This window comes from Silene latifolia, unplaced genomic scaffold, assembly GCF_048544455.1.
Source record: "Silene latifolia isolate original U9 population unplaced genomic scaffold, ASM4854445v1 scaffold_156, whole genome shotgun sequence".
NCBI classification, from domain to species: domain Eukaryota; kingdom Viridiplantae; phylum Streptophyta; class Magnoliopsida; order Caryophyllales; family Caryophyllaceae; genus Silene; species Silene latifolia.
In genome coordinates, this window is record NW_027413141.1 from 196,812 (window position 1) to 268,733 (window position 71,922).

At 40.3% G+C, this 71,922-nt stretch overlaps 2 protein-coding genes across 2 annotated transcripts; one reads left to right on the forward strand and one right to left on the reverse strand.

The window, feature by feature from the left end:
- Positions 1 to 22,881: 22,881 nt before the first annotated feature.
- Positions 22,882 to 24,181, reverse strand: LOC141637890 (protein FAR-RED IMPAIRED RESPONSE 1-like). Its single transcript, XM_074447297.1, has 2 exons — positions 23,353 to 24,181; positions 22,882 to 23,027 (listed from the first exon to the last, which is right to left on the reverse strand). The coding sequence occupies exons 1-2, from the start codon at positions 24,179 to 24,181 to the stop codon at positions 22,882 to 22,884; spliced, it is 975 nt and encodes a 324-aa protein (XP_074303398.1).
- A 12,076-nt stretch (positions 24,182 to 36,257) lies between these two features.
- LOC141637891 (uncharacterized) lies at positions 36,258 to 36,743 on the forward strand. The gene has a single exon (XM_074447298.1). The coding sequence runs from the start codon at positions 36,258 to 36,260 to the stop codon at positions 36,741 to 36,743; it is 486 nt and encodes a 161-aa protein (XP_074303399.1).
- The last annotated feature ends 35,179 nt before the right edge of the window (positions 36,744 to 71,922 follow it).

Consider the following 71,922-nt stretch of genomic DNA (forward strand, 5'->3'; position numbering starts at 1 on the left):
GCCGCCACATCCACCCTATCAATGGCCACCACAACAAGATCCTCCCGATATGCAAGAAGAAGAAACTCATGAGTGAAATCTTTAATGGAGACAATTGCATCTCAATTTCAAGCTCAAGAAGATTATGATAGACAATTCTACTCGCAAGTTGATGAGCTCAAGTCCGTAGTTGCTCAGTTAGCAGCCGATATGCAAGAAGAAGAGGTATACCTTTGCCGAGAGCGGTTTTTCCCCGAGGAAACCGTATTGCCCAATGTGAAGATGACCTCTATGACTCGACGACGAGTTTCTATCGTATTTCCGAGTTTACGCGAAGATTTCAGCCCCACCGGGGAATTATCACTCGATCGAGTGACTTATACTAGTCGATCGAGTGATTTGCCAGGAGAAACTGCTCGATCGAGTGATATCACTGCTCGATCGAGTGGAATTCAGGAGGAAATTGGTCGATCGAGTGACTATTTTGCTCGATCGACTGAGTTGGCCATTGGGAGCTATGATTCGTCATGTGGGTTTAATTTAGATGACGATTTTGACGATGATAACGGTTACGGTGAATCCCCTTTATTCAAAGCTGAGTTAGATGCACTTGAGGCTGAGATTTACGGGACGAGTTCCACTGAGGGCGACGAAAGGACAGCTGAGTCGGTATTTGCTCCTAGCATAGATGAGGTATTACATTCCTGTGTCAGTGATTCCATTGTTGAAAGCAACCAACCTTAGGTAGTAAACGATAATTTTATTATTGTTTGTTTTAATAGTATATTGCCCTGTTTGACTCGCGCTATCTCTTTTAATGCTATACCCCCTTCTATGTGGACGCGTAATTTAACGATTTTTCACCATCCTTATCGTCACAAAATTTTTAATCTGAAATGGAGCCCTAGATTATCATTACTTGCCCCCGAGTTCCTATATTTTGTGGATAAATTTAGGAGCTCACATAGGAAATTTGTTAGACTTAAACGGTTTTACAGTTTTATTTCCTATTTCTTGATTCCACAGTGGTGCTACTTACCTTTCTGTGTAGCACATGCGCAGGTTTATGATTTAATGTCGCGCGCTTTGAGCTGTTTTGATTGTAGCTGATTATAGAGGCTCAAAGAAAAAGAAGGTCGAGCTGGGACCTGACTGAAGCTAGCGCTACCCGGGAGGCAACCCGGCGATTTTATTTTGCTTTTTATTTTATTTCAGTTGTAATAAATGGTTTTTATACCATAGACCATCTCAGTTTACCTGTCTAGTTAGTTTACGGGCTGTTTTTCATTGTGTTTTGCAGGTACACGCTGAGGATCACTCGATCGAAGTGGTTTTCCACTCGATCGAGTACTCTTTCTGATAAATCCTTTCGATCGAGTGAAATATCTACTCGATCGAGTACCTGCAAAGTAAGAAACCACTCGATCGACCTAGTTTCTTCTCGATCGAGCTGTTCTTGGATGCCCACTCACTCGATCGACCACTGTTGGACGGATATCGAGTGTATTTGACTTGGATTAGCTTCCTGAGATGGTTTTCCGGGCCTTTAGCAACTTCCCATGTTCATGGTCGGTTTGGGGAGGTCCCTTTATTCGCGCATTTTGTGAGTTCTTCCGCTTTTACTCTCTTTCTGCTTCAGTTTGCATTTCCTTTCCATGTTTTGGTACAATGGGGGCATTGTACGGTTTGGTTTGGGGAGGTTGTGCATCCATATCTGTGTCTGCATTTTGTTTTCATTGCATTTCAGTTATCACGTTTAATTTATGTTTGCATTGTTGTTTATTTTTGTTAAAATTCAAAATCTCATAAAAATTAAAAAATTAGAAAAATTCAAAAAAAATTCACGTTTATTTTAGAATATAGGTTGAGTCGGAACGGTCGATTTCCATGATGAAATTGCACTGCAATTGTCTTTTTGCTTAAGCCTTGCATTAAACTATTATTCTTTTAGCTTTGTCTTTTGCATATCTACGAGTTAATGTTTAAATTTAGCTGAACGAATAGACTTGACCTGAAATTTTGGCAACCTACTTATAATTTCTAAGATTTAGAGCCTTATAAACTGGTGTCATTTGTGACCAGTTTCATGTAGGATTGTGAGTAGTTACTCCTTGCATAGCATGTTCATCAATTTGCACATATATGAAATTCAATTGCTTTTTGCCTACATACATTCGGGTTAGTGGTTGGTGTCACATGCAGGGAGGTGCTTACATTTTCCCTTTCTTTCATTTTTACCCATAAACTCCACATTAGCCAAATATGCCAGTTGACCCTTAGCTACATCCAAATTTAGCCTGCCTTGTCAAGCTAGTTTAGATTGTTTTGCGGTATATTGTCTACAGTATCAAATTTTGGCTCATATCATATTGATTCGGAGTTGGTAATAATGAAGAAAAGGAGGATGATGAAAAAAGACGTGAAAAAGAAGAAAAAAGAGAAGTTGAAAAAAAAAAAAAAGGAATTCGAAAAAAAAAAGAAGGAAAAAAAAAAACACGAAACCGAAATAGAAAAATATAAGAAAAAAAAATGTTGTTTGGTTGACGGTTTCTGCTCCTATGATCTATCTTACATCATTTGAGGAGTAAGTTCAGTTTGGTTTGGTGAGTTTTGTGCCAAATGAAGGGCATGTATTTATTCATAATTGAGTTGGAAATGGATATGTTTCATATGGTTTTGTTTAGGTACTAGCTTGGCCGCCTATACCTCCACATTCCCATAATTGTTTTGCCTTTTCTTACCCATTGCCTCACTTTACCATATTTTTGTAAGCCCTCGGCTGTGACAGGACCTTGTTTGGTTGGAATGTGTGTACGGTAGTTAGAATTGTTTATCATATTAGTTGCATGCATGTTTATGTGGGTCGTAGTCTAGGTGAGCGACTATTTTTCTTTCTCTCTTATATATATATATATATATGTTCACCCTTTGCTTCATGAGAGAAGAGTGACCCGTGAGAGTCCATTATTAAAGGTCTTGCAAGGTCGACGGTTCAGCTTTATTATAGACATCCTATAACTCGTTTGCATCTGACTGATTTGCTATAAGTGTTAGTTTGCTTGCATTAAATTAGCTTAAGTGGGCATTTGTAGCTAGCTCTGAGTTATCTTTTTCCGTTCCATTAGTTGCATTTTAGTTTACTCGAGGACGAGTAAAGGTTTGGTTTGGGGAGATTTGATACGTGCATTTTATATAGTCTTATTAGCCTATTTTATGCACGTATTTCTATGCTTTTATCGTGGTTTTATGCTACGAAATGCCCCGAATATGCTACTTTGGTTTGTTTTGTCTTATTTGCAGGAATGAACCCAAAAGTAGTGAAATCAAGCCTTTTACCGTCCTTTTAGCATGCATTTGGAGGAAGAGTGAACTTGGAGCGGGAATGTAGCTATTTTGAGATGCGCAAAGAAGAAAGATAGCTAGGCGAGCAAAGGAAGAGCTTCAATTTGCTAGTTTCTGATTGTAAGAGCCATATCTCGAGTTCTACAACAGTTATTAAGGTGATTCCAGTTGGAGGTAAAATCTTATCCTCTTAGCTTTCCAACGCCACCAACCACGCCCTATTTGTCCAAGTAACGAAGGAATGGCAGCCGTTTGAAGTTCAGTGCGCGAAGCAGGAATTACGCGCTGAGAAGTGCTCGATCGAGAACTATTTCTATTCGATCGAGAGCTCATTTGCTCGATCGAGAGCTACTTCTACTCGATCGAGTGATTAAAGGGAAAGAAGTCCTCGATCGAGAGGAATTGTTCTCGATCGAGAGGAATGCTAAGGAATATCACTCGATCGAGAGCCTTAAGTGCTCGATCGAGCAACAATCTTTGACGGGCTTGGCCTGTTTCGTTAATTAGGTTTTATTATGTTATGTTTTTGCTATAAATAAGGCTTGCACGCCAGTTTTAGGAGGGGGATGTTACTCTTCACCTCTCTAATTACTCTTAATACACTGCTACTTTTACACTGTTACTTTGCTCTTCCTTTTCCGGATCAAAATTCAGTAATTGTTTCTCTCCCTTTTCTCTTTCTTTTTAATGTTTATTTATTGTTCTTATTTCTATTATTCTTGTTTCCTTTTAATTATGTCTAGCTAAATCCCCCTAGTATGTTAGGATTAGGGAAGCCGTGGTAGCGATGTTTTAATTGACTTATATAGATTAGTCTTGCGATAGGAATTGTATTAGGCAATTTAATTGTTATCCGGTCGAATGAATGCATGCAGGAGACCATAAATTTAGTTAACCCCGACCTAGATCGAAAGATTGGAAGGGAAGGCTTGCTTAATTACAATAGGGTATTGCAGTGAGGGCGAAAGTTAAGCTGTTTACGCTCTAGGGCGGTTTAAGGTCCGAAAGGTGACGACCATAGCTCTTCTTATCAATAGTCTAATCGCCTTAGTATTCCCGATAGTGTAGCTGCCACGGTGGACCGACTCTTAGCATGCTCCCTTCTCTTACTGTTAATTCTTTTCCCTCACGCCTTAGTCTTTAGTTAGTTAAATAAATCAAACCCCCGGCATTGTGACATTAGACTGATAAATAGACAAATAGATAGTACACCGCCTCCCTGTGGAGATCGACCCTACTTACCGCTGACTTCTGTTAGTAGTACTTAGGTATTTTATTTTTGGTGTAGAAACGACCGCATCACACTCCCCTCCGTATCTTTCACCAGGTATTTCTCCCTCTTTTTCTTCTTTGATTTCTATTTTCTCTCTCTACCATGGGTAAAACTTGACAATCTTCATCAACCTCCACACCCTCTGACCGTGATCTCGACCCAACCTTTCCTTCTCTGGGACTTTTTAAGCATCCCCACGACTGCGACTCCGCCTTGACTCCGACCGACATTCCCATGATCAAGAGTCTGCTTGGTCTTGGTGACGGGGTGGATATTGCCATCCCTGAACTGGGGCAGAAAGCTGACGCATTCCGTCCAGGGTGGGTTAGTTTTTATCTATACCCATTTAGATACGGCCTCTGTTTTCCTTTCCCTAAACTCATTCAAGACTTCATCTTTACCAACAACTTCGCCATGACACAAATTTATGCGTCCATCTGGAGGGTTCTTCTCTATTATCTAGCCGCCGGTCAGAACACTGGTAAACCTGTCACTCTGGATGATCTAGCCCATATGTACAACATCAGATCCCTGAGCAGGGGTCAATTCTCATTCCGGGGCCGTGGAGAGGCTCCCTTCAAACACGTGTCCAAATCCCATGATGAGAAATGGTTTGAGGACTTCTTCTTTGTTAGGAAGGACTCCATCCAGCCTCCTGCTGATTACATCTTCGAGAAATGGGTTCTAACTTCGAATAAGTAGCCTTCCTGTCACCTGATTTATTTTATCTCGCCACTTATTAGCTTACTTCATCGTCTTCGTGCTGGCCCCTGTGACCTGACCCGCATTGGTGCCAAGATTCCTGCCTGCAGTAAATTGTTCAGTATCTCTGAATCTGAGAGAAAATTCCCAGACCTGCTTCCTCCTCCAACCCTCCTCAGTCGGCTCACAACATATCTTCTGGTAAGACTTCTACAACTATTTTAATTTGCTTGCTGTTTTCCCTGATGTTATAAGTATCCTGACGTCTGAGATTACATCTGCTTGCAGGTTCAAAAGTTGATCCTTTAGAAATCATCCTCCAAAGCGCCAAAAGGAAGAGACCTTCTACCAGCCCTGATGTGGCCTCTGCCTCCAAGAGGAGTGTTCCTGCTGCTTCCTTCCAGACTCCTCCTACGTTTTCCAGTTCTGCTGCACCTGAGCCCTTGGAGGTTGACCCGTTGTCTCGTCATCCGCCTACTCCTCCTGCCAGTCCTCGTGCTTCATCCAGCGGCGGCATTACCGCCTATTTTCCAGAGGGTTTTGGGAATGTGGACAAGGTGTCATCCTGGCCGGAGATCGACCAGCTGCTCTTCCCTCCTCTGAAGGAGACATTTTCAGAGTTCTCCCCAGAGGAGATGGCTGAGAACAACGTGCACAATGCCTTCATGGTAAATACTCCTTATTTTCTACCTGTCTGTTTACTTTTGCTTAGATTTCTCTTGCTGACTTCTGACTTTCTTGACCTAGACCCTCCAGTCTGCACTCTATAAGAGAAAGATGATCAACATAGTGCAGACCACTAGCCGTGCTACCAACGTCAAAAACCAGGAGCTGAAGGGGACTATTGCTGATTTGGCGCAGCAGCGGGCTGATCTGAAGGAGCGTGTGGTGGAGCTGAAGACTGAGCTTGCTGTCACCAAGAAGAAGCTTAAGGAGGGGGCTGATCAGCTGGCTCGCACTCAAACGGTGTGCAACACTTTCTCTGACTCCCTCAAGCGCTCTGACGAGAAGATCAGCGACTTGATCTCCTTGGCCACCAACGTTGTTGTCTATGCTACCTGGCGGGGAAAAATCAGCGGGATGCGTGCTGCTCTTGAGGAGGCTCCCACACAGCAGGCTATAGACAAGGAGGAGAAGCAGCTGGAGATGCTTTATCTCACCCAACCTGATCTGAGTGCACTGATGCCTGAAGTTGAGGAGGTGAATTCTCCTGCATTGGCTGAGCAATCTGCTGGGGGTGACGCTGGAATGTCCCAGGATGTTGCTGATGGAGCTCAGGAAGCTATGGCAGCTGGGGATGTGCAAGCTTGTGCGGTACCTAAAACGGGAGGTCAGCAGGCAGAGGAGATGCCAGAGGTGGAGGTCATTAATGTGACCGATAATTAAGTATTTTTATGTTTTGATGAACTTTTTGGCAGTCTTGCCCAGAGGTGGCAGACTTGTAAGTTTTAAAACTCTCTTTTTGTGGTTGCTCTGCCAAGGTGGCGGTTAAACTTGGGGTCGTATTTTGGCCATATTTTGGAATGCCCCTTGTCATAGTTTGGCAAGGTTTTATCCTTCGTATTGTGTGCTTGTTATTTGGTTTCTCTAGTTTAGGAAGTTTCCGTGTCAGCCTGATTGGCTGATTTAGATGAGTCCTGTCGTCCTGAAAAGGGCTGACGTTTTGACTCAGCTAGCTGCCGTGTCAGCCTGTTTGGCTGATTTAGGCATATGACGCAATGTAAGGAGGAGTGACCGTGTCAACCTAAGAGGCTGATTTAGATCAGCCTGGTCAGCTTGTCCAGGCTGATCCAGACTAAGCTAGCTGCCGTGTCAGCTTGATGGCTGATTTAGGCGTATGCCGCAGTTTTGGACTACTTAACCTTGTTCATGACGCAAGGTGTGTTCATCATGTTTGAAGCCATTAGGGGCGTAATTTAGGCAAGTTTATCGTCATTCTAGGACCAATGGGACGCTGCAGGATTCTGGTAGTGCAGATATCCCTACGTTCCATGTTCGTGTGGATGCATGCTAGGGCCCTGATTAATTGCGATTAGTGCGAGCTACATCCAGGGGGTGGTATCAGGGGTAGCTGGATAAGCATATTTAGCTGTCAACCAGGCTCCCTTTCGTATGTTCCACAGTCCGCCTGGTGAGGGTGCTCCTTGTGGAGAAAATAGGTTAGGCATGTTGGAGTGCCATGTGCCTTGTCACCCCGCTTTGGCAGTTGACAGTCCTGCCAGACATCCTTTCAAAGTACCAGAGACACTAGGATTCAAAGTGATTAACTTAGAGAAGCCTGAAAATAAGAAAATCTATTAAAATGATGTGAAGTATCTGTTGCCATCTCATGGTGTGCCAGAGCAATTGTGGTCCCAGGACGCTGCCAGACCACACCATCTAATAGTAGTTTAAAGTTTTAAAAGAGCTAGAGACACCAGAAATAAAAGTGAAATTGGCAGTATGCCTACTACCGGATTTTTATTTTAACTTCAAAAATGATTTGGCTTTTCATAGTACATCATTCTGAAAGCTAAAGTCTACATATTATTAAAAGTAATATCTCTTTAGGTGAAGTATGTTCCATGGGCGTTGTATGATTTGACGTTCTATCGTCATCAGTCTGTATGCACCATGGCCAACAACTCCTTCTACCTGGTATGGTCCTTCCCATTTGTAGGCAAATTTGCCTGCTTTTCGATTCTTGGTGTTTTGAAACACCTCTCGGAGAACCAGGTCTCCTACCTCCAGGAGCCTGACTTTTACATTCTTGTTATAACTCCCGGCCACTGACTGTTTGTAGGCAGCCAGACGGATTTTTGTGCTTGCTCGCAGCTCGTGAATTGTGTCCAGGCTTCTCCCTAACTTCTGCTTGCTAATGGATCATTGGTGCTGAGCGCTGGCACGCATTGCATTTGCGTGTGTACTCTGCTGCATCTGCCTTCATTGTAGGCCAATAGTATCCCTGCCTGAGGGCTTTATTTGCCAGACTCCTGCCCCATGCATGGTTTCCACATTCGCCACTGTGGAGAGCATGTAATACGGTCTGCGCTTCTTTCTTGTCCAGGAATCTTAAGTAGGGGCCTGCTAGTGATTTTCTGAATAATATATCATCAATTAGTATAAACCTGGAAGCCCTCGCTCTGAAAGCTCTCACTTCGTTTTTGTCGTCTAGCAGCTTGTTATGACGCAGCCAGTCTAGGTAAGGTGTACGCCAATCCCAGTCATCTGCCTGCTCAGATGTTTGATCACGTGACTGTGAGCTCTCACCTTCCTCTGTTAACTGCCTGGGCTCCTTCTCCATTCTGTGGATCCTCCAGCTCTCCTTTGTCTACTTCATCTGCCTTCTGGATAGAAGGCTCCAGCATGTGTGCTATTGGAATGTTGGATAACTCTGTTGGTTTAAATGTTTCCCCCAGAGTTGCCAAGGCGTCTGCTTCCACATTCTGATCTCTGGGAATTTGCCTAAGCTTGCAAGTTGCGAATTTTTGTTTTAATTCCTTCGCTATTTTCAAGTATGCAATCATCTTTGAGTCTCTGGCTATGAACTCGTCATTTACGTGGTTGACTATTAGCAAAGAGTCACTGGATATGTGCAGGTGCCTGACCCCTAACTCCAGAGCTAGCTTCATTCCCAATATCAAGGCCTCATATTCTGTTTCGTTGTTGGTTGCCTTGAATTCACATCTTACTGCTTGCGCTATCAGGTCTCCCTGTGGTGATCGCAGGATTAATCCCACACCTGCCCCCCTTTGGTTGGAGGCTCCGTCAATATGCATCTGCCAGACTTTTGTATCCTTGCTTCCCTCTAAGGTGAGGATCTCCGTATCCGCGATTCGGACGGATGGTCATTTGAAATCGACACGAAGTCGGCCGTGCTTGCGATTTGATTCATTGCTCGGGGTCATCTTGGATATCGTACCCACTGAGGTGCACAGACCATTTTGACATTCTGCCTGATAGTTCAGGCTTCCTCATGATAGATTTTAGCAGGTAGTTGGTCACGACATGTATGACGTGGGATTCAAAATAGGGGCAGTTTGCGAGATGCTACTACCAATGCTAGTACTAATTTTTCAAGAGATGTGTACCTGGTCTATGCCGGCAGCAGAGACTTGCTCACGTAGTATACTGGCTTCTGCTCTTTTTCCTGCTCTCTGACCAGGACAGCACTCACTGCCACCTCCGTGACTGCCAGGTATAGGAATAGTGGTTCCCCTGGCTTCGGCTTAGATAGTAGCGGCGGGCTGCTGAGGTAGTGTTTCATCTCTCTGAAGGCTTGCTCGTGTTCCGAGGTCCATTCAAACTTTTGGCTTTTCCTTAGTATGTCGTAAAACAGCCTGCATTTATCTGAAAATCTTGAAATGAACCTGTTTAGGGCTACTACCTTTCCATCTTGTCTTTGAACAACCTTAGGCTTTTCAGGTGATTCTAGTTGTAAGACAGTTTTGATCTGCTCGATGCTGGCTTCTATCCCTCTTTGAGTTATAATATAGCCTAAGAATTTTCCAGAAGATACTCCGAAGGTGCGTTTAGATGGGTTTAACTTCATTTTGTATTCCCTGAGGGTGCTGAATGTTTCTGCTAGATGCCGCATGTGATATTTGGCCTTCTCTGATTTAACCACCATGTCATCAATATACACCTCCATAGTTCTTCATATCTGCTCTTTGAACATGCGGTTAACCAGCCTTTGGTACGTGGAGCATGCGTTCTTAAGCCGAATGGCATGACGTTGTAGCAATATATTCCTCTTTCGGACATGAATGCCGTCTTCTCTTGATCTGTAGGATCAATCTTAATATGATTGTATCCACTCCATGCGTCCAGAAATGTCAGCATCTCATGTCCAGCTGTTGCGTCCACCATTGCATCAATATGAGGCAGCGGGAATGGATCTTTAGGGCATGCTTTGTTGAGGTCGGTGAAGTCCACACATACTCTCCACTTTCCATTCTTCTTTGGCACCACCACTACGTTAGACAGACCATTTCGGATATTTTACTTCTCTTATTTTCTTTTTGTCGCCAAAGCTATCTACCTCTTTGTTGATCACTTTGTTTCTTTCCACGCAAACTTTCTTCTTCTTTGCTGGATGGGTTTACACTTTGGGTCCGCACTAAGCTTATGCGTTATGATGGACGGATCTATTCCTATCATGTCATCGTGTGACTATGCAAAACAATCCATGTTATCCTGTAGGAACTTGATTAGTTGCTGTCTCAAGCTTCTTGTGCATCCTGCTCCAATGAGCACGGTTCTTTCTGGGTGCAGCTTGTCGAGGTTAATTTGATCTAGCTCTTCTGCTGGGGGTTCGATGTATTCGTCCTGGATAGGCTGCTTTTGTAATTGCTATGCGGGAGGGCTGGCAGTGCACTTAAGTGCCTTCTTATAGCAGCCTCTAGCTTCCTCCTGATCTCCTCTTATTATTTCTACTCCCCATGGTGTGGGGAACTTTATGCACTGGTGATATGTTGAGGGGACTGCTTTCATCTGGTGCAACCATGGTCTTCCCAAGATGACATTGTAGGTGGAGGGGCCGTCTATAACTAGGTACCTGACTTGGTTGTTGACTCCTCCCACATAGGTTAGGATGACTATCTCGCCTAATGAGCTGGCAGTTTCTCCACTGAAGCCTACTAGCGGAATAATCTTCTTCTACAAATCCTTCTCGCTGAATCCCATGTTTTCTATAGTTTTCAGCATGATTAGGTTGACCGAGCTTCCTGTATCTACCAAGACCTTCCTGAATGTGCAATTGGCCATTGACAAGGTGATAATAAGTGCGTCGTGATGTTCTCGCTCGTCGTACGTATCTCCTTCATCAAAGTTGACCGCTGGTAGGTCACTGTGAGAAATTCTGCAAGAATTGGCTGGCCTGTCTCCTTTGGTCTCGGTGGCACGTCTTTTAGCTGCTGAGTATGTCAGCCCGCTTAAGTCTGAGCCGCCTGTTATCACGTTTATGATTTTGGTGCATGTGGGCGGGTCTGCAGGCTTGGCGGAGCCTACCTTATCTTGCCGCTTGCCCCCACATGGTAATAGGTGGCCTGACTTTCCTTGTTCGTACAGCGCTTGATCTCTCTTCGTAATGTGTAACAATCCTCGTGTTGTGCCCAATATCACGGTGGAACTCACACTTCTTCTTGCTATCCTTTCTCCATGATTGCTCTCTCATTTGGTGGGTTGGGCCACCCGACTCCATCTCCCATCTCCCGAGTGCCTTCAAGATTCCCCCAATACCGTAGTGAATCCATACCCCGCCGAGTGGGGAGTTGCCGATTTTCCTCGATTCTTTTGACTCCCCTTCCAAATGGTCTGTACCTCTCATCCTTCTTCTTTGGTGGTTTACTTTCTTCCCGATTTCTCCACTACCGAGGTACTAGAAATACTTGGCGTGCTTAGTAAGTCGGCTCGGCTAGATATCTTCCTCCAATACGATTGCGGCATTTGCTTTCTCCCGCACCGCCTCGAAACGTGGCGAGGGATGCATAGTTAGTCGCTTGTATAGGTCGGAGTCGTGGTGGAGGCCTCTTCGAAGGCTTCTCTGCTTTGTCGAGACATCGCACTCTTGTACTGCTACCTTCTCATTGTTGAACCTAGTATTGTATTCTCCAATGCTCTCTCCTGCCCCCTGGACGATTCTGTACATATCTCCTGCGTGCTTCTGTGGTTTTCTGATGCTTGTGAACTGCTGAGTAAATGCGTTCACCAATTCAGCAAATGTATTTATCGACCTGTTGGGCAGGATCACAAACCATCGAAGTGCCGGTCCTATTAGGGTGGACTCAATCCCTCTGCACATGCAAGCCTCCTTGACTTGCCATACAGCTGTTACTGCCATCATTTTCTGCTTGTACTGGCTTATATGATCAAAGGGATCTGATGTGCCGTCGAAGAGGGGCATATTTGGATTTGTGAATCCCTTTGGCATGGCTGTGATGGATATGGTGTCCACGAATGGTGAGTCGGCATAGTCTAGTGCTTTTCTCGAGTGGGGGTGGCAACCCTGGGACCCTACTCAGTATTTCTTTTAACTCCAAGTACTACTGATTTATTATACTTCCTAAGTCTGGGTTTCGTCTGTCAGCTGCTTGCTGGTTCAATATACTACCTCTTGATCCGAGCTCTTGAAGGTTCTGATGTGTTCCAGCTGCTAGAGGAATTGTTGTAACGATTGTGCCCTGCTGCTTGTCCATTTGTTGGTTTGACTCGGATCCTGCTCCAGGTGTCTGGTCGAGATCATGGCAGGGCTGCTGACGGGGATGCCACCTGCTTGTGCTTCCACACGGCTAGCCGCGGGCCAGTTATCCGGCGTGAGGTATTCCAGCCCTTGTGGGGTTATTCTTTCGTCTGATGGTATTGTGGACATATCCAATCTGGTTACCAGTTCAGTCGGTATCTGCCGAAGTGGATTCCTTCTACCTAATGCCCCCTACGTCAGATCTACTAGTGGAGACCTTCCCGCGTCTGCCCTGCTCGCTGGGGTGGCAGACTGCTGTTTCAAGATGTCTATCTGTGCCCAGAGCTCCCTGTCCTTTTTTCTTGCTTCAGCTTCAGCTTTCCTCTGATCTTCTCTCATGTTTTCCATAGCTTTCTGAAGATTTTCTACGCCAGTGAGAAAGATTTGTGTGGGACTAGGTGGCGGGGTGAGGCCTGAACTTGCTGCTATTTTATCTGATTTGCCTTGGGCCGCGACAGCAGGAGTCCTAGGAGGTAAAGAGGTTTTTGTTGTAGGTATGATTCTTGAGGTGTGTCCGGGAGCCTGTGTAGCCACTGTTGATGTTGGGTTTTGAGTAGAGGGCGGTGGTGGCGATGGTTGTCTGCTCCATGACACGGCTTCCGATGCTTGCTTATCCATTGTGTATCTAGAGTATCAACGATTGACAACCACAATGCCCCACAGTGGGCGCCAAACTGTTTAGGTATTTTTTACCGAGTTGATTAACTAAGGTCAATGCGGTCTTACTCGTTGGTTGATTGTATGATCGTTCGTATGTTAATAACTAAATAGAGCGCGTAAAGTAAATTGACACGTGAAATTTGGTGACGCAGAAAACCCAATGTGGGAACAACCGCGGGAGGGACGGTACCCTGCCAAATATTGCACTATACTTGATTAGGAGGATAATTACAATTGAGGCACAAAGCTAATCCTGCTGGCACTAGGCGTTTGGCCTGCAAGACGGGTGTATATTTGAGTATAACAATATGCTAATGTCGTGGTGTTGATGTTTATGTGGATGTGTTCTTGAACGTGAATGTGTGAATGTCCTTCTTGATTTGATTCCTTGGCTATTTATAGGGTGAGAACCCTAGATGTGTCCTACTATGATTATGAAAAGGGAATATAATTTCCATAAGAACTCTTTCCATACTCGGCCGCCTTCCCTAATTCTCCCTGATCTCCCTAACTTCTCCCTAACTTCTCTTTCCTTAATCCGGACGCCTTCTATGATGGGCTCCTGATCTTCCTTTAGCCCATTTCCCCTTTCTCCTAATTTCGGGCTTCCTCCCTCCTTATCACTCCTCCCTTTGCATTTTATTTTATTAAGTGGGCCTTCCTTATGATGCTATTTTTAGCCCAAACAATTACTAATTACTCACTTTGTAGTGTTAGTTTGTTGTGTATTGTTTTGTTATTATGTGCAATAGTTTTAATTATTATTAGTAGCCATTTTTTGTAGTTTAATTGTAGTTTCATACATTTTGAATTTTATATATCTGCACATTTTTTTGATTAGGACAAAATAGATCAACATATTTTTTTATATATCTGCAATCAGATGAAATTACACTTTTCCTTACAAAAATTACACTTTTGTTAGTTAAAGTTACACTTATTATTAGGTCTTGAAGTTACATATTTAGTTGATACAATTACAGTTTTTTGTGTTGAAGTCACACTTTATTTGAGAAAATTTACTAGTGATTTAGAGACTAGAATTTAATCCTATTACAGTTGTGTGTGCTGAAATGACAGTCTTTCTGTGTTACAGTTACATTCTCTTGACATATTGCTGAAATTAAACTTTTGATTATTAAAATTACACTTTTTGTTGTTAGAATTACACTTTTTATCATTACAGTCATATAGTGCTGAAATTACACTTTTGGTTGTTAGAATTACACTTTTGTTTGTTAAAGTTACATTTATTATTAGGTCTTGAAGTTACTTATTTAGTTGATACAATGACTGTCTTTCTGTGTTACAGTTACATGTTCTTTATTTCTTTCTTCTATTAACTTGTTTGTGTATTTCACTGTCAAAGTCCAGTTTACTTTGCTTTGTAAACAGTAATTACATTCTAACATCCTTCTTTTCCAGATGTCAGATTCTGAAGAAGAAATTGAAAGTCAGGAGGAGGATGAACAAGTTAAAGTAGTCAGTCCTAAAGTGTCTGCCAAGTGTCGACCAAAGATGCTTGTTGAGCTGATTGAAAAGCTGAATAAAGCTCAGCGAGTGGCTGTACGAAGAGTTCGGTTTGAGGGGATCCTGAAGCTTAAGTTGAAAACATATCCGCTTGCCCATGTTCCACTATTTCTAGAGGCATTTAGTGATGAGTCTTATGTGTTTCGGGCCTCTGAACTGAAGGAGTTTATGGTCACGAAACATGATGTGTTTGACTGTTTCATGCTACCGCGGGGCCCTAGACCCATTGAACTAGTTCCTACAGGCCGGCACAAGGGTTCTCAAGATCCTGCGAACAAGAGTTTAAAAGATCGGTGGCGGAAAGCGTTCAACGGCAAAAGTGGTACTAACGGAGTCAATTTAGGACTCGTCTTCGCAGAAATTGAAAAAAAAAAGTACAGAGATGGAGGGGAACAATTTGTCAGGCTGTTTGTTCTGCTCGCCATGTCATCATTCCTCGCTCCAACCTCAAAGTGTGATAGACTTCAAGCTTTTGAAATCCATTGAAGATGTGAGTCTTATCTCGGAGTTTGACTGGTGTAGTCATGTTCTTGAATGCATGGTTAAGGCTGCAGCAGATGTTGGCAGAGGGAAAAAGATACTGCTTGGCTGTATCCCTTTTTTACTGATCACCTATTTCCAGCGATTTGATTTCCGGGGAGAGAGCTGCCCTCATGGGCTCCCACTAATTAAGCATTGGGATCGGGCAAAACTTTCGGAACGGTTGCACGGTGAGCTAGACAATGGTCCCCTGGGTCGTCAAACGTTTTCCGAGATGAAGTATCCTCGTTGCCTCCAAGAGCACCAATTGACCATCGGTGGCGTGGGCACTGACAAACAAGTTGTGACCATGGGAGATATGGGAGCTACGACTCACCTGAAGAAGTTTGTTGAGATTGAACTCAACCGGGAGTTGAAGATGACGATGAGTTGAAAGCCCGGGCTGTTGATGTAAGTTTTTTCACCTGATTGTTTTTATTAAGTAAAGATATATTTATTTGTGTTATTGTTCAACAATAAAAGGGTAACTTCAATATCGAACTTTCTGTTGACTTCAAAGTTACACTTTTCTTCCTTAAAATTACATTTTTCTTTGTTGAAGTTACACTTTATTGAAATGCATTTAAGTTCCAGATTTCTGTACTAAAATTACAATTTGTTTTGTTAAAGTTACACTTTTACAAAGTCAGATTGATACTCTATTTTATACTTTATTTCTGTACTAAAATTAGAATTTATTTTTTAATTTTAATGTAGGATGTCCATGAGGTTTATTTGAAGATGCAGAGGAATGCCATAGTCTTCTATTCATGGTATGCCGATGCAGCTCAAAAGCTTAAAGGGTTAACATCAGGTTCTTCCTCTTCAAGCGGCCTCGTCCCTACACAAAGCAGCTAAGATTTTTTTCAAAGTCAGAAGATGAAGGTATATGCTGGGGAAATTCAAGAGATAGCCCAACGAATAAAGGATTTTGTTGATTTTGCACCCATACTTCAAGAAGGTGGGTCTGGAAATGTTAGAACAGGAGAGGAGGAGTCAGATGTTGATGGAGATGGAAACGATGTTGGGGATGAAGATTTTGGAGATGGGGAAGCTGTTTCCCTTGGTAGTGATGAAGTAGGCCGTGATAAAGATCGTGAAGTCGCTACAGAACAGATAATGGAGACTGTAAAGTTTTAGAACAGCGGTGAATTTAATGAAGCTGCTGATTCAGGGAAAGAGGAAGAGGAAGGGCCAATGGGGGATGTAGGTGTACAAGTAATAGAAGCGGTTCAGAGATCATCTGGTAAGGATGTACAAAAGTCTCTTGAGTTGAAACTCTATAAAAGGCCTCAAGAACAGGAATGCAGCATACGTTATAAAAGGCGTAAAGTTGTCCAAGAGCCGGTGAAAGTAGTAGAAAATTATATTCCCGAAGATCTCTTAACTGATCGTGAAATTTTTCAGCAATATTATTCACCTGAGGATGTTGATTAAGCTATTAGGAAGGGGGCCCTTAATGCTGCTCGTCAGATGGAGCAAGTACAAGCCGCTGAGGAGGGTGGGCCTATTGGTGGCGATGCTGAAACAGGTGAGAAGGAGTCAGGGGATGTTAAGTTAATGGAGATTATACCTCTTGCTACTCCATTCCTTTTTACGACCGCTGAGCTTAATGATGCAGAGGGGAGAATTGTGGAAACTGAGTCACAATTGATGGGAACTCAAATGGGACGTGAACCAGCCGCAGTAGACCCTGGGAACGTTAACATTGTCACTGGTGATTTATTGGGAAATGAAGACGCGGTTATTGATGAAGAAAATGATGTAGCAAATAATCCGGTGCTGGTGGAAAAGGAGGATGCGGGGGAGAAAGTGGTGGACAGTGTGGTGGAGACTGCAATGGAGGACGCGGCAGTGAAGGATCATGGAGGTAATCAGTTGTAGTTAAGCTATGCTTCCTAGAGTTACATTATTTGGAAGTTGGGTTGATAGTATTATTTGAAGGGGCATCATTGTGTGTTGCTGTTACTTTTTTAGTGGTTAGAGTTACATTTCTTTTTGCTGAAATTACGTTTTTGTGTTTGTCTGGTTGAAATTACACTTTCTACTATCAAAGTTATACTTTTTGGAATTAGAATTACACTTTTAAGTTTAGTGTTATTTGCCATTTGTTAGTTTTTGTTTGAATCCAATATTTGATGTTGAACTTCAAATTACTAATTTCCCGAAATTATATTTTGGAGGAGACATTTGACTTATTTTTTCAAATTTCGTAACGCGTCGCTATTGTTCAACCCCAGTGGATGTTACAGTGCAGGATGCGACCGAAAAGTAATTCGACTTTCCACTTACTTTTTGGTCTACTGCTGAAGTAGATGACGCCTTTCGTTGGGGTGCGGTTCAAGAGAAAGGGCAGTCTGAACCTGGTGAGGTTGCAACAGTAGACCTTGAGAAAGTGAATGTCGTGACCGATGAGTTATTGGGAAATGAAGATGAGGATATTTCTGAAGATAATGATGCAGCAAATAATCTGGTGGTTGTGGGAAAGCATGTGGTGGATGATTTGGTGGAGAATGTGATGGACAATGCGGTTGAGACTGCGATTGAGGACGTGGCAGTGAAGGATCATGGAGGTAATCAGTTATAGTTTTGATATGCAGTTACTTTTTGAGTGGTTAGAGTTTCAGTTCTGTTAGAATTACACTTTTTGATTATTGCAATTACACTTTTTGTTGTTAGAATTACTCTTTTACCATTATAGTTACACTTATTCATATAGTACTGAAATTACACTTTTGGTTGTTAGAATTACACTTTTCGTTGTTAGAATTACAGTTTTTACCATTACTCTTTATTTGTTAAAATAACACTTTTGATTTTTAAAATTACACTTTTTGTTGTTAGAATTACAGTTTATGTTATTAGAATTATACTTTTTACCATTACAGTTACACTTATTTATATAGTACTAAAATTACACTTTTGATTGTTAAAATTATACTTTTGTCTGCTATAATTATACTTTTTAATATTACAGTTTCACTTATTTATATAGTCTGGTTGAAGTTACACTTTCTTTCCATAAAGTGTTTATTTTTGTATCTAGAATTACACTTTTAAATTTACTAAGTGTCACTATTGTTTAACTGCAGTTGAAGTTAACGTGCAGGATTCGCCCGTAAAGTCACTCGAGTTTACATGCACTGTATATTCCACTGCGGAATTAGATGAAGCTTGTCGTTGCGCTGCGGGTCAAGAAAAGGGGAGTCTGAGACTGGCGAGGTTGCGGCAGTTGTAGTTGTAGGGGGAATGCATGTGGAGATCCCTGTCCCATAACCGTACGTGCCCTATAGTCATCTAAGCTACCATCCATTTTTACTTCACTAGACCGAGGTCTTACCCTGCATGGAGCACGTCATTTAGAACCTTGGTTGTTCGATAGACTGCGGTGCACCTGCTCCTGATCAGAAGATCGTCACGTTTGTATCGGAATGAAGTCACCATGCCCTTGACCCAGTGTTCAGTAGGAGGAAAAATGTGATTGATTATGCGTTCAATGAATCAGATGCATTTGACAAATTGTGAGTAATTGATGCATTTCGTTCTTATAAATGGTTATGTATATATTGACTTTGTTTTTGCTAATTAAATATCGATTTTGTAGGGAACATTTGGTAACATTTAACTAGTTTTTATTCATAACCCGGGAAGACATTGCCACTCTGAGGCCTACGCAGCAAATTATGACCAGTGTAATTGATGGTTGGTGCCTACTTCTCAACCATATCATGAAACCTACAGCTGTATCCCGTTGTTTCTTCGACATGACTCACACAGTAAGTTATTCTATTGTTAATTAAATTTGTGTTGCAGGGTAATTCCTACATTATGGTTGGGAACAATTTTGATAAAAGCGTCATTCCTTAGAATAGAATTACACTTTTTCTGGTCAAAGTTATCTTTATTTAAATTGAAGTTACACAAAATGTCATTAAAATTACACTTTTTGGGTCTAAAGTTACACTTTTCCTGTATTACAGAAAGACTATTTTACAACCCTTTCTCACAACATCATCTTTCTTATTGCAACATTAGGATTGGGCGCGGTATATTTGGAAGGACAAGAAGAAAGGAAAAGTGTTGAATAAAGATGAAGATGTTTTCGGTGGCTGGGACACTTGGGCTGATACCTGTTCTTCACCATTTCAGCTTGACTCAGATATGGTGAGTTCTTCATATTTCAAGATAGGGCATGTGTAGCATTCTTCTGAACAATGTTTGGCTAAACATTACAAATATATGTTCAGACCTTTCTCCCTGTATTATCTGGTGATGGTGATCATTACAGATGTGTGTGCATTAACTTCTTAACCGAGCAAATTGAGTACCTTGACAACCGTAAGTATGATGAAGACTTAGAAAAGCTGCCTTATGGTGGGATTGCACTTATTACGGTAATTTTTCTCTGAAGTGCTCAATTTTGAGAAATCATTTTTTTTAAAGAACTGTCTACCTAACACACACACACACAAACATGTATATGCATATATCAGGTTGCCTTAATGGGGAAGTATTTGGTGAGTAAAGGTCTGTCTAAAGGCTCAAAGGTCGCTGGTTTTAAGCTCGTTAATATTCAATTCAGTTGGCAAAAAGTTGGTTATTCGAGAAATGACTGTGGTGTTTATATGATGCTTACAATGATGTTTTATTTTGGGAACCTGTTTGAATGTGGCCTTGGGAAAGCTGTGAATATGAACCTGTTTCGTGCTGAGATTGCGGCAACCCTTGTCTTATGCGACATTAACAAGGAAAGGGAAGATGTATTACGCCGTGCTGATGCTTTTAGAGAGGTTGTTTCTCATCCACTGACTATCAACTTGGATGCCAACAAGAGAAAAACATTTGCCGATATCGGGGCTAGCACACAGCAAGCATGTCGTGCTTCGGATCCTGAAGAGACTGCCCTGGTAGTTACGCCTATTAGTATGCGGCCACCTTCTGGCCAAAAACTATCTGCCGTAAAGAGCCACCCTCGTGGGAAGGGGGATGGGTTGGGCTGTTCTATTGACTGTCGTAGTGGTGGTACCAGGACTCAAGTGGTGTCCAAGCTGCTCCGGAACAACCAAAGTTTGATAAAGGATATTAAAACGTTAAGAAAGCACGTTGCTGACTACTGTTTGGTGGATGACCATAATTTCGATGATGGGTCAGTTTTCATGAATTGCACCTACTTTTGATTTAATTGTTAAAATTATACTTTTGATTTTTAAAATTACACTTTCTGTTGTTAGAATTACAGTTTCTGTTAATAGAATTACACTTTTATCATTATAGTTACACTTATTTATATAGTACTGAAATTACACTTTTGATTGTTAAAATTATACTTTTGTCTGCTAGAATTATACTTTTTAATATTACAGTTATACTTATTTATATAGTCTGGTTGAAGTTACAACCAAATTTTGATAAAGGATATTTTGTGGGTCAGTTTGGTGGATGACCAAAATTTCGATGATGGGTCTGTTTTCATGAATTTCACCTACTGTAAATGACGCTATCTGAAAATGACAATTTTTCACTCAGTTTTGTTTTATGTTATTATGTTCGCAGTGAGCAATTAGTTTGGTACATTAGGCATGCTCAGCTACAGAGGAAGGACCTAATGTCTATGGCCCCTGATAGACCAATGTCGGGGAATGTGATCGAGTGTTGGTCGATATTGCTGAACCAGTTAGAGAAGGAGGAATACGGTAAAGATGCAAGGATGGCATTTCTCGGTATCAGGCACATGGTAATTAAAGTAACTCTTATATAGTTTTATTTATACGTGCTTTGGTCATTCAACTTTGTTCTGTAGTTACACATTTCTGTAGTTAAAGTTATACTTTTTTGTGATATAGTTACACTTTATAAGCAGTCAATTTTTCTTATTAGAGTTATACTTTCACTAAATGCTGTTACATATAGTTAATGGTCACTATTTGCTTGTTTAGGAGATGTTGCTTGTATTGTTGGGGACTTTTGAGCAACAAGGCACAGGCACACAGCAAGAGAACCTTTGTGATAAACTGTTCAACATGTGGGACACCTTCATCATGGACAGTAATCGAACTGCTGACATTAATACAGATTTACTCTTTGTCCCATTCAACATCAGCGACCATTGGGCATGTGTATGTATCAACTTCAGAGCACGGACTATTGACTTGCTTGACCACCAGCGGCATGCAGATTTGGACAAATCACTCATGGGAAAGGCGACTCGTTTAATTGTACGTTGTCCTCCAATTCTTGCCATCTAAAACCTGTTAATATAATACGTCTTTTTAATGTACGTTTAAACATTTTCAGGGAAGTTTAATGAGCGACTACTTGGACTCAAGAAAATTTGACAAAGGAAAAGAGATTGTCAATTTTACAGTCCGCCAAATACCGTTTAGTGGTGTCTCAAGTGTTCTCAACATACCAGAGTCTGGTCTGTTCACCATGATGGAGATGCTATTGTACGAGGGTCTTTCATTTCAGCATCCGGACATGGAAATGAAGGTTGTAAGGCATTATTTGGTGATACAGCTAGTCGTAACACTTGTACTAGCTGACATGAACACGTTACGACCTGCTGTTAAGAAAAAGGTGGAGACCTTTATTGTTAGCAAAGAAAAATTATTCCAAGACGTGCAAAGCAAGCATAGGATTAACAAGGCTGGTAAAAAAAATAACAAGTCTTAGTTTGACAACCTAATTTTGAATGATGCTCTGTATGAAATTATCTTGTTGATAGCTAGCATCATGTGACAGTTAATTATGTGTAACAATGTAAGTAGGAACAATTTGTGGCTTTGAACTTCGTACTTATTTTGGCGTTTTCTGCCTTTAATGAAGATAACATGTTACTTCAAATTAATTGTCATTCTGATCTGATAAAGTGCAATTCTAATCAAATAAACTGTAATTCTGAACACATAGTGTAACTTTAACAAGTGAATGTTATAACTTGTGCGTAATTATCCAACCAAAAGCAATTCCAGTTGAATTACAATATAAGTTACCAAAATTATGACTTTAACAAAGATAAAATGGTACTTCAAATTAATTGTTAAATAGATCAGATAAAGTGTAATTCTAATTAAAAAAAGTGTAACTCTGATCACACAAAGTGTAACTTTAAGTACTAAATGTTATAACTGGTGAATAATTATACAACCAAAAGCTTGTCCAGGGGAATTACAAAATAAATTAGCCAAAAGGACCTCATGGTTGCTCAATTATACATGAGAATTACAATTACAATTACTCTTACTCTTCTTCTTCTTCTTCTTCTTCTTCTTCTTCTTCTTCTTCTTCTTCTTCTTCTTCTTCTTCTTCTTCTTCTTCTTCTTCTGCTTCTGATTCTTCCCCAAATGATGCCCCAGATGCTGGTGGAGTAGGTGGGTGCTGTGCAAAAGGGTTAGGACAATTCCTCTTGTCGTGATTCGCTAATTGTTTGCAATTTTTACACATGTGCTTCGGCTTCATCGCCAAGGCTATTGCTTTAGTCTTACTCGACAAGAGTCTCTTTCCACTTCCCTTATTTTTCGATTTTTTTGGTGGAAATATAGTTACTTCCTGAGTAGTAGAACACCCAATAAGTGCAACCATTTGTTGTTATTTACTCATTTGTGAACCTAATGGTGCCAGTTTTTCCTTAAACTCTCTTATCAGAGACGAAAAGCTGTCAACTACTTCCTTGCTTCTTCCCATCAGTATCCCAACCGTCTGGTGTATCTCGGATCACATTTTTAACATGGAAATCTGTTTGGCATCTACGCTGGATCACCATTACAATTGAAGGATTTTGACCGGAGTGCATCTTTACACCATCTGTTCACAACATACTCATCCGGTATAGTCTTCACTCCGTTAGATGAGTAAATCCATATTATATGCCTGCACAGAATTCCCTTCCTTTCAAGCATTCTATAGCTGCAACTTGCTTTATACGTAACTAGTTCACCAATATATAGTAAATTATTAGATTGTCACAGCTATATATTTCGTAATTACAATAGGAAAATATGTAATTTCAAGTAAGAGTTAGTGTAACAGTGTTATCTGTAACTCTCTTCAAGAATAATGTAACTTTAAGTAATAATAATGTAACTTCAACCAGGAAAAAGAACAGAACTTCAGTATTCAATGCTTTTACCTGGGAAGTACATAACATCGTAATTCCTATCCCTGCATGCATCTCTTACAGTAGTCACCTCTAAAGATTCGATTTCGGCAAAACCTCTACGCCTACATGTATCGATCGAATACTTGGCCTCCTCTTGGAACTCGTTAAAAACGTTATGAGTGTACACCTTTGCACCGTGAGCCTCAAGAGCCAAATGCGTCTCCATTTTAGGAGAAGTGTGCTTGTCTTCGTTGTCAAGCTTCTTATGCGTATGCCGTTGTTGGTCCATAGCACTCTTAAAGTGCAGCAAAAACTCAAGCAATGTACCTGATTTGCCCTCAAATCTTTTAAAAAAGCTATTTTCACTCTCTGATCTTTGGGTCGTCCTCATAACAGCTCCCATCTCTAGGTCCTTGCAATGTGCCATTACCCACTGGTTCCTTTTCGAGAACATTTCTTTAAACCAGTCAATGTTATTGAGTCCATGTTCTTCGCCTATCTCTTCCCATCTGGCATTGAATTCTGCAGCTTTAATTTCCTCATCCCATATAATGGCATTTATTTTCTTTATAACTACAATATAATCTTCTCTTGTCACCCCATACTTAGTAGGCACTTTGTTCATGATATGCCACATGCAAAATCGATGCCTCGCTTTATTGAACACAAGTGGTACCGCTTTTAAAATGCCTGGATCCTGATCGGTAATAATATAATTAGGCTTCTTTCCACCCATTGCCACCAGGAAACGGCTCAAAACCCACTGAAAGGAATCGGCGTCCTCATGTGCGACAACGGCTGCACAGAATGTGACATACCGCTTATGGTTATCCACCCCGGTGAATGCTGTGAAGGCCATATCATACTTGTTGGTTGTATATGTTGGATCGAACGAAACACCATCCCCAAAAGCAGAGTAGTTCCTTCTTGCAGCACTGTTAGCCCAAATAGCTATACTCAAGCTGTTGGAGCTTGTGTCCTCCACAAATTAGTGTGATAACATTTGTAAATCTCTTACAGGTTCACAAGGGTATACTTCGTATATTTAATCAGTTGATTAACGTTTACCTAATAACGGTTGGCTTGCTAGAAAGTTTGACGTTATTATCATACAGATGACGGTGATCAACTGGTCCCTAAAGGTCACACCTATAGGATGTGTTTGAGAAATGTGGTTATAGAAATATAATCACATTGATGCCCAAAATGACTAAAAAGTTAGTCAATGTGTTGATGAGATAATTATTTAATAAAATTAAATAATATTAAGTTGAGACGAATTATCTGTCAATTCATAAATTAAATATAATAAGTTATATTTAATTAAATATATATAATGTTAGCTTGGACGAATTAATCTGTTAATTCGTAATTAAATATAATCAGTTGTACTTAATATCAACAAGCTGAATGTGTCATAGTGGTAATAGTGAGGGTACACATACCAAGAGGTCATGGGTTCGATCCTCACTAGATGACAATTCAACACATATTATATATTTTTGGAAAGACCAAAAATAAGGATAAAATACTCCTTGTCACGGTTCACTTGGCCGAAAATTAGGAGAGTTCTTTCTTTCCTAATTGACTTCAAGTTTCGGTCTGTATAAAAAGAAAGGTAGAGAATTATTTCTACCCTAATGCTTTTTCTTGACCTGGCCTTCTCTCTCTCATCACAAGAACACAAAAACAACTAAATTTTACAGAAAATTTTAGATCGATTCTAGCATAATCGAAGGGCATATCTCAGATCATCTTGGGTGCAACTAATAGGCGAATATCAATTTTGATATTGTTCTTAGGCTATATTTGCTAGGACCAAAGGTTATTTCTGAATCTTTTACTTTTGTTTATATATTTTATTTTATGACCTTTGATCATCTTTGTTAAATCGTTATAATCCTTCTAAATTAAGGGAAGTATACAGATTATTTCCCACAAGTGGTATCAGAGCAATAGGCTACGATTTTAATTTTGATGATTTTCATAAAAAAATTTATGTGAACAATAGGATTTTCGAAAAAAAAAATAGGGTTTCGAATTTTTTTTGTTGGTTCGAAAATTTTTCCTGCCGTTTTTTTCTTTCTGTTTGATGATATTTTTCCATTCTATTTTTCATATTATATTTTATAATCAGTTAAAATTATCATATGAAGAATTGGTAGTTTTTGATTTAATGCAGATTAAGTTAAAATTAAATGGAATCGTCATGTTTATGATAAAAAGATTGTTTTTGCTATATAGTTTTTGGCATATAAATTGATCATGTTTATTATTTCATATGCTAATCATGTTCTAATAGCAAAGATAAACAATTTAGTCATCAAATCTTGTTTTAGGGCATATTGCCGCAAAAAGAAAAAAAATAGGAGCCGTTTTTTTTAGGTTTTACCGGGAAAAAAAAACTTTATTTTAATTTTGTTTTTTGGTAAACCGAGAGGGAAAAAAAAAATAGGAAAGTTTTTTTTATTTGCCTTTTTGCCGAAAAAGAAAAAGAAAAAAAATTTGGAAAGTTTTTCCTTGTTTTTCCAATTTACCGAATTAAAATAGGAAAGGGTTTTTTTTTTGAAAAAATCAGCCGTAACAGCTGATAAATAAATAAAAAAAAAATTTGTTTTTTTTCTTCCCAGCCGAGACCAATTTAAAAAAAAATTGGATTTTGTTTTTTTTATTTTGGCCAATTAGTTATTGTGAATCGGTTCACAATTTAATGATACCGAGTTATTTTAAAGCAGTTTAAAATTTTGACGGATAGAATTCATATTACAAGTTTAATATGGATTAAGTATGAAATTAATGTGATTAAATTGCGGAATTGTCACTTAATTTAATTTAAATAGGTGGTTTGGATAAATTAATCAACATAATTAATGTATTGTATTATGTATGTTTAATTTATTTTAGTTGATGCTTTTAATTTTGTTGAATGAATCGAATGAATGAATTTTATTTACGTATTTAATTTCTGCAATCGGTTGTAATTTGTAATACTTAGTGTGGCCTTAGTCAAATTATGTTTTCGTAATGAAGGAAACATGATTTATTATGTAATTATGAGATCTCGAATCTCCTTTATTTTAGTTTTGGGTTTTTGAAATTAGAATGTAATTAATAGGTCAATTATGTAATTTTATTTATTGTAATTTCAAAGAAGACTAAAGATGAAGATTCAAGCTCACTCCCGCTACATGGAGCAAGATGGAACATCAAGACAAGCTTCTCGGGTCCAAGGATGGATTCCAAACTTGTATTTATTGTTCATTTTGATAGGATAGGCCACACTAGGACTTTTACTGTTTTTTTTACGTTTTTCATTTTTATTGCTTTTCATTCACATGTTAGTAATTGCATCATATTCCGCCTAAAACCAAACCACCTACTACTAAAAGGCATGAAAATTGACTCATATAGGTTGTATGTTAGTTTTCATGGACATGCAGATGTCACAGTCTTTAAGCCATCACCTTAGTTTAAATCATTCTCGCATGCTAGATTATAGTTCACTTAAAATGAATTAAAAAGTTGATGGGATCTTCCTCTAAAACGGAAATTGAGATTAGTCTTTATAAGGGCAAACATCTACGAATCCCTTCTTCGTCGGTAGGCCTAATATGACCCCTTCTACGTTGGGTAAGTAGTTGTGTTGACTTAGTTTACCTCAACATTGTAGTCCGAAGAGTTTCTCGTGATTATGATGGACTAAAGATAGTATTTACAGAAATTTATCGACCAAGAATTCTAACGGTAGAATTAGCTAACAGGTTAGCTTATCAATTTACAGAGAATTGAGTCTTGTGGTCATTTATATAATTCTTGAGGGAGGTCAATTGTATAAATGTTTTTGAGTCTTCGCATTATGACATTAGTTCATTAGACTTAAAATAAAAACGATGCATGCTTATTATTTTATTCTTCTTTCGCAGTGTAGAACACGCTTATTATCAATAATACTGTTACAACAAATGGCTGGAAATAACGCAATCCCTATGCCTAGTGCCACACTAGATCGTTCGTCCTGGCTTAAAATGTTCATGGACCAAATGAATCAGTCCACTTGACTGAAGAATGATGGGTCCAATTTTGCGGACTGGGAGGCGGCACTACGGAATGCTGCTACTGCTGACGGTAAGGTCAGGTATTTAACTGAGCCAATACGGGTCAACCCAGGCCCAAATGCAGGAGTCAACGAGTCACTCGCTTATAGTGATTTCGTTATGGAAGCGAGTGCGATAAAGAACGTACTCATCTTTGCAATGGAAACCAATTTGCAGAGACGCTTCATTGCCCAAGGTGCAAACAAGATTTTCACAACGCTCACTAATGAGTTCTCAAAGGCACCGAGAATCATCACATATGAGCATACCTGTCGCTTCTTTGATGCGAAACTCCAGAAGGGCCAACCGGTTAGCCCACACATTCTTCACATGATTGAGAATGTCGAGAAGCTGGAGGCACTGAATTGTAAAATCAGTGAGAGCATTGTTATTGACCAAATGCTTCATTCTCTTCACGATAGTTTTGCCCTTTTCGGGGGGAACTACTACATGAATGACTTGAAAAAGAGTCCTCATGAGCTACACTCCCTTCTCGTACAGACGTAGAAGGATATGAAATTGAGTGGGAGCATGAAGCAGGATGTTCTCACAATTTACAACAAAGGTAAAGGTAAGGGCAAGGCTCATGGCGACCTAGCTGTAGGTAAGCCAAAGTTTAAGAAGCCAGGAAACGGTAAGAGTGCGCCTGGTGAGACTAGTGGCTCACAGGGCAAGACAAAGAGCAAGGGCGGTGACATAGAGTGCCACCATTGTCACAAGACTGGACATTGGAGGAGGAACTGTCCCGTCTACCGTGAGGACATCAAGGCAGGCCGCGTCGTTCCTGTTGGTATGTCATCTTATATTCATATGATTGAGATTAACCATGCAAGTTTCGGAACTTGGGTACTAGATACTGGTTGTGGTTCTCATCCGTGTAATCATTTGCAGGGCCTAAAGAACATCATACCTCTCGAAAAAGGTGATGTGGACCTGCGAGTCGGGAATGGAGCACGAGTAGTCTTTGCCTCGAAGGGAACATATGTAATCCAACTCCCTAGTGGTTTTGAGTTATCTTTAAATAATTGTTACTATGTACCCAGTTTATCTAAGAACATTATTTCTGTTTCCGTACTTGCTAAAGACGGTTTTACATTTTCAATAAAGGATAATAGTTGTATTTTCTCTTTTAATGAAATGATTTATGGCAAAGCAGTTTCCATGAATGGAATTTATATCTTAGATCAAACCACGGAAGTATTACACATGAATAATAAGAAATTAAAGGTTGGTGACAAAGATCAAACCTATCTATGGCATTGTTGAATGGGACACATAAATGAGAAACACGTAAAGAAACTCGTCGATAACGGGACTATTCCCTCATTCGGATTTTCTGCATATGGCACGTGTGAATCATGTTTCGTTGGCAAGATGACTCGAATTTCCTTCAAAGGTGTTGGAATGCGCGCTAGTGACCTATTAGGACTCATACATACGGACGTATGTGGACCTATGTCAATTACCGCTAGAGATGGCTATAGATATTTTATCACTTTCACGGACGATTTGAGTAGATACGGATATGTCTACTTAATGAAGCATAAAAGTGAGTCCTTTGAGAAATTCAAGGAATACCAGAATAGGGTACAGAACCAACTGGGTAGAAAGATTAAAGCACTCCGTTCAGATCGGGGTGGCGAATATCTTTCAAATGAGTTTGATCAACACCTGAAAGACTGTGGAATCGCTCTACAGTTAACTCCACCTGGAACACCTCAATTAAATGGTGTGTCCGAACGGAGAAATCGAACCTTACTTGATATGGTTCGATCCATGATGAGTCACACAAAGAGTGCCTCGAATCATTATGGGGTTATGTTCTTTTGTCAGCCGCTCTTATACTTAACCGAAGTCCGTCTAAAGCTGTCGACAAGACTCCATATGAAATGTGGAAGGGAACGGTACCTAACTTGTCCTTTATTCGGGTTTGGGGTTGCGAGGCTTATGTCAAGTGGAGACACGAGGATAAGCTCGGCCCGCGATCGGTCAAGACATACTTTATAGGTTATCCAAAAGGAACATTTGGTCATTACTTCTATTCGCCAACCGAACATCGAGTTTTTGTTGCGGCTAGTGCGACATTTTTTAGAGAAAGAATTTCTCGAGAACAAGTCGAGTAATAGAACCTTCGAGCTGTCGGAGATTCCAGAACCAACAACCGAGGAACAGATGGAGGAAGCTGTACCTCCAACTGATGATACGATTAATATTCCTGAGGAACCTAGGAGGTCGGGTAGAGACTCTCATTCTCCGGACAGATACATTGGTATGGTCGCGGAGAATGATGTTTTACTTATAGCAAGTAATGAACCCGCAACCTATAAAGGTGCTATGGCCTGTTCCGACTCAAAGCTATGGCTCGAAGCCATGCAATCCGAGATGGACTCCATGTATGAGAATAACGTATGGGATCTAGTTGATTTACCTAATAAGGTAAAACCTCTACAGTGCAAATAGCTTTACAAAATAAAGCGTTCTGTAGACGCGCAACCAGATATCTATAAGGCACGACTTGTGGCAAAAGGTTTCACTCAAGTGCAAGAATTGCATTATGATGAGATTTTTGCACCTGTAGTCATGCTACGTTCCATTCGGATAATCTTAGCGATTGTCGCATTCCATGATTATGAGATTTGGCAAATGGATGTAAAAACCGCCTTCTTAAACGGTTATTTGGAGGAAGAGTTGTACATGGTGCAACCCAAAGGTTTCATAGATCCTAAACATTCTAAGAAAGTATGCAAGCTTAAGCGTTCCATTTATGGACTTAAGCAAGCTTCTCGGAGTTGGAATCATCGTTTCGACCAAGTGATAAAAGAGTATGGTTTCACTCGATCGGTCGAAGAACCATGCTTATATATCAAGTCGAGTGGGAGCAAGATTGTATTCTTGATATTGTATGTCGATGACATACTCTTGATTGGGAATGACATTCCTCTCCTTTCTTCGGTTAAAGAATGGTTGAAGAACCATTTCTAGATGAAAGATCTGGGTGAGGCACAACGTATTTTGGGAATCCGTATCTACCGAGATAGATCACGACGAACGTTATCACTTAGTCAGGAGTCTTATTTAGATAAGGTTCTTGAGAGGTTCAGCATGACCAAGTCCAAGAAGGGGAACCTTCCTATGACGACTGGGATGCAGTTGAGCAAGTATCAGTCACCCACGACGCCTGAAGGTATTGAGCGCATAAGTCGTGTTCCTTATGCTTCTGCAATAGGATCGATCATGTATGCCATGATATGCACACGTCCAGACGTGGCATATGCATTGAGTATGACGAGTCGGTACCAAAAGACTCCAGGTGAAACACACTGGATAGCAGTCAAAAATATCCTCAAGTACCTACGGAGGACTAAGGATTGGGTATTGACTTATGGAGGCGATACTAAGCTATGCGCAACCGGTTACGCAGATGCTAGCTTCCAAACGGATCAAAACGATTCAAAATCTCAGTCCGGGTTCGTCTTCACTCTTAATGGTGTTGCGGTCAGCTGGAAGAGTTCCAAATAGAGTGTTGTAGCAGATTCTACTACTGAATCCGAGTACTATGCCGCTTCGGAGGCAGCAAAGGAAGCGATATGGATGCGTCAATTCTTACAAGGGCTTTCGGTAGTTCCTAGTTCGAATGACCCGATCACCATCTATTGTGACAATAGAGGTGCCATCTTCTAGGATAAGGAGCCAAAGTCTAGCAACAAATCTAGACATGTACTTCGGAAGGCTCACCTGATCCGTGATTACGTGGAGTAAGAAGAGATAGTGATTGACAAGATTGCGACGGATGATAACATCGCGGATCCTCTCACCAAACCGTTGAATTATGATAAGCATATAGGGCATGTTAATTCCATGGGAATTAAACATGTTCCAGAGTTGTAGTACTTGATTATGGATTTGATACATTATCTTTTTCATATATTATTTATAACTTCATCGTTTTATATATATAATATTTTGTCTTTCATGTGGATTGTACTGACAACATTGAACGCCACAAAGTGAACTGAATTACATTATATTTGTTTTGGTCCGTAATCGCCAATGTGAGCTGATAACTCCGGCTATTATATTGTGCAGTCGTTTGATGGTGGGTTCAACGAGCCATAAGTTCAACGGTTGACTAATCGATCACAGATACGAGATTATGACGATACCTCGTAGGACAACTTTTTGTGACAACGTAATGGAGTCCTAAATGTTTAAAAACATTCGGTGCCAGGTCGTGATAGGACATCCATTGTGTTTCTAGAGTCGATTCTTTTGACTATCAACTGTCTCTTGAGATTAAGGCAGTTTTTGGGTGACTTTGGTTTCTTTCTCACGGTCTACCGTAACTGGGGCTAAGTAGATTTTTTCTGGGTCATTTCATACTGTGCTTACATCTGCAGGATTCGAGTTGAGGAAAATATCCAACCCTTATCAGGTATAGTTATTTCTCAGGGCCACTCGAGGAGTTATAACTGAAATGCATGGCCATGCTCGATTGTTGATTCGTTTATCAGTTAAGTTACTCTCTAGTCGGGAAAACCACTCTTGATACTGATCGCTTGTAAAATACGACCTTTGTGAATTCGGATTTGCAAATTGTTTTACATTGAGTGGGAGAAATTTTAAAGGATATGAGAATCGGTTATCGCACATACACTTGTGAGGAAAAGTGGGAGTTTGTTGGAGCTTGTGTCCTCCACAAATTAGTGTGATAACATTTGTAAATCTCTTACAGGTTCACAAGGGTATACTTTGTATATTTAATCAGTTGATTAACGTTTACCTAATAACGGTTGGCTTGCTAGAAAGTTTGATGTTATTATCATACAGATGGCGGTGATCAACTGGTCCCTAAAGGTCACACCAATAGGATGTGTTTGAGAAATGTGGTTATAGAAATATAATCACATTGATGCCCAAAATGACTAAAAAGTTAGTCAATGTTTTGATGAGATAATTATTTAATAAAATTAAATAATATTAAGTTGAGACGAATTATCTGTCAATTCGTAAATTAAATATAATAAGTTATATTTAATTAAATATATATAATGTTAGCTTGGACGAATTAATCTGTTAATTCGTAATTAAATATAATCAGTTGTATTTAATATCAACAAGCTGAATGTGTCATAGTGGTAATAGTGAGGGTACACATACCAAGAGGTCATGGGTTCGATCCTCACTAGATGACAATTCAACACATATTATATATTTTTGGAAAGACCAAAAATAAGGATAAAATACTCCTTGTCACGGTTCACTTGGCCGAAAATTAGGAGAGTTCTTTCTTTCCTAATTGACTTCAAGTTTCGGTCTGTATAAAAAGAAAGGTAGAGAATTATTTCTACCCTAATGCTTTTTCTTGACCTGGCCTTCTCTCTCTCATCACAAGAACACAAAAACAACTAAATTTTACAGAAAATTTTAGATCGATTCTAGCATAATCGAAGGGCATATCTCAGATCATCTTGGGTGCAACTAATAGGCGAATCTTTTACTTTTGTTTATGTATTTTATTTTATGACCTTTGATCATCTTTGTTAAATCGTTATAATCCTTCTAAATTAAGGGAAGTATACAGATTATTTCCCACACAAGCTACCGTCAGAGTCAACATCATAGTCAAAGAAGAACCCTTCCTTATTTACAGTCATTTCCTTAAAGTGATCTATGAACAATTGGCCATCCCGTTCATGAATGTAACATTTCACATTTCTGTGAAAATTCTTAAAATCATTTAGGCTAGCTCCAATGTTCGCAAAACCATTTACGTGTTCTTTCAACATTTTGTATGTCTTCGTTGCTCCTATCTTCAGCTATAAATGAATGATATACTGTAAGGCATCAGCATAGGAAACATCTTTATGATGCCCCAAATAAGTGTAATTTTGAGCAATAAAAGTGTAATTATAGTTTACAAAAGTGTACTTTCAACAAAATGTAAATGTAATTCTAACAGACAAAAGCGTAATTTTAATAATTAAAAGTGTAATTTCAGCACTATATAAATGAAGGTAACTGTAATATTAAAAAGTGTAATTCTAACAGTGAAAAGTGTAATTTTTACAATCAAAAGTGTAATTTCAGCACTAAATAAATAAGTGTAACTGTAATAGAAAACAGTGTAATTCTAACAGACAAAAGTGTAATTCCAAATAAGTGTAGTTGTAATAAAAGGCTAACTAGATGACACACCCTATAATTATAAAGGATAATGATTTTCTGATAATCAGTTCAGTTGCATTTCAGCTGTAAATGAATGATATACGTAAGTGTAACTGTAACATAAAAACTGAAATTTCAGCACTATATAAATAACTGTAACTTTATTATAAAAAAGTGTAATTCTAACAGACAAAAGTGTAATTTTAACAATCAAAAGTGTAATTTCAGCACAATATAAATAAGTTTAATTTTAATAGAACAAAGTGTAATTCTAACAGACAAAAGTGTAATTCCAAATAAGTATAATTTTAATAAGCAAAAGTGTAATGTTAGATAATAAAAGTGTAATTCCATAGATTGGTGTCATAAATAGAGAGCCAAAGACTACCTCAAGCACTTCCCCTATAATTATAAAGGATAATCATTTTGTGATAATCTGTTAAGTTGCATGACAGCTTTTAAAACTCTCTGTCCCTGGCTGATATGAGCTCATGGTTGTGTCCTGCATGAAAGCGATCAATGAATAACCCCTCATTCTTCATAAATAGTCTAATCCTTGCTTTGCATCCCATGCGCCTGACTTTGTGCTTTTACACCCAATCCTGACGCCCACTTCTCTCTATTTCTTTTTTATATTTGAACCCCTCTCGGTTGCAAACCAACAGCTTTGACTTGATTGCCCCGTCACGCCATCTTTTGGTCGTGTATTTCCGTACATCGAAACCGCAAGCAATTGCATAAATCTTATAGAATGTCACTGCTTCCTCGATTTGCAAAAATTCCTACCCAATATATGGTGTAAACTTTTCTTCTACTACCCTGCAAAATTCCTCCTCATTTGGCTTTCTTTTGCTATTGTCCTGAGCAGTATCTATCAATGGTTCAAACAATATTCTCCACAAGCTTCATCTTAGCCAACAAATATGTAATTTTAATAAAGAAAATTGTAATTTAAACAGAAGACAACAAAAAGTACAACTGTCATCTAAACCTAAAGTGTAACTTAAACATTAGGGTAACTTTAACAAACAAAAGTGTAACTTCAGTGAATAAAAGTGTAATTCTAGTCGACAATGTTGTAATTCCAAAGATTAGTGTAACTTTAACAAACAAAAGTGTAACTTCAGTGAATAAAAGTGTAATTCTAGACAACAATGTTGTAATTCCAAATATTAGTGTAATTTTAACAATAATAAGTGTAATTTAAGTGAATAAAAGTGTAATTTCAACAAAGCATAATTTTAGTCAAGGAAATGTAACTTTAGTCGACAATGGTGTAATTCCAAAGATTTGTGGCAAATTACAGTTTAAAATGTATGATGTACTTTAAGGAATCAGCATAGGAAACATTTATCTGATGACCCAAATAAGTGTAACTTTAATCAAGAAAATTGTAACTTCAGTGAATTAAAGTGTAACTTATCCATTACTGCAATAGAATAGTTTTATCTTTTCCATGATGTAACTCTAATTTCAGAAACTGTAATTTTAACTGAAATATGTTTAATTTCAAGTAACAAAAAGCGTATTTTCAAACACACGTGTTCATATGTAAATTCTATCGGGAAAAAATGTAATCTTTTTAACCTAAAGTCAAACTTAAACCTATTACCAAAATACAAACAATTCACTCTTTTTAACTACATACTCATTGATCTCAAGAATTTTACACTGTACATGAATTAGGTTACAGCACAAAACCTGCTCTACACTCTACTGTAACTTTAATGACCAATGTGTGTATCTTCATTGTTTTCAAGTATTTCATTTTTAATATAGAGAGTTTAGATTTATAAAACATAAACAGATAAAAGAATTATTAGATGTTAATAATTACCATCGATCACTGTTACAATTTGCATGTCAGCCATTGTTGATGTTGGAGTACGCACTTTATCAGGCTTGTTGTTGTTGTTGACTCAGGAACTTCGTGTACCTTTGATATGCTGAAAATTGTAGGATAAAAAAAAATTACTTTATTTGCTAGAAATTATGACCATGAAAGATTATCGCGAGCTAGCAAATTGTTGTTCTTTTTGGCATTTTCAAATTTGTTGAAACGGGATTTTAAATTTTGTTGAAGCGCGGTTTTTGGGATGTTATCGCCATGAAAGAGAGGAAAAAATTTGATGTTTTTTTTTTGTGTGTTTTAATTTTGGTGGTGGTTGCTGATATTGTGTTGAGGAAGTGTTATAGAAAGTACATGCATGTTGAGAAGTAAACAGTGGGTAATAGCTTTGTCCCCTGACACAACTCTCTCTCTCATGCTAACCCTATTTTCCTTTTTTTCCAACGCCTAATCAACCTATATTACTCCCTTCATCCAGACGGTTCATTTAGAAGATCCTATGGCTCTAATAAGGACTTAGGGACTCAAATATTATGAAGGACTTAATAATCCCGACTCATAATAAAATATAAAATGCTAATTAAACTTTATAAAATTACGAGTATTACATGTTGAGAGCCAGTGTAATGGAGTTTGGTGGATCGTGGGAGGAGAGGTTGGATTTGTTCTAATTTTCTTAGAACAGCATTGGCATGGCACCTTTTGTGGCGTTATATGGGAGGAAGTGCAGGAGTCTGGTCTGTTTAGATGATAAGGCAGATGTAGTGGTGTTGGGATCTGAAATGATTCAGGAAATGGTGGAGCAAGTACAGGTGATTTAGCAAAAGATGAGAGTTGCGCAGAATAGACAAAAGAGTTATGCATATTTGAAGAGAAGTGAGATAGAATTTGCAGTAGGGGACAAAGTGTTGCTAAAAGTGTCTCCTATGAAGGGTGTGATGAGGTTTGGGAAGAGAGGTAAGCTGAGTCAGAAATTTATTGGACCATATGAGATCTTAGACAGAGTTGGAGAGGTAGCTTATCGATTAGCACTACCTCCAGCTTTGGACAGAGTTCATAATGTGTTCCATGTTTCCCAACTGAGGAAGTATGTGAGTGATCCTACTCATGTATTGGAGCCTGAGCAAGTGGAGATAAATGAGCAAATGTCATATGTTGAAGGTCCTAAGGAAATCTTGGATAGAAACGTGAGAAAGACTCGGAATGGAGAGACACCTTTAGTGAAGGTTTTGTGGACCAATCATAATGTAGAGGAAGAAACATGGGAAACTGAAGCTGCTATGAGGGACAATTACCCTAATCTTTTTTATTAAATTAGTTGGTTACGGAGACGTAACTTTTTTTAGGAGGATATGATGTAGAACCTCGTATTTTATTATATTTTGATGGGTTGTTATTAGTTAAAGTGTGTTATTTGATACGAAGTTTGTCCAAGTCGTTGGTGTTTATTGTTGGTGTTTATTCGGCTAGTGTGGGTGATTTGAGCGATCTTCGGAATGAAGTTCTATTTAAGAGGGGGGGGGGAGACTGTAATACCCCGTATTTTAGTAGAATTTATAATTGTAACTTGAGCATTTTAATAAATTAATTATGACATTTATAATTAATAATAGTGAGTAAGTGTGGACATGGGCCACGTCTCGGTCTGCAGATTTGGGCCACCTATCGGTCCGTAGTCACGGGCCACCTGCACGCCAAGCCAATCTGTGGACATACAGCGGTCTTTTGAAAGCCACGCTCGGCGGCGTAAAAATGCTTTTGACCGGATCGCTTTAGATCGGTCGGTTTCGTCTCGGTAAAGGTCTCGAAACGATTTGAGATGTTCGGAGTCGCCACCAAGCATTTGTGGGATGCTTGGAACCCGTTAAAAATCCAATTTATACTTCGGTCAAACGAAGCACAAAGCAGTGTTTGACATATGTACTAAAGATAAGGACTCGTCCCCCTTTTAGCATTCTATGCCTAAAATAACTCTCGTGCGCCCTGGATAAGGCCATCCACTATCCAAAGGTTCTGAGTAAGAGGTGAGGGTATGTATTGGGAAGCCCTTTAATCGGACACCCAATCCCGCCCGCGTTAGCGGCCTCTACTGATCGATCGTGGTTGTTTAAGTGCAAGAGTTGATAAAACGGTAAATGCATGAATGCACATCCAAAAGTTTAACCTAACATGTGAGCTTTCTAAGTCGGTTTGTTAATCCAAGTATCAGGCATAAGATGTCAAGTTGGATTTAAATTGATTTGCATGTGAAAACGAAAATTAAACATCCATTTACCAAATTCGGGTTATGATGCTTAACACGATCCATTTATTGAAAAAGGGTGTCAAATGACAAAGTATAAAAACACGTAAACTTGTCAATCTGAACCGTCATGTATACGGGTTAACCGTAGTCGGGATCGTCCTAGACAAGTACCAAAACAGGGCAGAACAGTGCCAGGCAGCCCCTTTGGGGCGCGAGCCTATTGGCGAGGTAAGGGACTCTGCCCAGATTTTAAAATGTAAAAACAGGAACCTCTTTGTGGGCGAGCCAAGAAGGCGTCTCCTAGTTGTAAAAAAAAAGGTTATTTAAAACGTTGTTGAAAAGGTTATTTATAACCGTATTTGTGATAAATGTTTACAAGCATGATTTGCATGACTCGGAATAATTACTATTATGTTAGTAATATTCGTTGTTGGATTTGCAAGTTTGAAAAGCATAGTTTACAAATAAAAATGCAAAATGTTTGATTTGAACTAATCATGTTAAGTTCATTTCTTTGTAATTAGTCAAGTTTGTCATCGTGCTCGGATTAAACCGACATGGTATAAACAACCAAGGATGATTATGAATTATGACTAATATATTTACAAATGTAAACAAATGAGAAAGATGGTAAATAAAAGAAAAGGGTGTTAAAATACCCATTAAAATGTGATTAACCAACAATATCATCGGGACACGGAATAAACCGTCATGGTATAAGTAACCAAGGATGATTTTTGTAATGGTCAAAACATGTATCATAAAAATGAATTAAAATGGTAAATAAAAGAAAAGGATGTCCTTTAAAATGTAATTAACTAATTAATATCACCGAGACACGGATTTAACCGTCATGGTAATTAAGAACCAAGGGTGATTATGATTTATGATTAAAAAGTTTGTCATAAAAACGATTTAAGATGGTAAAAACCGATTACAAATAAGAAATAAAATAAAGAGGAAAGACGAGAACAAACACAGATGAGTCTGACCTGGGCACCTACAAGAGGCGCGAGCCTCCCTGCATAGCAAGAAGCTCCTGTCTCAGGCCAAAACTCGGTTTTGGCTCGTCTAACCTAAATTTGAATCGTGTTATGCATTATTATGCTTATAAACTCATCAAAACAGTAAAGACATGAATTAAAGTGAGATATTTACACCCTCAAATTTACGTATTTTGATGTTTGCGAAGTAGACGACTTTAGACACGGTTTTCTCGTTGTGACTAATCGCGATCAAAGAACTTTAAAAGAGTGCCTTAAAAAAGGATTTGGTTTTGAAAATATGTTGATTAAAACATGTTGATTAATGTTGAGTTGGTCAAATGGGTCGGTCGAATGCACGGCGACGGTACCAAAAATATGTGTAAGGCTTATGTTTACGATCGGTAGGTCGTAAACACATGTCGATTTTGTGACTTAGGAAGTCGGGTCTAGAAGTTTAAGGGAGATGTGAGGGGGCGGACTCTCGCGTGAAGATTATGGTGTGTGAAGGGTGGTATTTATAGAGAAATGTAGGATGGTAGGTCGGTCGATTTTGCTTGGAGGCTAAGGAGACACCCCATTGAGGCACGAGCAAGCCTGCTATGCAATGGGGTGCCCTGTCCTTTTCAATTTGGACGTGGCCAATTCTCCATCCATTGTTTGGTTGGTTTTATATGTGGTATTCATATAGGATGTCGTGTAACAATATGGGCATCTAATAAGATGATTTTGGTGTTACTTGAGGTAGGTGTTTTGTGTGCTTGACTCAGGTTTGACCCGTGTGAGTCAGGATTTGAATTTGGAGTCGATTTTTGGCTCGGTGTCGGTTTTGACTCTAATTAGGGTCATTTTAATGGAAATGACATGATGAAAACATTCATGGCATTATTTTCGACATTCGAGATTGGGTTTGATTCGGGTTGACTCAGGTTGACTCGAGTTGCGGGTTTCTGAGTCGGTGTTGGGTCCGAAGACGGTTTTAACTCTAAATAGTGTTATTTTAATGCAAATGAAGTTAGAAAACCATTTATGAAATCATTTTTCATATCTGATTAGTGCATTAAACCATCTTATGTATAGCCAATCCACGCACGCATATCAAAAACACATTATAGTCCGATCATCATCGGGTGGTTTTTGGGAGGTGCAGATACTGGGTATCTACAGAGCCCCAACTTTGACTGAGGCTTGGACAGGGCGAAAGTCAAAGTATAATCTCCAGGTCAATCGAAGATTATAACCTGAAGACCATTGCGACGTCGAGGTGACTCAAAAAGTTTTGAGCCAAGGACCTGCCGTCGGGAAGGGCGACGTCGAGGTGACTCGCGGATTCGAGTCAAGGACCTGCCATCGGGAACAGTTTAAAGTCTGTTGACTTCCGATTCGGGTAGTTTAAAGTCCATTAGACTACGTATAAAGGCTCGCCAGCCATAAGAAGGAATCATACCTGAGGCATCTTCGGGATACGTCCTTGAATCTTTTGCGTGCAAAGGCTCGCCAGCTGGTGTTAAAGGCGATGCGTTTTGAGGCTCGCCAGCCATAGAAAGGAGTCATACCTGAGGCATCTTCGGGATATGTCCTTGAGTCGTATCTTGTGTGCGTGCAAAGGCTCGCCAGCTGTGACAAGGAGTCGTACGCGAGGCATCTTCGGGATACGTCCTTGAGTTGTACCTTGTTTGCGGACAAAGGCTCGCCAGCTTGTGAAAAGAAGTCGTACCCGAGGCATCTTTGGGATGCGTCCTTGAGTTATATATTGTTTGCGGACAAAGGCTCGCCAGCCATATGCGTTGTAAGGCTCGCCAGCCATCTATGGTCGAATGATCGACTGTGAAAATAGCCTGTGTGACTTCCATTTGAAAATCGGCACTCGCTGGGGAGTTAGAAACTTCTCAGGACTCGCCGCGGATATGAGTTGCTGCTCGTTGGGAGGTAGCATAAGCCATGTAATTGATGTGGTTAAAGCCCTTGGACTTGACGGGTCGTCAATTGTTGGGAAGAACCCAGTACTCAGTTGGAGTGAGTTTGTCTTCACAAGATTATCTGTATGGTTAGTGGCCACACAAATCTGCAGTCGCATAGACACGCATGTAGGCACGCAAGCATATAAGCACATAAGCACATAAGCATGTGAACAATTAGCATATAAGCAACTAGCATGTGTTATCTCATGCGAAGGGAGATAGAAGTTTTGAATGTTGTGAAGCTTAAAGGCGAGTCTTGTTACTCATAGATCTGTGATTTGATAAATTGGAGACACGTGACCGTTGCGACATTGACTCACACAGACGAATATTTACAGACTGACAAATGGGCAGTCGTGAACGTGATACAAACCCAGTATCGACACGACACGGGGGTGACTCTGACAGACTTTGCTTATGTGTGCGCAACTCCTGAGCCAAGAAAGGGTGGAATAAAAGGTCCGCTCGGCTGGGGAATATGAATTGATTATCTTCTCCAGACATCTTTTGCCCCTGTCTGCTTACTTAAGATCCTTTCTCATGATTCGTAGGGCGGAACCAATACCTTATCATCATCCGAACCGAGCACTAGACTATGGGCGGTTTTTTTTAGACTGTAGTTGAGACTCAAAAGATGTTTGAGGATAAAGGATGGGTGGCGTCTCGAAAGAGAAGCCCCTAGAGTGAGAAGGTGTGAGTTTGACTAAACCAGGAGTGGGCGACGTCTTAAAGAAGAAGCCCCCGGTAAAGAGATTAATTTTTGCAGCTGGATGGGCCGCTTTTGAGGATTGATGTTAATGGTTGAGATTGAAATAGGTGTATGCGGTTGTGTCCCTGTTGGGGACTGCCTACGTAATCGCGTGTGTGCAAATCAAACCAGATCGTAGTTCTGAGCTGGTTATTGAGGATTGAAAATTGGAAATGTTGTGAAGGGAGTATGCGGTTGTGCCCTTGTAATAGGACTGCCTACGTATTCGCGTGTGTGCGAAATCAAACCAGATCGTAGTTCTGAGTGTGTGCAATGGGTTGCAAATTGAAGGTTTGAAAATTTAATGTGTGTGGTTGTGTGGTTGTGCCCTCGTAATAGGACTGCCTACGTATTCACGTGTTTGCGAAATCAAACCAGATCGTAGTTCTGCATGTGTGCCTAAGCGAGTTGTTAGGACCTTGAAGTGATTTTGAGGTGTATGGTTGTGTCCTTGAAGGACTGCCTACGTATTCACGTGGTGTAAAATCAAACCAGATCGTAGTTCGGAACATGTGCCTAAGCGAGTTGTTAGGACCTTAAAGTGTGTGGGTCACGACAGTAAATTCCGTTTGGTGACTCGAAAATTGATTTGAGAGAATTCCTCTTTGATCATGAATCGAAGAGGTGTAATTTGTAAAAATGTTCCTTATCATGTGAGCACACTAAAAAGTGGACCTTAAGGGTAGATTAGTTATGTCCCGTTCTCGGTAGCAAAGCATTCGAGGACTCTGTATCTAGGTCAGGGTGAAAAAGGCTTCGACATTATGGAATGTGGAGCTTGGTAATAAAAGGTTTGTTTGACAGATAAAAATCTGGAGTTCAGGGTCACGACGGTGAATTTCGTTTGGTGACTCGAAAGTTGATTGGAGATAAATACCTCTTGATCATGAATCGAAGAGGTGTAATTTGTGTACATGTTCCTTATCATTTGAGCACACTAAAAAGTGGACTCTAAGGGTAGATTAGGTATGTCCCATTCTCGATAGCAAAGCATTCGAGGACTCCGTGGGGTTGTGGTGAAAAATGGCTTCAACATTAGGGAATGTGGAGCTTGGTAATAATGGGTTTGCTTAACAGATAAAAATCTGGAGCAAGAATTTTGTGGTGTTTAGGCCGAAGGGTAACGGGTTGTAGTGTGGTGCGGAATGGGGTCTCCGCCTTGATGTGGCCTGAGCACGAAATGGTTGGTAAATAACATGGGATCAGATTTCCATGTCTGGACCTTAAAGGTTAAGGTATGATATTACGAGCTTGAGGGGGAATCCTCAGAAGCCTTGATAGGTCTCCCTGCAACAGTCTCTAGAAGGACTTAGGGGTGAAGCGATGTTGGTTATGATCTCGAGGGGAATCCCCAGGATCCTAGATAGGTCTCCTTGTAACAGTCTGTAGAAGGACTTAGGGGTGAAGGAGTTTTGGTTGAGGTTTTAGTGTTTGGTGTTTTGGACTCGTGGGTCCGGGATTTGATGTGTTGGACTCGTTGGTCTAGGCTTTGGACTTGTTGGTCCTGGACTTGATATTTTGGACTCACTTGTCCAGGATTTTGTGTGTTGGATGCTTTCTTTGGATTTTGGCTTTTTTGGGAAAAGGGTTTCAATCTTGTTTTGTTTTGATTTTGGCTTGAGTCTTAGCCTTGACGTTGGGTGAGTAGCCTTTGGCTTTGGATTTTTTGCTTTAAGCAAATTGATTTCGGCTTTATTTTTTGCTTTGGCCTTGAACTTTGGCTTTGGGCGAATGGATATTGGCTTGGGCCTTTGACTTTGGCCTTTCGCTTTGACTTTGGGTAAATGGCTATTGTCTTGGGCCTTTGATTTTGGCATTGAGCTTTGGCTTTGGGTGAATGGCTGTTGGCTTGAATGGCTTTTGGGCTTAGGCTTTCGATTTGGCTTCGGCCTTGAGTGAATGGATATTGCCTTGGGCCTTTGATTTTGGCCTTTCGTTGTGGCTTTGGATGAATGGTTATTGGCCGAATGGCTTTTGGCTTGGGCTATTGATTTTGGCCTTTCGCTTTGGCTTTTGGTTTATTGGTTCTTTGCCGTCCTTCGTTCGAGGCAGGTAAAGGTGCAGACGGGGATGTACCCGTTGGTGAAAGGTTGATAATTGGTGATGGGATGTTTTTTGTGGGGAATGGGCTTGCCTTCTGTCATTGAACATGAACAAAGAGATGTCCTGGTTTGTTATCTAGGTTTGTCGTAGGATCTCTTTGATAGAAGCTCGTTCTAAATAGGGCGCTAATGAAAGGTTTCTATTGACAGACATGGAATAGGTAAAGAAAATGGACACGGAGTTTCGAGTCCTACGCTTACTCGGTACGGAACGTCACTCGAGTGTACTCACATTGAATTGGAACATATTGTTCGTTTTAAATCAATTCTCAAATCAATTCTCATTGTCAACGGGAAATGGTAAAGAGGAGAATATATGATAGCTGGAAATTGTGCTTTTATTCAGATAAATAAGATGTTAGCACAGACTCGATGAATACATGTGACTCATGGGGGACAGCCCCCAGTTGTCGCTTAGGAATAAAAGGACAGACACTAGGATAGATATGAGAAAGCCTAAGACTCGGACTCGGACTCGGATTTAATCGTAGATACGAACTCCTAATCATCATGTTCCTCCTCGAAGATTTCTTTCGCAGCATCCAGCGGCTTGAATGTCTGGTCTAGAGTATTGATCCACTTGATCAATTCACTCTCGTTGTTGGGGATGATATGAGGACAATAGTCGATGAGGCTTTTATCTCCTTGCAGAAAGAGATGTTCATTAGGGTTGTCTTCATCACTTTGTTGGCATAGGGATGAAGCTATCAGTTCATGATTGTCGATCATATTTTGAATAACATGTTTCAGTTTGAAGCATGTTTCAGTGTAATGACCATTCCCTTGATGATATTGGCAATAAGCACTGCCGTCCCGGAAACGGGATTACCTGCTTTCAGACGGGTCCGGAGTGGGCCCGATTGGTTGTAGCTTCCCTTCAGTCATGAGCTTTTGAAGAGTTGTGGCATAGGTTGTGTTGAGTTTAGTGAATGTCCTGTGAGAACGCTCAACCTTGCTGTTTGATTTGAGACATTCAGGAGGATTGTCTTGACTGAGAGGTGCAACTATGATCTTGCCAGTTTCAATCATATCTTAAATGGAATGCTTTAGTTTTGAGCAGGCTTCGGTGTCATGGCTCTTGCCTTTAAGATATTGGCAATAGACATTTTCGTTCCATGAACGGGCTCTTTTGTGTTCAGGTGGGTCCGAAGTCGGACCAATGGGTTGCAGCATTCCTTCTGAAACAAGTATCCCCAGAGCGGTGCCATATGTTATTCCCAGATCTGTGAATACCCTTTGATGTTTTCCCATGGTTTCAACATTGGTGTTTCTTGGGATGTTTTTGTGAGTTTTGTTTTTGTTTTGGTTTTTGTCAATCCTGGGCGGAAGCAGGATTTGGTCATTGTCAATGGGAAGTTTTTGGGATGTTTCTTGGTATTTTGAAGGGGATCTTGGTGAGGTGATTTCATGTTCTTTGTTGGTGGGTTCATGGATGTGGGAACCATTGGATGACTCCTCATTTTCAACAGTTGTTGGCTGGTGAATGGAGGGTCGGTTTTCTCCTTGGTGGTCAGGTTCATTTTCGGTACTACCAAACCTTTCCTCCAAATTAGCTACTCGAGTGTTCAAGTCATCGATAGCAACTTGCAACTTTGAGAATATGTTGTTTATGGAGACGGAGAGCATCATTATAGCACTTTGTATGCCATCTTCGTCAATTGCATGAATTTTCTCATCGTCAGGAGATATGAGATGAGAGCAGTCTAGGGAAGATTCCTCGCTGTGCCCAGTAGGGTTTTCTTGGGGGTTGGTTTTGTTGTTTGTTGAGGGAGGTAATGGTAACTCGCCCTTTTCGATCATATCAAGGATGGCACCTTTTAGGGGGAGACACATTTCAGTATCGTGTCTGTGACCTTGGTGATATTGGCAAAACAATTTTCCGTCCTATCTACGTCCTCGCTTGTTTGGTAGAGAGTCTGGAGTTGGACCAATTGGTTGAAGTTTTCCTTGGGAGGTTATCCTTTCCAAGGCTGTGGCATAAGGCATATCCAAATCAGGGAAGGACATATAAGGTCGTCTAGTTTTGGTTTTGTCGTTGGCAAGTAGTCGGCTTTCAAGGAGCTTAACCCTTTGTTCAATATCGGAAGAGGGAGAATTCCCGGTTATCATTTTTTCCTCAACTTGGGAGAGACGAGTGCTCAAGTTTTCCACGGTAGCTAGGAGTCGAAGGACCATGTTGTTGGAAAGATTGATCGGATTCTTGAGTTTCTGGTTGGCGATTGATGGCACCCAAGGGATTCCTATTTGACATAACGATAGGCTTTATAACTTGTCGTGGCAAGGTTTTACACAAACAAAGGCAAGTACGACTCATATGTACAAAAGGCAGTTTTGTCGTGAAGACGCGACGGTGTGACTAGGTTATGAGTTCATTAAAGATCGTGGATGACCTCTTGTGCATGAACTCTTGGTGTACGACTTTGAATTTAGACTCGAGTGCCAACTTTGGCATAGTGACGCCTAGACAGACGACTTCTGACTTAGTTTGGAGGTTTGTCGATGGCGTGACGCCATTGGACAAGACGCGTACGCAAAATTGACCTTTGACCCGTAATGTAGGGGAAAGACAGGTTTAATACCAGACAGGTTTCGACTCTGCTAACGCCATTGGAGATGTCTCGATAATTAGGCGACACGACCTGAAAATCGACTTCGCGAAACTCGACGTTATCTAGACGACTTGACTTGAAATCGACTGGACTCTAATCGACTCGAGGCTGAATCGGAAAGGTGGACTGAAATTTCGAAAATAGAAATTTTCAAAAATATTCATTTGTCGTTTTATGGATGGTTTACGAAGAGTAGGGATCTCCGAAAGTCGATCAGTTGAAAGGGTTATCTTACGTTTGTTTTCAAAAGACAGTTTGAGTTAAGATTGCGGCGGCTCTGAAAACAATGTGTTGTTTCCGAAGCCGGTTTTATGAAATTCCGAATCACGAATTTGAAAATCGAGAATTGAAGAATTTGGAATTGTCATCACAATGGCCATGAAAACAGTTAAATTTATTTTCAAAGGATAAAAAAAAATGGGTTGAAAATTTGAAAACGGTTAAGTTTGTTTTCAAACGATTGAGTTCAAATTCGAAATTTGAAAACTGTTAAATTTGTTTCAAAAGATTGATGATTGAAAAGGGTTTAATTTGTTTCCAAATGGTTTGAAATTAATTTTGAAATCTAAAAACGGTCAAATTTGTTTTCAAAGATTTAATTTCGAATTGAAATTTGAAAACGGTTAAATTGGTTTTCAAAGATTTGAAATTGGATTGGAAATTTGAAACGGTTGAATTTGTTTTCAAAGGTTTGATTTGAAATTTGAAAACGGTTAAATTTGTTTTCAAAGATTTGATTTTGGATTTGAAATTTGAAAACGGTTAGATTTTTTTTCAAATATTTGAATTTTGAATTGAAATTTGAAAACGGTTAAATTTGTTTTCAAAAATTTGATTTTGGGTTAAATTTGTTTTCAAAAATTTGAATTTGAATTGAAAGTTGAAAACGGTTGAATTTGTTTTCAAATGATTTGAAATTGGATTTAAAATTTGAAAATGGTTGAATTTGTTTTTAAAAATTTTGGAATTGTAATTGAAATTTGAAAACGGTTAAATTTGTTTTCAAATATTTGAAATTGGATTTGAAATTTGAAAAGGGTTAAATTGGTTTTCAAAGATTTGATTTTGAATTGAAATTTGAAAACGGTTAAATTTGTTTTCAAAGATTTGAAATTGGAAATTGTGAGGATTGAATTTGTCATTACGACGGCTTAGAAAAACCAAATTTGATTTAGAAAACGAGATTTGAAATTTGGAAAGTTGCACGGGTTAAAATCGTCATCACGACGGTTTGAAAGACGTTTCTGTTTAAAAAAATTGATTTCGAATTTTGAAAATTCGAGGGTAGAATTCGTCATTGCGACGGCGTAAAAGGGTGATTTGAGAATGCAACGGTCGGCAAAAGACTGAGATTTGAAACGGCCATTATGACGACGTAAAAGGGGATTTTGAAATGGTTTGTGAAATCCATGGTTTTTAAATCGTCATTACAACGGTATAAAAAGGTGTATTTGAAATGGTTATAAAAACCGGGTTTGAAAATCGTCATTACAACGGCCTAGAAAGGCGTGTTGAAATGGTCGGCAAAAACCGAGGTTTGAAATGGCCATTATAACGGCGCAAAAGGTGATTTTGAAATGCAACGGTCGGCAAAAGACCGAGGTTTGAAATGGCCATTATAACGGCACAAAAAGATGTTTTTGAAAGTTTGAAAATGCCACGGAAGGACTTATGATCACATAACACATAAGCACTCATAGTTCGTTATATTATGCATAATGCTGACACGATTTTTGGCTTAGAAGGGTGGGTTACACACCAAGCAATCAAACCCCGATTTGCGAGAGGGATACCAATCCAAACAAAATGTGTTAGGAGGGTGCCCTAGCCTCGTGCTCGAAAGTGGTGAAAGCTCTTTGACGAAACAGAAATGTGTAACGTCAATGGTATGCTTGACTCAATCGGGATTCGAAACGCGGGGATGAGAAAACTAACGCCGACGAGACGAGCCAATTGGTCGAAGAGGGTTAGGTTGTGGGCCCGGACAAGGAACTCGACTTATGACCGTAATATCAATTAATGCACTTTAACCACGACCTCATTCAAGTTTCACCTCTAAGGATCACAAAGACACAAGTGTCCTAGTCATCCCCAGCGGAGTCGCCAAATTGTGGACATGGGCCACGTCTCGGGCTGGGGATTTGGGCCACCTACCGGTCCGTAGTCACGGGCCACCTGCACGCTAAGCCAATATGTGGACATGCAGCGGCCTTTTGAAAGCCACGCTCGGCGGCGTAAAAATGCTTTCGACCGGATCGCTTTAGATCGGTCGGTTTCGTCTCGGTAAAGGTCTCGAAACGATTAGAGATGTTCGGAGTCACCACCAAGCATTTGTGGGATGCTTGGAACCCGTTCGAAATCCACTTTATACCTCGGTCAAACGAAGCACAAAGCAGTGTTTGACATAGGTACTAAAGATAAGGACTCGTCCCCCTTTTAGCATTCTATGCCTAAAATGACTCTCGTGCGCCCTGGATAAGGCCATCCACTATCCAAAGGTTCTGAGTAAGGGGTGAGGGTACGTATTGGGAAGCCCTTTAATCGGACACCCAATCCCGCCCGCGTTAGCGGCCTCTACTGATCGATCGTGGTTGTTTAAGTGCAAGAGTTGATAAAACGGTAAATGCATGAATGCACATCCAAAAGTTTAACCTAACATGTGAGCTTTCTAAGTTAGTTTGTTAATCCAAGTATCAGGCATAAGATGTCAAGTTGGATTTAAATTGATTTGAATGTGAAAACGGAAATTAAACATCTATTTACCAAGTTCCGGTTATGATGCTTAACACGATCCATTTATTGAAAAAGGGTGTCAAATGACAAAGTGTAAAAACACGTAAATTTGTCAATCTGAACTGTCATGTATACGGGTTAACTGTAGTCGGGATCGTCCTAGACAAGTACCAAAACAAGACAGAACAGTTTCAGGCAGCCCCTTTGGGGCGTGAGCCTATTGGCGAGGTAAGGGGCTCTGCCCAGATTTTAAAATATGAAAACAGGAGCCTCTTGTGGCGGAGCCATGGGGCGAGCCAAGAGGGCATCTCCTAGTTATAAAAAAAAAGGTTGTTTAAAACGTTGTTGAAAAGGTTATTTAAAACCGTATTTGTGATAAATGTTTGCAAGCATGATTTGCATGACTCGGAATAATTACTATTATGTTAGTAATATTCGTTGTCGGATTTGCAAGCTTGAAAAGCATGGTTTACAAATAAAAATGCAAAATGTTTGATTTGAACTAATCATGTTAAGTTCATATCTTTGTAATTAGTCAAGTTTGTCATCGTGCTCGGATTAAACCAACATGGTATAAACAACCAAGGATGATCATGAATTATGACTAATATATTTACAAATGTAAACAAATGAGAAAAATGGCAAATAAAAGAAAAGGGTGTTAAAATACCCATTAAAATGTGATTAACCAACAATATCATCGGGTCACGAAATAAACCGTCATGGTATAAGGAACCAAGGATGATTTTTGTAATGGTCAAAACATGTATCATAAAAATGAATTAAAATGGTAAATAAAAAAAATGATTTCGTTTAAAATGTAATTAACCAATTAATATCACCGAGACACGGATTTAACCGTCATGGTATTTAAGAACCAAGGGTGATTATGATTTATGGTTAAAAACTTTGTCATAAAAACGATTTAAGATGGTAAAAACCGATTACAAATAAGAAATGAAATAAAGAGGAAAGACGAGAACAAACACGGATGAGTCTGACCTGGGCACCTACAAGAGGCGCCAGCCTCCCTGCATAGCAAGGAGCTCCTGTCTCAGGCCAAAACTCGGTTTTGGCTCGTCTAACCTAAATTTGAATCGTGTTATACATTGTTCATGCTTATAAACTCATCAAAACTGTAAAGACATGAATTAAAGTGAGATATTTACACCCTCAAACTTATGTATTTTGATGTTTGTGAAGTAGACGACTTTAGAGACGGTTTTCTCATTGTGACTAATCGCGATCAAAGAAGTTTGAAAGAGTGTGCCTTAAAAAAGGATTTGGTTTTGAAAATATGTTGAAAATATGTTGATTAAAACATGTTGATTAATGTTGAGTTGGTCGAATGGGTCGGTCGAATGCATGGCGACGGTACCAAACAATATGTGTAAGGCTTGTGTTTACGATCGGTAGGTCGTAAACACGTGTCAATTTTGTGACTTAGGAAGTCGGGTCTAGAAGTTTAAGGGAGATGTGAGGGGGCGGACTCTCGCGTGAAGATTATGGTATGTGAAGGGTGGTATTTATAGAGAAATGTGGGATTGTAGGTCGGTTTATTTTGCTTGGAGGCTAAGGAGACACCCCATAGAGGCGCGAGCAAGCCTGCTATGCAATGGGGTGCCCTGTTCTTTTCAATTTGGACGTGGCCAATTCTCCATCCATTGTTTGGTTGGTTTGATATACCCTATTCATATAGGATGTCGTGTAACAATATGGGCATCTAATAAGATGATTTTGGTGTTACTTGAGGTAGGTGTTTTGTGTGCTTGACTCGGGTTTGACACGTGTGAGTCGGGATTTGAATTTGGAGTCGGTTTTTGGCTCGGTGTCGGTTTTGACTCTAATTAGGGTCATTTAATGGAAATGACATGATGAAAACATTCATGGCATTTTTTTCGACATTCGAGATTTGGTTTGACTCGGGTTGACTCAGGTTGACTCGAGTTGCGGGTTTCTGAGTCGGTTTTGGGTCCGAAGACGGTTTTAACTCTAAATAGTGTTATTTTAATGCAAATGAAGTTAGAAAACCATTTATGAAATCATTTTTCTTATCCAATTAGTGCATTAATAAACCATCTCATGTATAGCCAATCCACGCACGCATATCAAAAACACGTTATAGTGTGATCATCATCGGGTGTTTTTTGGGAGGTACAGATACTGGGTATCTACAGTAAGACGGAATAATATAATAAAGTAATAAATAATGGTTGAATCGGGAATTTGTATTGGGCCGTGTATGGTCGTGTATTGGGCGTATGGACTCGTATAATACTAATGATAATAATAGTAGTAATTACATAATAATTGTAATAATATAGTTGGAGGTTTCCTAATTGTTTCCTTATAACTTAACCTACTAAATATAAATATAGAAGAGAGGACCTTACCCTAGCCTTTATTCACTCATAAACTGAAAATAATTCACAAAAGAGGAGAGCAAGAGATCTAAGAGAAAGAAAAAGGGAATTTAGATCGATTATCGACTCAAAGGTAAGACGGTCTCACAATTTAATCAATTGTTAAATTAATCACCTTGACCGTGTAAATTTACCACCATATTGACCACCTTGTGACCGTGACTCTGACCCTAGCGTAGTCGTGGACCAACGTGACTTCACCTGACCGTTATAACCGTCGACGACCGAACTCGGGTGGTTGTTTGGGGCGTTTTTCGTGGTGGTTGTGTGTTGTGTCATGTTATTAAACACGGGTTTTAACCCTTTGTTTGGACTCCTCTGACATGGGTTTGGGGTTGTTTGGTCATGGGTGGTTGTGTCGTCACCAGGGGTGGTGCCAGGTAGTTAAAGAAAGGACCTTAGGGGGAGTTTGGTACGGGAAAGGGAAAAGGAATGGAATCAAGAAAGAGTAAGAGAGGGAAAGGAATGAGATTACCCCAATCATTAATGCTTGTTTGGTTGCTTAGGAAAAGGGAATAGATAAATCACCTACTTTCTTCTACACCACCACCAACCACCTCCACCTGCCAAACCCCATCCCACCCCGACCGATGCCATTGTCGGCCACACGCCTTACTAACGCAAAAACTTTGTCGAGCCGCCCCATCCCCGCAGTTAGCCGCCCCTTTCTTATTCGAAATCTCACGCCGCCCACACAACCACCACCCAAAAGCCTAAGAAACCTTCCCTCACCCACGAAATCACCTCCCCTGCCCATTTAAACACTAGATCTGGTGTTCAATAGGTGGGGGACGTGATTTCGTGGGTGGGGGAAGATTCTCTTCAATTTTTGCATGGTGGGTGTGTCGGTGGTGTGGAATTTCGAAAACAGGAAGACCGGCGGTTCGCACAAGTGAGAGGGTAGTGGTAGCTCCGCCGACGGCATGGTGGGAGAGTCGCAGGTGTGGCGGCAGTCGGAAGGCCAGTGTGGTGATGGTTAGTGTCGTGGTGGCAGTGGTAGGTGTTGATAATGTGTGGTTAGGATGAGTGAGGGAAAGGGATTAGGTTACCCTAGGGGGATTAAGGGTTAACAATGTAGAAAGACTTGAGGGTAAGGGAGGGATTCTCATACCCTTTGTTTGCATCAAACAAACACACGCAAAGGAAATCATGAACTTTCATTCCCTTTCCCTTTCTCTTAGACCCAAACCAAACACACCCTTAGTGGTGGTGATGGCTGGAATTCGTAAAACAGGGGTGTTTGGAGGTGTTGTGTTATGACCATATTAAGACGGTGCCGTGGCCGTGGTTGTTGCTTCGAAAGGGTTTGAACACCACCATTGGAACCGCTGTGAGTCAGAGGTGACTATGGTGGACTATGGTGGTGGCCAGTGGAGGTGTGGGTCTGCGTTGTGGTTGTGGTTTTGGGATTTGACCGTGGTGGTTGTGGGTGTGTTGAAGCTAGACCGTACTCGGGTGGGTCCTAGGGCATGGTGGTTGGAGCAGTTGTTGGGACTCGATAGGGGGACTGGTGGCAGGCAGAGCTCGTCGTGGTGTTGAGTGGCTGACCACAGTGAGGCTGGAGTGGTTAGCCGTGAAGGAAAAGTAGATCTATATACTTGACATATTCATATATGTTTTAATTTAATTTACTCATAAAATTAATGGTGATCTTATGCATGCAAACTAATGAACAATATAAAGAAGAAATGTTCATCTTACATTGGAAATTCGGTTTATATGGGCACAAGAGAGATCACCTTTCTCTCTTGTTCTTGTGATTTCCTTAGTGGAAGAACTAAGATCCAAGTATAGGATCTCTCCCAAAGATTTATACCCAAAGCACACTCTTAATTAAAATTAATATTATAAATACTAGTACAATATTCATCTTGTAAAAATTGACCCAAACATATTATAGGACACTTAATATTTTCGGTTTATGGGAGGAGGAAGAAGGAAGCTTTTTATCTCTCTAAAACTCAAATTTTAGAATAATGAAGAATGAATAATGCACTAACTACATTTTAGTGTATATTAAGTAAAATAAGATGAAAAACCAAAGTGGTTTTTCATCTCATAAAACCGGGTGGAAGGGGGGATTAGAGGGAGCCAATGCATGCTTGAGTTGTTCTTCACAATGAGCATTAGGGTTGCATGGCTAGTTTAGTAGGCAATCATTGTGTTTACCACTCATATAATAAACACAATATTATCCTAATTCCACCCTTAATTTCGGTTTACATATGTAAAATGGAATCCATTTTAATTTTGTCAATATGTCACATGTCACATGTCACATAAAATTGTTATGTATTTTTAACATATTAAAAATCAACGTATTAATAAAAATACGTCATATACAAAAATCGACTTAGTAATTCATAATTACTTGTACCAAAATATTTTACCAATTATAAATCACAACAAATTGTATTTATAATAATTCATTCAAATTCAATTGTTTCTTTAAACAATAATTTCATCTGAGTAATGATACAATTCGATTACTCAGACCGTATCTCATTTAATCATATTATAATGAAATACGTAAATATTACTTCCAAAATCGTCCGTCAATTTTAAATAAATTAATTGACCCATAACGTTATACGATCAATTAATTAATCAATTAAGAGTGTTGCCCTATAGGTATGACCTAGGGGATCAACAGATCACCACCGTCGCACGACAGTAATGTCAAACTCTAGTCAGCCAATCATTACCGATATATGTTGATCAGTTGACAGTAAATATTACTTCCCAATTGTATTCTTTATAATGAGACTTAAACATGTGATCATGATGATCAATAGTCGTGATCGCATTATTGTCGGAGGACACATATTCCAACAATCTCCCACTTGTCCTCGACAAGTGTGCGTCACCAATTCTCTTGTCCTATTACTATCTCCCACTCAATGCAAGGTGTCTTTCAGGTCCTACTTTCAAGTGATCATATCGAGAGTGGTTTCCTCGATCTGGAGAATAACTGATTGACCGGATTTATCCATCATGGATACATTCCGAGCGTGGCCACGCATTTCCAGTTCATTACTCCTCGAGTGGCCCTGAGATATTTTTATAACCCTGACTAGGGGTGAACAATTCCTATCGCACTCATTTCCTTCAACTAGCCACAGCCATCTTAACCCAAAATATGCCCATTTGACCCCATTTACGAAAGTCGTAGTAACACAAATCAAAGTTAATCTGAAACTGTGCCATCTTAGGCGAATAGTCTTTAGTCAAAAGAATCGACTCATTTGAATACTATAGCAGCTCTCGCCACGACCAGGCTATATAAATTTGCCAGAACTCTATAAGCGGTCATTAGGCCCGACAAAATGTTCCTAACAGACTACCTATGTGATCGACTAGTCATCTCACATGACTCTATGGCACTTGAACATGCCATCAATCGCATCACACTCTAGTCACTTCGAGACGTCACCTCATACAAGTGACTATGGGCAAATACAATGTTAATCCATGTTCACTTTAATGGGGTTCAATTGTCTCTACAACCTGTTTGGATATAACAATGTATAAAGTGAGTTAATAATAACTCAAACGACAAATGTCGACATCACACTCGGGTAGTCAATACCATATTACATCCTTGTGATGCATATCGTAAGTGTAAACACTTATTGATTGCAATAGAAGTTTAACATGGCATGTGTCCATGTGTTCAAACTTCTTAATCGTATTATCCTTTATATTCATGTTATCACTCATAGCATGAACCTTACCAAGTACACATCAAGGTTCCCGACCTTGGTTTCGATTCTTTATCTTGAAAGAACTTCCTTATCGATTATCACATAACGAACGAATATGTGGTGAATGATATAACTTGTACTGATCAAGTACTCCATCCACACACAATGCACTAGGTACATGTTTTGTAGAGTCTTGCAACAATTTGTCAAGATGATCAGCCTAGCACTTCTTACAAGTCCTAGCATAGTTAGGAAAGATTAGTTTTGAGCAACTTCTTATTCAACTAAGTATCTTTCCAAAACTTCTTATTTCTCCTTTTGACTTGAAAAGTTTAGGATTTTCATAAATCTTTGCGTGTGTTCGGACTTTCTATAATATGTGCAACCTCTTAACACATAATAGAGTATTCTGTCAAACACTGAAATTGCTCATCGGATTCTCCTCGAGAATTCATGACGTTTCTATTATGGCTTACCAATGAATCATCATGATCTTATGCATATGATTCACCATTGGACATGTGAATGATTATTCTAATGGCGGAAACATTAGTTACTAATAATCATGAGATCAACCGTTCATAGGTTCAATGAACGACCATGACTGCTAATGGCAATTCCATTTTCATCTACATGAATAACCTATGTGAATGTTGATACGATGTGTATCTCTTAATACTAATACGATGTGTATCTCTTAATACTAATCCAATATTTCTTGATGTAATTGGATTCATCATAGTCCATATTCATCCAGAATTGAAAACTCAATTACTTCTTGTGAGAGAAGGTATTAGCTCGTCATTCTTCAATGAGTGATGAGTTGTAAACATTCAAAGGATGATGGCTCCCACTAAATTTCATGTCTTCACATGATAATTTCTAATGCTCCCACTTAATTCCACATGTTTCGAAATTGATTACTCAATTGAAAACATTTCAAAATTTGGAATGTATGTTGCTTTGCAAAGTTATTATGATGAAACCATATATGTTCCCATCATATCTTTTCAAAATTCCTATTTCGAAGAGGTCTCATCTTAACCTTATGGAAAGAGATTTTAAATCTCTAACACATTCATGTCATAATGATGTGTGGCAATGTCATTTATTAATTATAAGTAATATCTAATACACATCCTTCAAAATATCCCTTTTAGAAGGAGGTTTAACCAATTCATTTTTAAAATGAGGTTAAGTAATGACATCTGCGTGGTTTAAAACTTTGGCTATTGTCGGTATATCAATCCTTGCAACCTCTAGTCATAAATATCGCTTATTACTAGGATTTTACATTGATTCATTTAGGCTCTTAAGTAAATCTCAAGGTTGAAACTATTGGTCAAAATTTATCATAAACTAGTCAAAACTCTTGTTAAGACATTATATTAGTCATTTTGTTCCAAAACTTTCTTTTGGTCTCCTCGTGTAGTTATCTTGAGAACACAAAACTTTCTTTTGGTCTCCTCGTGTAGTTATCTTGAGAGCATACTCTTATGATTACTTCACTTGGTCTCTTTAGTCATATAGAACTTACTTGAGACCATAGATCTCATCTATTGGGTATACTATATAAATAGATATACCTTCATTCAAATCATTCTCTCTCTTGCGTAGATCTCATTTACACAATTTTATCTTGGTGTGAGTTGTGTCCTCATTTTTCTCCCACTCTATCTTTAGAATAAATACACTAGAGATTCAAAGATAGTATATGAGACACAAATAATGATGTTGAAGTTATAAGGAGAACTATCTCATAGATTTGACTAAATAGTTTTAGATTTCGTATGTGTACTTGGTGATTGACATACCTTTAAGAGAGTTCGTAGACTCAAGGTCACTTTTATGAATGATCATACACAAGCTTTAAGCATGTGTACATATAATGAATCCCGTCATTATATTTGTCTATTAGATCACTTTAAGTTATATATTTCTAAGAACAAGCATTTAAACATGAATTTTAGAATAAAAAGATAAAATGATAAAACGGGTGACTTGGGTTGCAAACCAAGTCACCATTATCCAAAATATAACAAATTATCCAAAATACCTTTCCATGTCGAACACGGAAACTTAAGGTTCTAAAAATCCAAAACATAATTTAAAATAAGACAATAAAAAGCGAAGCTCCATGAAAGCTATTCCTAGCTCCTTGATGGTTTCTTAAGCTTGCTTTTCTTTTCCTTTGTCTTTGCTTGGTGGAGGCCCTATTTACAATAAAAAGGGAGATACATTATCACAACTTTGTATCACAATACCATAGTTGAATTAGAAACATAAAAGAAAGGATAGTCATTTACCTACTGGAGTAATCTTTCCAGCCTTAATATCACTAAGGTATTTGGAACAATTTCTTTTCCAATGTCCCATACCATTACAATAATGGCATTTATCAAGAGGACCCTTCTTGATTTTTGAAGTGCTAGCATCATTAGCCTTAGCTTTGGTGAAAGTGGGAGCTTGCTTCTTACCCTTCCTCCCATTCCTTTTGAACTTCCCCTTACTCTTAGTGCTTATGTTAAGCACATCCTTTGGAGGGTTCACATTTAACCTCATGTCCCTCTCGGCTTGCACAAGTAACTTGTGCAATTCTTCAAGAGACACATCCTTGTCTTGCATGTTAAAATTCACCCGGAATTGAACATACGCTTTGACTTTGGACAAGGAGTGTATAATCATATCTACAATGAGTTCTTTGGGGATTTCAACCTTTTGAATTTTCAAGGTCTCGACAAGCTCCATAAGTTTGAGCACATGAGGGCTAACCTTTTGGCCCTCTTTGAAGTCGAGATCCAAGAATGTCGCGGCCGCCACATATTGGACGATCCGCGGAGTTTGTGAAAACATTGTCACAAGCTTGGAGTAAATCTCATTAGCGTTGCCCATTTTAAAGGCTCTCCTTTGGAGATCCGCCTCCATCGCAAATATCAAGACATTTTTCATTGCGGCGGACTCCTTTTGGTAAGCCTCATATGCTTCCCTAGTGGCGGCGGTCAACCTAGTAGTAGGTTCGGGTGGAGAGGCCTCGGTAAGGTAACGAAGCTTGTCGTCACCTTGAGCGGCTAATTTGAGTTGGGCATCCCAATCGGAGAAATTTGACCCATTCTTTTCAAGTTTACATCGATCCATGAAGGATTGGAGCCATGATGAATTAGCGAGAGGCGTGGCATTAGGGGTTGGTGTTGCCATTTGTTATGAGGAAAAAGAAGTGGTCTACAAAACAAAATAGAAGGAGTAAAACAAAAATGTCGTTTTAATAATAATACTCGTAAAAATTTATAATTTAAACAAGTTTTATGCATTTTTCTAGTGACCTCTACCCAACTAGATAAATGATTCCAAGACCCAAATTCATATCGACTTAGGCACGGTAGGGGCGATTCATCCTTTATCAATATAACTCGGTGGATTAACGTTTAATCGATTCTACTTTTAGAACTCTTGGTCGATAAAATTACTCTAATGTTTATCTATAGCCCGGAACACATGCGACTACGGTCACGAATACTTCCGTTGAGCTCAATCCAAATTTCGAATAAATGTGTCCATGATCCAAATCTACATCAACTCGGGCACGGTAGGGCCGATTCATCCCTTATCAACATGAATTCGGTGGATAGACATTTATCACCCACTTCCCCTACGTAACAAGTTTTGTACCCCGGTAGGGCCGAGTGCACTCCCTCGCGAAATAGGTTTTCATGGTTTCTACTATTTGGTAAGGCTATGTCTCAATTGATTATTTTAGCGAGAGGTCATGCCAATTTATTATCTATCACGTTTTAAGTGAACTAAAGCGGTGAACTACGATAATTCTAATTGAAACGGTCGATAAACTCGATGAAGATGATGATGCATGTTTTAGTTATGGCGATTTAGCGATGCATGTGACATATAAATAAAATGCAAAACATAAAAAAATTCCTAGTATGGCCTTCCTAAAATAGAAAAACTATTTAACTATTACATATTCGGAAACCAACTCCATTGGTCCCTTGAACTTCGGTTGTGGCACGCATCTCGAGGCAACATCGTCTCTATGTATCGCCATCTTGAAGAAATCCGTCTTTGGGAACTCCGAAATGAATAAAATTACATAATAAATTACATAATTTCCTATTATACATTTGTAACTAAAATAAAATAAATCTATTAAATTACAAAACGGTGATACGAGATCACAATAAAATTACAACCGAATCGATATTCCCATACATTTCGGGAAATACCAATTAAAAACTAAGGCCATACTAAGTAAAAATTACATAATTCAAAAATTACATAAATTAAAATTATGACAATCATAAAGAAAATGCAGCATTATAATATGTATGAACATGCCCAATTTTATGCTAAATCGCCTTTAAATAACCAATATCGTATATTACTCGGTTTTTACGGATTTGCGTGATTTCAACATTTTATAATCACAAAATTACATAAATTCATATTTATGCATAAGTTAATTACCCTAACCTCTTAGGACTCAAAATTTAGTCTTCACTAATTATTTGACCATAATTAACTCATATTTCTAAAATTTGTTCATTAATGGACATAAAATTATAAAAATAAGCTATAATCTTCAAATAAATCACAAAATTTCAAATAAATTTGAAATTTGAAATTTAAACTTATGAACATTCTGGAAAAATACCATGACACTCATAATGTTCAAAAACTTAGGTTAAAAGATTTCGAAATTTATCCGGAAAAACAATGTTGCGGTTTATCGGTTTTTAACAAAATAATCATAAAAATATGAGAAAAATATATTCACCAACTTTTCAATTTTAGATCTGAAAATGATAATAAAATGCAACATGTGACGTTTTTCCTTAGTCATAGATTATGTTTTATTAATATTTCACTAATAATGTCACTATTTATGCTATTTTTCTTCAAAAAATCATAAATCATGCACAAAGCCTTCAATATAGCCTATTATTTTACACACATCTTGTAAACTTGCATGTGACAACATACTAAATTTCTATGACCAGATTCGAAATTTAACTCATATTAACCTATTTTTCACTTAAATCCGATTTTAATAATGAAAAATCCATTTTTCGAGCATAATAAGTCCAAAAATTATGAAAATTTACAGGTTATCTCAAAATAATATATGTGACAACATATACAAAAATCACTGGAAAATTCGAAGTTTAGCTAATTTTAGTCCAAAAATGACATTTTTACTCATAAAATCATATTTTAATGCCATTATTGTATAATATGAACAATAAAAATCCGTAAATTAACCAAAAACTCCTAAAAACATTTTAGGACCAGAAATTTTAACATACATGATGATTTTCGTGATATATCGTAATAACACAAATTATACAAGTTTTATATGTTAATCTTTATAACTCGGAAAAACTTTTAACCGATTTGCATGCAAACAACCATGGCTCTTGATACCGATTGAAGGAAAAGTAGATCTATATACTTGACATATTCATATATGTTTTAATTTAATTTACTCATAAAATTAATGGTGATCTTATGCATGCAAACTAATGAACAATATAAAGAAGAAATGTTCATCTTACATTGGAAATTCGGTTTATATGGGCACAAGAGAGATCACCTTTCTCTCTTGTTCTTGTGATTTCCTTAGTGGAAGAACTAAGATCCAAGTATAGGATCTCTCCCAAAGCTTTATACCCAAAGCACACTCTTAATTAAAATTAATATTATAAATACTAGTACAATATTAATCTTGTAAAAATTGACCCAAAAATATTATAGGACACTTAATATTTTCGGTTTATGGGAGGAGGAAGAAGGAAGCTTTTTATCTCTCTAAAACTCAAATTTTAGAATAATGAAGAATGAATAATGCACTAACTACATTTTAGTGTATATTAGGTAAAATAAGATGAAAAACCAAAGTGGTTTTTCATCTCATAAAACCGGGTGGAAGGGGGGATTAGAGGGAGCCAATGCATGCTTGAGTTGTTCTTCACAATGAGCATTAGGGTTGCATGGCTAGTTTAGTAGGTAATCATTATGTTTACCACTCATATAATAAACACAATATTATCCTAATTCCACCCTTAATTTTGGTTTACATATGTAAAATGGAATCCATTTTAATTTTGTCAATTTGTCAATATGTCACATGTCACATGTCACATAACATTGTTATGTATTTTTAACATATTAAAAATCAACGTATTAATAAAAATACGTCATATACAAAAATCGACTTAGTAATTCATAATTACTTGTACCAAAATATTTTACCAATTATAAATCACAAAAAATTGTATTTATAATAATTCATTCAAATTCAATTGTTTCTTTAAACAATAATTTCATCTGAGTAATGATACAATTCGATTACTCAGACCGTATCTCATTTAATCATATTATAATGAAATACGTAAATATTACTTCCAAAATCGTCCGTCAATTTTAAATAAATTAATTGACCCATAACGTTATACGATCAATTAATTAATCAATTAAGAGTGTTGCCCTATAGGTATGACCTAGGGGATCAACTGATCACCACCGTCGCACGATAGTAATGTCAAACTCTAGTCAGCCAATCATTACCGATATATGTTGATCAGTTGACAGTAAATATTACTTCCCAATTGTATTCTTTATAATGAGACTTAAACATGTGATCATCATGATCAACGGTCGTGATCGCATTATTGTCGGAGGACACATATTCCAACAAGCCGTGTTTAGGTGGTGCTAAGAGGGTTTTTGGGGGTGTATTTGAAAGGGGTTTTGTGGGTTGTCGTGGGTTTGAGTACACGGGTTGAAACCGTGTAATTCGAGACTTTGAGTTAATTATTGAGATGGGTTAACTCAATAAGTTATACTTGCTAATAATTAATAAATTATAACTAATTAATAATGGAATATGTAACGTAATTAGTAATTATAATGATTAGTTGTTTTAGGTGACGGTTTTGAAGTGGAATATTTTTGATTATAGCTTGGAACTGCAATTGGAATTTATTAGCTGAAAAGGTAGGATATCTACTCAACTGGAACATGTTATTATGTTTATTTTATTCTAAAATGGTTATTATATGGAGAATGGATGTACCAATCGTTGGTTGGCGTAGTGGTAACATGGGGCTGCGCTTGGTAGGGAGGTCTGCGGATCGATCTCCCACAACTGCGATTGGGAGGGGTTTAAATACCGTAATCCTTGGACGCGCCCCGAAATCCGGATTAGTCGGCCCAATGTGGTTCGGATTACCGGATAGTTTAGACCAAAAAAAATATGGAAAATGGATGTTAGTTTCTGGATGAATAGTGTTGTGGATTGTTATTGTTAATCAGTTATTGATTTATGCATAATTCATATGATTATGTATTATGGAATTGGTTATATCAGTATTGGAAGGCCCCGGGCTTAGTCTCTGGTGGATAACGTGAGTATTGGAAGGCCCGAGACTTAGTCGCTAGTAGATAATGTGTGGAATGGAAGGCCATAGGCTTAGTCTCTGGTGGATAATGTGTGAATACCCCGGTCCAGGGATTGGCGGGATGAATGGGTGTCTAGGGAGATTTGATGTGGTTGTTAAGCATTTGCATATCTTGACTGTTATTTATATTGTGGTTGTAATCATGTTGTTTATTTATCCTACTCGACCATTGGTTGACGTTTGTTTGTGTCTGTCAAATAAAATTGATGCTTGCTTTAATTGATGGCGTCCTGTGGTGAACTAATTAATATTTCCGTTTAATTAGGCAGTAGATTAAAAGAACATGTACATGAGATAAGCCGACTGGGAGCTTGGGACGTGAGGATGGATGACGATGGACCATTTAGTAGTCTAGCTCACTTAGACAGTTTATTTATATACTTCACTTATTTAATTGCCACTGCGAGATTGTATTTAATATTTCTATTCAGTTATTTGGTTAAATAAATTGTAATAAGGCCATTAAACATTTATATTATTTAAAGTACTGTGGTTGGTTTTACTTTGTTATTCACTACCTCGGTCAATACGAGATGGTAACAGCTTCTTTTATCAAGGAATGCCTAATTAAGGCTCTTAGATAGATGAGGGTGTTACAGTTCTTTAATTGGAGTTTTGAAGCACTGCCTCGGGAAATCGAGATGGTGTTACATATACGAAGTACTTTTTTTAAGCAATACTAGTATTTCACTTCTTTATATAGTCTTTTTTTTTCCAATGAATCATCCCTATAAAATAAAATTAACTTAGTAATTAGTGCGAAAATATTCTAATTTGTTTTATGCAATATTATCATTATTAACTTAAGCTTCCCCTTAAATAGAGAAATAATGAGGGGATGAGAATCGAGTTGTAGAGATTTAAGTATACTTAATTACCTTTGAAGAGTGCAAGACCACGCATCCTGGTAGCCCCTAAATAAGAACAAAATAAACACATATGTGAAATTGAAAATATGATGAACATTTCATTTCATAGCCTAATGGAATTTCCAGAAAAAATAAATAAATTAGTTAATAATTTAAAACTTTAATACACTTAACTTGATGTGAATAAAATGATAGGAAAGATTATAGACATGTACAATTCTACTGACAATAGAAATAAGAAAAATTTTAGCTTACAAATTCTTTCTTCCATTAGAAAATATATAAATAATTGAGGATACGTTTTATGACTTTTGAGCATTCTTTTTTAATTATTATCAAATTTAATACATACATAAATATGGAGCATGGTTCATGACTTTTGAGCACCATTGTTTCATTATTATCGTTTTAATTATAGACATAAATATGGAGTACGGAGAAATGGAACTGTTCCGGGTGTAATTCCGGAGCAGGATTTGTGACCACGTAAGCTTGTTGAATGATGTCTTTGCTTGACTCTTCCTTTCGCTCTTTCCTTTTTAAGATGAACAAACTGAGGGCTCGGCTTGGTACCGAGCGTACTCACTTCGACGCTCAAGTCAGTAAACTTAAAGAGATTAAGTTGTGTGTTACTTGGCAAAGTATATTGTAGAGAGATAAGGGAGTTTATACCAGATTAATAGTGAGTTTGGGGACTGGATGTGAGTACGCGGATATGCTTCTCGGCCTGCTAGTTGCCGAGACCGAGACCCAAGTGACAGACCGACATGCTGCATCGGTTAGGCTGTCTAATACGTTGACTTGCTGTGGATATCTTTGACCTTGCTCAATATGTTGACTCGGTCAGCGGGTGCAGAATATGCCCCATCAATTTGCCCCCAGCGTAGTCTATGCCGTGGTATGGACCTTCGATTAGTGTTGAGCGTATTCTGCGCAAGTTGAACTTCTTCCCCGGCTTCTTCTTCCTCGGCTTGGTTCTGTTCAGGCCGTACCATATCCCCCCTCCACATGGATGTGTAATGGACAACCTATGTGGAAAAGAAAATGGCGTTGGCCGAGACCAAGGTTGAGAGTGCCGTTTGTACTTTTGATTGCCCCCGGCCGGTGCTGTCTTTGCTTTGTTGATGGTGGCCGTTAAGCGATACCAAGGAGCGTGTCGAAGAAGTTTTGTAACTGTATGTCGATTGACATTCCGTCGCTGCATGTTTGACACGTGGCTTGGCATTGATTGGTGGACGTTTCTTGGGCTTTGCCCTGATTGGTCCGCTTTATGTGCTTTTCTCTATAAATAGAGCAGTGTGCCCCGTTTTTTTGCCATCAAACTTCATTTTCTCAAAAAAAAAAAAAAAAAAATTTCCCTTCTCTTAGTTTTTTTCGAAGAAATCTCTCTCTAGTCTTCAAAGCGTTACTCGGCGTAGCACTTTTCCAAGGTAAACAAAAATTTTTTTCCAACTTTTAATTGTTAAGTTTTTGTTGTCATTATGTCTTCTACGGATGCTCAACCCAAGTACCTCGCACGGGGCGAACCGCATCCGATGAACAGGAGCCACTGGTTGTCACCCCGATAGGGTTTGGGGGTCTCAATCCGCCTTCTCCTGAAATTGATGAGCAATTTTTGGAGGGTTTTGATGATGACGATGATGAGGCGACCCCTTCTGTCGTAAAGAGGCCGCATTTCTCGTGGCACGGCGACGCGTGTTCGATCAGTCCTGATCATGCCTGGACGAACAAGTTCGCTAGTTGCTCCGGTTCTGATCTTTTTGAAGACCATTACTCCTTCGGCAGGGGGTATAAAATTGTTATCCCTGAGGAGGGTCAGGCCGTCTGTTGCCCTCCCGAGGGTTGTATCGGCGTATACATCAGACACCTGGAGTATGGGCTCCGGTTTCCTCTAAATGAATACGTTGCTGCCATAATTAAAGCCATGAATGTCGCCGTGGCCCAACTGCATCTGTTGGCCATCAGGACGATTATTGGCTTTGTATGGTTGTGTCTTTTTAAAGGGGAGGCCCCAACGGTGAACCTCTTCCGCCGGCTCCACCATCTTCGGCAGACTACCCTAGGTGGCCCGGGGTGGTACAAAGATCTGACCGAGGCGGGTTATGTTACCGTTTCCAAGTTGACATCTTGCAAGGACTGGAAGGGGCGGTGGGTATACGTCGAGGTTCCGGAGGACTATCCGCTGCCCCGGTCCTTTCAGAGCCGCGTCAATTTTCGGTGTGACAATCAAGGGGAGCATGACAAATATGTCTCCCGGAGTAAGCTTAAGATGGACGCCAGCAGGGTCTATCTTAATGAGGACGAAACGCGGACAATGAGGCTGTTTGAGGTCGAGAAGGATGGCACGCCGAAGGGATGGATGCCCCCGACGCGGATCGTTCTTCGGATGAGCTGCTCGCCACGTCGGCCTCATTCCGGCCCTCGGCCCGGGGTGAGTGAGGTCGGTATGAGGCCCATCTTTGCTTTTTATGTTTCTGTATTTGAACCTTGGTTTATTTCTTTTGCTTAACTCCTGCTTCGTTTCTTTTGCAGACCGATTTGGCCCGGAACTGCGTGTCTCCGTCCTCAAGAGGTTGGGACTTGACGAGAATGGGAGAGTTGTTGAGCTGCATCCTAAGGCCGGGCCACGTGATCGCAGAACGGCCCCTCACGAACTTATGGAGCAGCAGTTGAAGGCATTGGATGTGGCGGCGGCTCAAGCGCAGATTCTTTGTAACGTGCCCGCGCCGGAGACCAAAGACAACGTCTACGGTGGCAACGGCGTCAACTCCAGCTCAATCTGCAATCCCCGTGGTCCAAAAGGAGCAGGTGGTCGTTGATGTTGAAGAGGAGGTCACCGTTGTGGAGGGTCCTCCTCCTTCAAATAAGAGAAAAGAGGTCGAGCCTGCCGCTGCTGCTGTTACCCAGGCCGGGAAAGGAAAGGGACCGCCCGACCCCGCCCAAGAAGGCTAAGACTGTACGGATCTAACCCATGGCTCGGATTTAGCAGGTTCATTGGGCATTCCTGATGACAGACTTTCTGACATGTCAATGAATGTTGACATGGATGCTTTGTCAGGGTTTTTTGTAGATCAGCCGCCATCAGCTGTCGTTCTCACTGAACGGCAATTGGAGAAGCAGCCTGTGCAGACGGGCATTAAAAACGTCACCGTTGACTCCTCATCCCAGAAGGTTTCCTCTGCTCATCTTGTGGCGGAAGGCAGAAGGTTGTCCAAGAGGCTGGGGAGGTGGACTGAACTAGCCGCCAATCATATTATCGAGCAAGAGGAGGTCATGGCTCGAGCTGGCAACACGCTTGAACGGCTTAGTCTCGATCTTGCCGCCGCTAAGAAGGAGGCCGAGAGGTCGAAGGAGGACTTCCAGGCCGCCAAAAATGATTTCCTCGCTGAGCGAAAGCTTAGGGAGGACGCTGAGAAGGCGGTCCTAGCCGAGAGGGCCAAGGTTGAGGCTGCATTGGCTGATGCCGCTAAGCTGCGGGAGGAGCGGGACAAATTTGAGGGCGGCTATAACACCGTGTTTGGGCAGAAGGAGAGATGGAAGACCTTGCATTCGGCTGAGGCGAAGGAGCATAAGAACACCAAGGCTATCCTTGCTCTGAGGGAGAAGGACATTGAGACACTGAAGACCGTCATCATCCCTGACATGTGTGCCCAGTACCGGGACCAGGCCGAAGATGCTACCAGGGATGTAATTAAAGAGCTCCTTCCTGAAAGCTCCTTCCCGTGGAAATATTTTGACCGGCTTCTTGATGAGAAGGCGGCTACTGCGGAGGCAAAGGCGGCGGAGAAGGCAAAGGCGGCGAAGGCCGCTGAGGAGGCTGCAGAGAAGGCGGCCCGGGATGCTAAGGTGAAGGCGGCCAGGGAGGAAGCTGAGAGGGAAAAGGCAGGTGAAGCTGCCAAATCGGCTTCTTGGCCTCCCACTGATGGTGATGCTGCTACTGCTGCCGGTGGCGAGCAGAAACAAGCATAGGGAGACGGGCGGTCATCACCAGATTCACCCGGCCCTTCAGACAACTTCAGCTGTTCGGGGGCCAACTATTGAGCCTTTCCTCCCTGCCATCCTTTTGGCGCTTTCAAGTCTTATGTCTGTAACCTTTTGTTGTACCTTTTGTTTTTGTTAAACTTTGGTAGGTTGTGTTTAGGCTATCCCTATGGGGACGGCCGTCGACTTGGTTTTGCCTCACCTGTAAACATTTTTTCAATAAAGTTTGTTTATTTTGCCTCCATTCAGTTGTCTTCTTACGTTTCAACATATTGAGTGCTTTTTCGTTTTTACTTTCGGCTTGGCCGAGGCAGTTAGAAGGCGCATCTCAATTGTACTTAAACGTTTTTAAACATGTTGGCATGTCGGTCGCTTCCTCCTCCACTCCCGGTCTTAGCCGAGGCGGTCAGATTTGCGCCTCCCAACCGCCGTTGTGAACATGTTAGCGTATCGGTCGTTGTGTCCCCGTCACTCCCGGCTTTGGCCGAGGCAATCGGGGTTACGGCTCGACAGCGTTCGTATCTGTAGACATATTGATCGCTTCCTCTGCCACTCTCGGATTGGCCGAGGCGGTCAGATTTGCGTTTTTCAACTGTACTTATACGATCCTAAGCATGTTGGTCGCTTTCGCGAGTATCAACTGCATTGGTAGTGACTGCCCGGTTGGCGTCTACTAAGCATGTTGGTCGCTTTCGCGAGTATCAACTGCCATTGTAGTGACTGCCCGGCGTTGGCCGCGGCGTCTACCTTGGTACGACTACGGAGGGGATAAGCATTTCAATGGAAAACTTGGATCACTCTTCATAAGGTATAATCAAGCGTTGGGGTGCCCACAATGGTCTCGGACACCTTCGCCGCTATACGAAGTATTTCCTTAGGTTGTCTGTGTTCCAATGGCTCATTAGAGGAACACCCTCCATGTCTGTCAGCCGGTATGTCTCCGGCCTCATTTCTTTAACCACCTTGTAGGGTCCTTCCCAGTTGGCCGTCATTTTACCATGGATGTTTCCTTTGTTGGTTGCGGCCGACTTTTTTAGGACTAGATCTCCTACTCTTAAGTCCCTTTTGTGGACCCTACGGTTGTATGCTCTTCTCATCCGGTTTTGATATACTGCCAAGTTTAGCCGTGCCGTGTCTCGACTTTCTTCGACCAGGTCTAGGGAGGCTCTCAGGCCTTCCTCATTTTCGACTAGGTCAAAAGTTTGCGTTCTGAATGTCGGCACCGCTGCTTCAATTGGCAGGACGGCCTCAGACCCATAGACAAGGTGGAATGGACTGTACCCCGTTGCTTCTTTCTCCGTGGTTCTAAGGGACCACAGGACGCCGGGTAGTTCATCAGCCCACCTTCCCTTTAGATCTTCAACCTTCTTTTTCAGCCCGTTTAGGATTGTTTTATTAGCTGCTTCCGCCTGCCCGTTGCTCTGAGGGTGGCAGACGGAGGAGTATGCAAATTTGATACTAAGCTCCTCCAACCAGTTCATTACCATGTCGCTCCAAAACTCTCGGCCGTGGTCAAATACCATGACTTGGGGCAACCCAAATCGAGTTATGACGTTCTCCCAAATCACCTTTCTTACGGCCGCCGTGGTCTTGGCAGTACCGCGACCGGCTTCGACCCATTTGGTGAAGTAGTCAACGGCGACGATTAGGTACTTCCTTCCTCCGGAGGCCGTCGGAAATGGCCCTAATAAATCCATCCCCCACTTTGCAAATGGTAGGGGCTAAGTACTGGTTGCAAGTCTCGGGAAGGTGCGTGTATCACTGGAGCATGCATCTGACAATTCTTGCACTTCTTGGTCTTAGCTCTGGAATCCTCAAGCATGGTAGGCCAGAAGTAGCCGACTCGGAGAGCTTTGTGGGCTAGCGTTCTTGCCCCCATGTGATGTCCACAGATGCCTTCGTGAATCTCTGTCAGTATAAGCTCCGCGTCGGCTGGGCCGACACATTTCAAAAGTGGTCTTATCACGGACCTTCTGTATAATTCTCCTTCGAACACCAAGTACCTTGCGGCGATCTTTCTTATCTTCTGAGAGAGACTGCGGTCCTCCGGTAACTCTTTTGTTAGTTTGTATTTCATTATCGGAGTCATCCACGTCGTCTCGGCTTCGATGTCGCCCACCATGCCGACGGTCTCAGTGATGCTTTTAGCATTCCCGATATCCACCAAAGACGGTTCGACCGACATTCTTGATGCTTGAAGCGGCAAGTTTTGAGAGAGCGTCGACTTGGTTGTTCTCGGACACTGGGGACACATTGTATTTGGAAAGATTTCAATTTTGCAGTGTCGGCTTTTACCCTTTCCAAGTATCTCACCATCCCGTCGTCTCGAGCCTCATACTCTCCTCTGATTTGATTGGTCACTAGGAGTGAATCTGTCTTCAACACAATATGCTCCGCCCCGGCAGCTCTAGCTAACTCGACTCCAGTTATCACCGCCTCATATTCGGATTCGTTGTTTGAGGCCGAGAAGGTAAACTTCAAGGCGTACTCAAACTCGTCCCCGTTAGGGCTGGTGATAAGGATCGGCTCCGAGTCGCTTGTTTGCCGTGGAGGACCCGTCGGTGTATACCTCTCACACACCGGGATGTGATTCTTCTTGGTATGTGCACTCGGCTAGGAAGTCTGCAAGTGCTTGCCCCTTTATCGAAAGCCTCGGCTTTGTCTTGAATCCGGCCGGATAGCTCCTTTGCCCATTTGATAAGTCGGCCGGATTTTTCGAATTTTTCAAAGGCTTTCTCCAATGGCTGGTCGGTTAAGACCGTCACGGGATGTGCGTCGAAGTAGGGTTTTAACTTCCTTGCGGCAACGACGACGGCGAAGGCCGCTTTTTCGATCAGTGGGTAGTTTCTTTCGGCGGCTAGCAGTGTATGGCTGATAAAGTAGATTGGGTGTTGCTGCTTATTTTCTTCCTTGACAATTACGGCACTGACCGTGGCCGAGGTAACTGCTAAATATAGGTATAGCGTCTCCCCCCGGCGTCGGCAGGCGGGGTCGGGAGAGTTAGTAGGTGGGCTTTCAGTTGTTTGAAAGCCGCACTCTGTTCCTCCCCCCAGCAAAAGTCTTTATTCCCCTTCAACACTTTAAAGGTGCTCTTGTCGGCCGACCGAGAGATGAAGCGGGCGAGAGCCGCCATCCTCCCGGTCAGCATCATAACCTCTTTTCGATTCCTCGGCTCCGGCAGGTCTAATATTGCTTTGATCTTCTCTGGATTGGTATCAATTCCCCTAGCGCTGACAAGTACGCCGAGGAACTTGCCGGCCCGGACACCGAAGTTGCATTTCATTGGGTTAAGCTTCATCTTATATTTCCTTAGTGAACAAAATGTTTCGCTCAAGTCGGCCAAGTGCTTGCTGTCAGACTTGCTTTTTACAATAGCATCGTCGACGTAAGCCTCGATGTTTCGCCCTTTTTTATCTTGAAACACTTTGTCCACCAGCCTAGTGTAAGTTGCGCCAGCGTTTTTCAAACCGAACGGCATCATTTTATACATGTATATGCCGTGTATGGTGATGAATGCGCACTTAGGCATGTCTTCCTTGGCCATGAATACCTGATGGTACCCTGAGAAGGCGTCTAGCAGGCTCAGCATAGTGTAGCCTGCGGTTGCGTCAATTAAACTATCTACTCGGGGTAAGGGATAGCAATCTTTGGGGCATGCTTTATTAAGATTTGTAAAATCAACACACATCCTCCACCCCCCTGATGACTTCTTCACCATTACAACATTTGCTAGCAACTCAGGGTAAGTACAAGGCATGATAAAGCCCGCCTCTAATAGTTTGTCTACCTCGGCCTTGATAGCCTCATCCTTTTCGGCCGAGGAGTTCCTCATCTTCGCTTGACGGGCGGCGGTGGAGAGTACGTTCGCTTATGAACGATCACCTCCCGCTCACGCCGGCATCTCTCGGCCGAGTACACGAAGACGTCTTTGTTCTTCCTCCCAGTCTAGGAGATCGGCTCGATTTTGGCTCCGGCCGACACCGAGCGATTTCGGTGCGCCCGGGTCAATTTCCACTTCCTCGGCCCGGGGGCTCCTTCGACCATGCCGACGTTGTTGGTGCTCATCGGATCACCCTCCTGTTGTAAGGATGGGCTCTTCCCTTTCTCGATTTTTCGCCACTTTGAGGGATTGCATGTTGCACCCCGCGGATACTTGGATATTGACAATTTCGTCTCTTTCGTCCTTTGAGACGAGCTTTTGCGCTTCCCCCCGATCCAAGACATACATCAATGTCGGGGCCGGATGGACATCTTCGCATCGGCCTCGCTCAAGGTGACTCGGCCTATGAGAACGTTGTGGCGAGACGAACCATCAATGACCACGAACTCGGATAAAATATTTTTGGCCGCATCGGCTTGGCCAAACATCACCGGCGATCGATTGACCCGGGGTACCAGGCCGGCCCGGAGAAGTGTATAGCGGGTTTTGCGGGGGCTCGGGTCTTCAATCTTGAGACCGAGATTGAGAAAGCACTCCCTGAACATGATGTTTGTGTAGGCGCTGTGTCAATCAGGCACCTTTTGACCAAGTGGTTGGCTATGTCTAAGTGGACTACGAGCGGGTCATTTGTGCGGAGCGATGACTCCTTCGTAGTCCTTCTTTCCGATGGTTATATCGGGGACGGTGGAAGCGGGGATCGCTGTTTTGGGCACAAAGTTGATGGC

Bases quoted from the DNA above. Each gene is read 5' to 3' on its own strand.
- LOC141637890 (XM_074447297.1), bottom strand. From the start codon at position 24,181: ATGGCCTTCACAGCATTCACCGGGGTGGATAACCATAAGCGGTATGTC. The intron at 23,028-23,352 runs GTAAAAGCATTG...TGTTGTGAACAG, and splicing joins CGATGTTATGTACTTCCCAG to ATGGTGTAAAGATGCACTCC.
- LOC141637891 (XM_074447298.1), top strand. From the start codon at position 36,258: ATGAGAGTTGCGCAGAATAGACAAAAGAGTTATGCATATTTGAAGAGA.